At 38.5% G+C, this 72,089-nt stretch overlaps 1 long non-coding RNA gene across 1 annotated transcript; it reads right to left on the bottom strand.

Moving 5' to 3' along the window:
* Window positions 1-40,059: 40,059 nt before the first annotated feature.
* On the bottom strand, window positions 40,060-65,562 carry LOC147915104 (uncharacterized). The gene is made up of 4 exons (XR_015554415.1): window positions 65,416-65,562; window positions 55,298-55,479; window positions 54,149-54,318; window positions 40,060-41,116 (listed from the first exon to the last, which is right to left on the bottom strand). It is a non-coding gene; the product is annotated as an uncharacterized LOC147915104 (long non-coding RNA).
* Window positions 65,563-72,089: the final 6,527 nt, after the last annotated feature.

The following is a 72,089-nucleotide window of genomic DNA, read 5'->3' as shown; positions in this document are numbered from 1 at the left end:
AATACACCCATTATAATGGTTAAAAAAAAAAAGACTGACAATAGCAAGTGTTATCAAGGATGTGGAGCAACTGGAAATTTACTACATTGTTGATGGGAATATAAAATGGCACAAATACTTTGCAAAACAGTTTTTCAGTTTCTTAATAGTAAACATATATTTCCTGTACAACTCAGCAATTCCACTCTTAGGTATTGACTCCCAAATTGAAAATGCATATCCACACAGACTCGAAAACTTATAACAGTTTTTTTTATTATTATTGAGGTCATAATAGTTTACAACATTGTGAAATTTCAGATGTACATTACTATTTGTCAGTCACCATATACATGTGCCCCTTTACCCCTTATACCCACCCCCAACCCCCTTCCCCTTTGGTAACCACTAATTTGTTCTCTTTGTCCATATGTTTATCTTCCACATATGAGTGAAATTGTGTGGTGTTTGTCTTTGTCTGGCTTATTTTGCTTAGCATAATACCCTCAAGGTCCATCCATGTTGTTGCAAATGGGATGATTTTGTCTTTTTTATGGCTGAGTAGTATTCCATTGTGTGTGTGTATATATATATATATATACCAAATCTTCTTTATCCATTCATCAGTTGATGGGCACCTGCGTTGCTTCCATGTCTTGGCTATTGTGAATAATGCTGCAATGAACATAGGGGAGCATAAGTCTCCTTGATTTGTTGATTTCAAGTTCTTTGGATAAATACCCAGTAGTGGGATAGCTGGGTCATATGGTATTTTTATTTTTAATTTTTTGAGAAAATTCCATAGTGTTTTCCATAGTGGCTGCCCCAGTTTGCATTCCCACCAGCAGTATATGAGGGTTCCCTTTTCTCCACATCATCTCCAACGTTTGCTATTTTTTGTCTTGGTGATTACAGTCATTCTAATGGGTGTAATGTGATATCTCATTGTAGTTTTGATCTGCATTTCCCTGATGATCAGTGACATCGAATATCTTTTCATGTGCCTATTGGCCATCTGTAGATCTTTGGAAAAATGTCTGTTCATTTTTTGATCAAGTTGTTTTTTTGTTGTTGAGTTGTGTGAGTTCTTTATATATTTTGGAGATTAACCCCTTGTTGCATATATGATTTGCAAATATTTCTCCCAAGTGCTAGGTTTCTTTTCATTTTGCTCCTGGTTTCCTTTGCCTTGCAGAAGCTCTTTAGTCTAATGTAGTCCTGTTTGTTTATTTTTTCTTTTGTTTCCCTTGCCCGAGTAGACATGATATTCAAAAAGGTCCATCTAAGACCAATGTCAAAGAGTGTACTGCCTATATTCTCTTCTAGGAATTTTATGGTTTCATGTCTTACCTTAAGTCTTTAACCCATTTTGAGTTAATTTTTTGTATATAGAAAAAGACAATGGTCTACTTTCATTCTTTCACATGTGGCTGTCTTGTTTCCCAACACCATTTATTGAAGAGACTTTCCTTTCTCCATTGCATGTTCTTGGCTCCTTTGTCAAACATTAGCCATCTGTAGATGTGTGATTTTATTTCTGGGCTTTCAATTCTGTTCCATTGACCTGTGTGTCTGTTTTTGTACCAGTATCATGCTGTTTTGATTACTATAGCTTTGTAGTATGTTTTGAAGTCAGGGATTTTGATGTCTCCAGCTTTCTTATTTTTTCTCAAGATTACTTTAGCTATTTAAGGTCTTTTGTTGCCCCATATGAATTTTAGGACTCTTTGTTCTATATCTGTGAAGAATGTCATTGGGATTCTGATTGGGATTGCGCTGAATCTGTAGATTGCTTTAGGTAGTATGGACATTTTAACTATGTTTATTCTTCCAATCCACATACTTGGGATATCTTTCCATTTCTTTATATCATCATCGATTTCTTTCAATAACGTCTTATAGTTTTTATTGCATAGGTCTTTCACCTCCTTGGTTAAATTTATTCTTAGATATTTTATTCTTTTTGTTGTGATTTTAAATGGGATTGTTTTCTTGAGTTCTCTTTTTGTTAGTTTGTTATTAGAGTATAGAAACACAACTGATTTTTGTATGTTGATTTTGTGCCCTGCAATTTTGCTGTAGTTGTTGATTATTTCTAATAGTCTTCCAATGGATTCTTTAGGATTTTCTGTATATAAAATCATGTCATCTGCAGAGAGCAAGAGTTTCACTTCTTCATTGCCAATTTGGATACCTTTTGTTTCTTTTTCTTGCCTAGTTGCTCTGGCCAAAACCTCCAGTACTATATTGAATAAGAGTGGTGAGAGCGGGCACCCTTGTCTTATTCCTGTTCTCAGAGGGATGACTTCCAGGTTTTCCCCCATTGAGTATGTTGTTGGTTGTGGGCTTGTCATATATGGCCTTTTTGCTGGATAGAGTATTCTTGGCTGAAAGTTTTTGTTTCTCAGAATTTTGAGTATATCATTCCACTCTCTCCTAGCCTTAAAGTTTCTGCTTGAGAAATCGGCTGAAAGCCAGATAGGGGTTCCTTTGCATGTTACTTTCTTCTGCTTTGCTGCCCTTAATATTTTTTCTTTGTCATTGACTTTTGCCAGTTTTACTAATCTATGCCTTCGAGAATGTCTTTTTACACTGATATAATTAGGAGTTCTGTTAGCTTCTTTTACTTGTAGTTCCAGCTCCTTCCCCAGGTTTGGGAAGTTCTCAGCTATTATTTATCTGCTCCTTTATCCCTCCCTTCTCTCTCTGGAATACCTATAATCCTTACGTTGCATTTCCTAATTGAGTCAGATATTCCTCAGAAAATTTCTTCATTTCTTTTTAGTCTTAGTTCTCTCTCTCCTCCTCCATCTTCTATTCCTGATTTCATTGAACTGTCTTTCTTAGTTTTCTTGTAACTCATTGAACTTTTTCATGATAGCTATTTTGAATTCTCTGTCATTTAGATTGTAAATTTCTGTGCCTTCAGGATTGATTTCTGGGTGCTTGTCATTTTTTCTTCTGGTCTGGAGTATTAATATACCTCCTCAAACTATCTGATGAAGTGGATTTTTGCCTTCGCATAGTGGTAGCATCTGATTGCAGATTCAACCTGCTGCCTGGGGAGGGGGCAGGAGCTGTGTATTCTGAGCCTGCCATGATCTTCAGCAGCTGTGCCTGACCTTTGGAAACCATGCTGACAGGACTTGTCTGTGTTTGTCCACTGTTCGCTGCTGCTTTACAAAGGTAGGCACAGGTGTTCTGGTAGGGACCCCTGCTCAGGCCTTCGGGTCGAGCTTGTGCACCAGGCAGGGGAGGAGGGGTACTTTCTTTCATGTGTGTGATCCCACACACCCTGGCTCTGCACTCACTATTTTCCCAGCTTGGTGCAGATGCCCCCATGATTGCTTAGCCACCTCGGTGTGGGGCATTCCCACAGGCTGTGAGGTAACTTCAAGAACACAAAGGTTCCCACAGAGGGCTTCCTTCTCTCCCTTCTCCTCTAAGGGTCACACACCAGCTGCCACGAGGTCTTGCCCCTAGGTCACTGCTGCATGAGAGGGAGAGGCAATCACCTTACCTCCTTCCCTTGCCTCCTGGGGGCGTCCAGCACAGCCACCTTCAGACGTATGGCTACATGGGTCTCTCAGATGTCTATTGTGTTGTGTGAATGTCCTCTGTTGGTTTATGAATGTCCTTTTTGTTGTGTCTTAGGGGGGAGACTAAGGGAAGAGCTCACTCTTCCATGATGCTGACATCACTAGCAGTTTTATTCATTAAACCCAAATGAGCACAACTCAAATGTCTGTCAACAAGAGAACTGATAGATAAATAAACTAATAAACTACTGATACACACAACAACATGGGTGAATCTCAAAAAATTAGGCTGAAAATGAAGGCAGACACAAAAAAAGTCCATAACATAGAATTACGCTTACTTGTGAGAAAAATCTAACCCATGGTGACAGAAAACAGATCAGTTGTTGCCAAAGGCTGCAGGGGGAAGAGAAGTCAAGATGGTGGCATAAGCAGACTGAACTCACCTCCTCCCGCGGACACAGTCAATTTACAACTACTCGTGGAAAAATTACCCCTGAGACAGAACTGAAAACGGGATAAGAGGAACTCCTGCAACAAAGGACAATCCTAATTGAGGTGGAAGAGGCAGAAACTCCCTTCTGGAGAGAAAAAATGCTGCCTTCACAAGCCACAGTGCTTCACAGCCGCCCGGGAGCAGCCCAAATGTATGCAGACCTCCCTGGAGGAGCGAGGCCTTGAGCCGGGGAGTGCTCCAGCTATAGGCGTTTTGTGGACCCAGCACAATCGAGACGAGTGGCATAATATCTGACTTTGCCTGCTACTAAAACATTGGGGAGTACCCCCAGAAAAGCTGGTTCACAAAGAAATTAAAACTGGCTCTTAAAGGGCCACATGCAAACTCACTCGTTTCAGAAAGCCACCTAAAATCAACAGAAAGAAAGGTGGACAGTGCTTTGGGGAAAAGAGACACACCTCATAGGCTGTGAGTGCATCTTGGTGAGAGGTGAGACCTCTCCAGGGACTGGGACATTGGTGGCAGCAATTGTTGTGGCCTGGTGTGGGTGTGCTGACACAGACACCATTGGAGTTCTCCTTGTGGCCTGCTAGCCCAGGGTCTGCCCCACCCACTAGAGCACTGATTTAATCCAGCTCAGCCAGGGCAGGCAGCCCACCCTAGGGACTGGCCCCAACAAACAACAAGCCCTCAGGCAACTTGCAAGCCTGCATAGATTGGTGACTGGATTCTCTGCAGTCTGGTGACTGAGCCCACTTCAGTGGGGCAGGGCGTGCACAAGGAGTGGGTGGATAGTGTGGGGGGGTGGTGGAGTGTGTGGGGCTCCCACTGTGGAGAGACTGGGTCCACTTCAGGAGGTGGGGGCACGCACATGGGGCAGGATTGTGTTGACTGTGTGTGTGGACCTGTGGGCGGTGGGGCTTGTCAGCTGCAGAAGACTTGTGCATCTCAAAGACCCACATAGGGGGCTTGCCACACCTTCCAAAACCTGAAACAATTGGGTGCTCCCATGCCTGAGGCCAGCCCCACCCAGCTGCAATCCTCAGAGAGCTGACAAGAGACCTAAAGGCTGGAGGCTTATAGCAATTGTAAGCCCCTGAGCCTAGCAACCTGCCATACTAGGGGCCTGCTCACTTAAAAGAAATACTGCAACATAAATGTAGTATTAGAACTTGCAGCCAACTGTGCTGGGGCTTCCCACACCCGATAAAGAGACTGAAGGGCTCTCAACAACTACAAGCAGCTGAGCATTACAACAGCTGGCAAGGAGCATAACTCTGCCTCCCTGGGTGCCTACAGAGAGAGCAAACATGCCACAACGAGACACACATAGCCCACATAGAGGTCACTCCTGGAACGTTGAGAACTGAGTGAAGTACACTGCAGGCCTCCTAAGGCATCACTTACATAAGGTCACCTATCCAAGAGCAGGAGACGTAGCTGACCTACCTAATACACAGACACAAGCACAGGGAAAGAGGCAAAATGAGATGGAAGGGAATACATTCCAAGTAAGGGAACAGGACAAAACCCCAGAAAAGAAACTAAGTGAAACAGAAATGAGCAACCCACCCAACAGAGAGTTCAAAGAGTGTTAAGGATGCTCACGGATCTGGGGAGAAGAATAGATGAACTCAGTGAGAATGTCAACAAAGAAATGGAAGATATAAAAAAGAACCAATCAGAAATGAAGAATACAATACTGGAAATGAAAAATTCACTAGAGGGACTCAAAAGCAGAGTAGAGGATACAGAAGAACGGATCTGTGAGCTGCATGAATGACTAGAAGAGATTACCCAAGCTGCACAGGTAAAAGAGAAGAGAATTAAAAAGAGTGAGGACAGTCTAAGGGACCTCAGGGACAATATCAAGTGCACTAACATCTGTCTTATAGGTGTCCCAGAAGGAGAAGAGTGAGACAAAGGGGCAGAGAACTTATTTCAAGAAATAATAGATGAAAACTTCCCTAACCTAAGGAAGGAAACAGACATCCAGGTACAGGAAGCACAGAGAGCACCAAACAAGGTAAACCCAAAGAGGCCCACACCAAGACAAATCATAATCAAAATGTCCAGAATTAAAGATAAAGAGAGAAACCTAAAAGCCACAAGAGAAAGACAAGTTACATACAAAGGAAACCCCATAAGGCTATCAGCTGACTTCTCAGCAGAAACCTTACAGGCTAGAAGAGAGCGGCATGATATATTTAAAGCACTAAAAGGAAAAAACTTACAGCCAAGAATACTCTACCTGGCAGGGTTATCATTCAAAATGGAAGGAGAGATCAAAAATTTCCCAGACAAGCAAAAATTAAAGGAGTTTGTCACCAAGAAACCAGTGCTACAAGAAATGTTAAAGGGACTGATTTAAGGGGAAAAGAGAAGACCACAAATAGGAAAAATTACCTATTTCCATGATAAGAGGGTAATGGATACAAATGCACAAAAAAGAGGTTAGATATGATATCAAAAACATAAAATGAGGGAGGAGGAGAGTTAAAGAGTAGAGTTTTCAGACAGAGGTCAAACTAAAGAGACCATCAATTCTATACAGAGGACTACTAAAACACTGAGAAAAAAAAAGTTAAAAAATGGCGGTAAGTACATAATTACCAATAGCTACTTTAAACGTCAACGGACTAAATGCTCCAATTAAAAGGCATAGGGAGGCTGATTGCATAAAAACCAAGATCAATATATATGCTGCACACAAGAGACACACTTCAGACCTAAGACACTCACAAACTGAAAGTGAAGGGATGGAAAATCATACTCCACGCAAATGGCAATGAAAAGAAAGCAGGGGTAGCAGTACTCATATCAGACAAAATAGACTTTAAAACAAAAACTGTAAAACGAGACAAAGAAGGGCATTACATAATGATCAAGGGAACAATCCAACAAGAGGCTATAACACTTGTAAATATCTACGCACCCAATGTAGGTGCACCTAAATATATAAAGAAATTATTAACAGACATAAAAAGAGAAATAGACAGTAACACAATAATAGTAGCAGACTTTAACACTGCACTTACACCAACGGATAGATCACCCAAACAAAGATCAATAAGGAAACATTGGCCTTAAATGACACACTAGAACAGATGGACCTAGTAGATATATACAGAGCATTCCATCCAAAAACCGAAGAATACACGTTCTTTTCAAATGCACATGGAAGATTCTCCAGGATTGATCACATATTAGGCTACAAAACAAGTCTCCATAAATTTAAGAAGATTGAAATAATACCAAGCATCTTTTCTGGCGATAATGGTATGAAACTAGAAATCAACTATAGGAAGAAAATCGGAAAAGCAACAAATACATGGAGATTAAACAAAACGCTGCTGAACAGTGATTGAGTCAATGAAGAAATCAAAGGAGAAATCAAAAAATACCTGGAGACGGATGAAAATGAAAATACGACATGCCAGAATTTATGGGATACAGGAAAAGCGGTTCCAAGAGGGAAGTTTATAGCAATACAGACCTATCTCAACAAACAAGAAAAATCTCAAATAAACAATCTAACAATGCACCTAAAGGAACTGGAGAAAGAACAAACAAAGCCCAAAATCAGTAGAAGAAGGGAAATAATAAAAATCAGAGCAGAAATAAATGAAATAGAGACTAAAAAAACAATAGAAAAAATTAATAAAACCAAGAGCTTGTTCTTTGAAAAGATAAACAAAATTGACAAACCTTTAGCTAGACTCACCAAGAAAAAAAGAGAGAAGGCACAAATAAATAAAATCAGAAATGAAAGAGGAGAAATTACAACAGACACCTCAGAAATACAAAAGATTATAAGAGAATACTATGAAAAGCTATATGCCAACCAATTCGACAATCTGGAAGAAATGGATAAATTCTTAGAACCATACAATCTTCCAAAACTGGATCAAGAAGAAGTAGAGAATTTGAATAGACCAATCACCAGTAAGGAGATCGAAACAGTAATCAAAAACCTCCCCAAAAATAAAAGTCCAGGACCAGACGGCTTCCCTGGTGAATTGTACCAAACATTCAAAGAAGAATTAATACCTATCCTTCTCAAACTCTTCCAAAAAATTGAGGAGGGGGGAAAGCTCCCTAACTCATTCTATGAAGCCGACATTACCCTGATACCAAAACCAGACAAGGACAACACAAAAAAAGAAAATTACAGGCCAATATCACTGATGAACATTGATGCAAAAATCCTCAAGAAAATACCAGCAAATTGCATACATCAATATGTTAAAAAGATTATATACCATGACCAAGTGGGATGTATTCCAGGTACGCAGGGATGGTTCAACATTCGCAAATCAATCAATGAAATACACCACATTAATAAAATGAAGAAACAAAATCACACGGTTATCTCAATAGATGCAGAGAAAGCATTTGACAAGATACAGCATCCATTTATGATAAAAACTCTGAATAAAATCGGTATAGAAGGAAAGTACCTCAACATAATAAAGGCCATATATGACAAACCCACAGCTAATATCATCCTTAATGGTGAAAAACTGAAAGCTATCCCTCTAAGAACAGGAACCAGACAAGGATGCCCACTCTCACCACTCCTATTTAACATTGTACTGGATGTCCTAGCCAGAGCAATCAGGCAAGGAAAAGAAATAAAAGGAATCCAAATTGGAAAGGAAGAAGTGAAACTCTCACTATTTGCCGATGACATGATTTTATATATAGAAAACCCTAAAGAATACACCAGAAAACTTTTAGAAGTAATAAACGAATACGGTAAAGTTGCAGGATACAAAATCAATATACAAAAATCAGTTGCATTTCTATACACTAACAACGAAGTAGCAGAAAGAGAAATTAAGAATACAATCCCATTTACAATTGCAACAAAAAGAATAAAATACCTAGGAATAAACTTAACCAAAGAGGTGAAAGATCTATACACTGAAAACTATAAAACATTGCTGAAAAAAATTGAAGAAGACACAAAGAAATGGAAAGATATTCCGTGCTCTTGGATTGGAAGAATTAACATAGTTAAGATGTCCATACTTCCTAAAGCAATCTATAGATTCAATGCAATCCCTATCAAAGTTCCAATAACACTTTTCACAGAAATAGAACAAAGAATCCTAAAATTTATATGGAACAACAAAAGACCCCGAATAGCTAAAGGAATCCTGAGAAAAAAGAACAAAGCTGGAGGTATCACACTCCCTGATTTCAAAATATACTACAAAGCTATAGTAACCAAAACAGCATAGTACTGGCACAAAAACAGACACACAGATCAATGGAATAGAATGGAAAGCCCAGAAATAAATCCACACATCTATGGACAGCTAATCTTTGAGAAAGGAGCCAAGGACATACAATGGAGAAAAGAAAGTCTCTTCAACAAATGGTGTTGGGAAAACTGGATAGCCACATGCAAAAAAATGAAAGTAGACCCTTACCTTACATCATACACAAAAATTAACTCCAAATGGATTAAAGACTTGAATGTAAGCCCTGAAACTATGAAACTTCTAGAAGAAAACATAGGCAGTACGCTCTTCAACATCAGTCTCAGCAACATCTTTTCAAACAGCATGTCTGACCGGGCAAGAGAAACAATAGAAAAAATAAACAAATGGGACTACATCAAACTGAAAATCTTCTGCACAGCAAAGGAAACCATCAACAAAACGAAAAGACAACCTAACAATTGGGAGAAGATATTTGCAAGCCATACATCTGATAAGGGCTTAATCTCCAAAATATATAAAGAACTCATACATCTCAACAACAAAAAATCTAACAACCCAATTAAAAAATGAACAGACATTTCTCCAAAGAAGATATACAGACGGCCAACAGACACATGAAAAGATGTTCAAAATCATTAACTATCAGGGAAATGCAAATCAAAACTACAATGAGATATCACCTCACGCCCGTCAGAATGGCTATAATTAACAAGACAGGAAACAACAAGTGTTGGAGAGGATGCGGAGAGAAGGGAACTCTCATACACTGCTGGTGGGAGTGCAAACTGGTGCAGCCACTGTGGAGATTCCTCAAAAAATCAAGGATAGAACTACCATATGATCCAGCTATTCCACTGCTGCGTATTCATCCAAAGTACTTGAAAACACCAATGCGTAAAGATACATGCACCCCTGTGTTCATTGCAGCGTTATTCACAGTAGCCAAGACTTGGAAGCAACCTAAGTGCCCATCAAGGGACGAATGGATAAAGAAGATGTGGTATATATACACAATGGAATACTACTCAGCCATAAGAAATGATGAAATCCAGCCATTTGTGACAACACGGATGGACATTGAGGGTATAATGCAAAGTGAAATAAGTCAGAGGGAGAAGGTCAAATACTGTGTGATCTCGCTCATTAAGTAGTAGATAATAACAACAACAAACAAACACATAGAGACAGAGATTGAATTGGTGGTTACCAGAGGGGAAGGGGGGAGGGAGGAGGGCAAAATGGATAATTCGGCACATGTGTGTGGTGATGGGTTGTAATTAGTATTTGGGTGGTGAACATGATGTAATCTATGCAGAAATAGAAGTATAATGATGTACACCTGAAATTTATACAATGTTATAAACCACTGTTACTTCAATAAACAAAAAATTAAAAAAAATAAAAGGCTGGAGTGTGGGCGATATTTTCTGGGAAACCACACAAGAGAACTTGCTGGGGTGATGGAAATATTCTATATCTTCATTGTAGTGGTGGCTACATAGGTGTATCTGCTTGTCAAATTTCATTGAAATGTACACTTGAATGGGTGCCTTTTATTATATGTAAATTATAACTTAATAAAGTTGATTAAACAAGTCAGTTGTGTCACCTTTCTACAACTCGTAATATACAGGCAAAAGGACAGAGCACCTCTGCTGCTAACTATAACACCTCCATACTACAAAACTGGAAAGATTTATATACAGATAGAGGGGAAGTTCTATCTCTGTTGTGGCCTGGTCTGGGTCCTTGATTTCTGTCATTATGCTGGTACTTGTTGACGTGCTAGTTCTGTCTTCTGGTTTGCCTCGTCTGTGTCTCAGGCTAGCCCAGTCTCTTGGTGCCGGTGGAGCAAAGCACAGCCTCAGCCCTGCAGACTTCATTAACTCATAGCTATTTTAGCTAGAAACTGTTTCAGCTAGAAACTAATTTCAGCTAGAAACTAAGAACAATGTAACAATGTGGGAACATCAGGAGATATGATTTTCCTCCACTCTGTTGAATGCCTTTCTATTATGACAGTGAGATCAAAGAATCACAGAAGTGTGGGAAAGATTCCATCTTTAGCTTAATTTGGGGAAGACTTCAGTGATTTAAAAGAAAAATAGGCACTCTGGAAACCATTTTTTTGCTTTATAGTGATATAAAAAAATCATTACTTTGTAATTTATGTAATCATACCAATGGTTATTTCTCTTTAATCCAAAGAACACCATGAACATGTTACCAAGAATGTTTGTGCAATCAGTATATTATGGGATTTATATAGCCGGACGTGGGCTCCCTCGAGTATTAAATATTTGTAATAGCCATTTATACAGTCTCTTCTTCTAGTCCTTAATACCTTTATACTAGAGTTTGTAGTTTCTTTATTTGACCTAGCCTGTATTTCTCTTGTTGCTATTTTAAATAATTTTCGTACATGGAGACGTAGTGAGGCTGGAGAGCAGCTGGCCAATGTCCTCCAAATAATAATGTCACGTTTCAAGACTCATGATCACTCACTTTCCAATCGTGCTGTCTCCAAATCAAATAATCCTAATTCCTTTCATCTTTAATCATGCATCCAATTGCCTAGGCCTTTTCTTAAACCCCAATAACTAGACATGAGATAGTTCCAACCATGTATTCAGAACAGAGATTTCAATTTCTATTAACTTTGATTAGAACCAGTTTCTACAGAGCATACAAAAATATTTCCCATGCCTCATGACATAAGATAAATTCTTCTGAAGTGTACAGAGGGATGCTCTGTCACGCACCCAGTTGTTCTTCTTTTTATTACCTAGATTCTAGCCAATTAATGAATGAAAGGAAACATTGCTCATTATGTGTTGTCTATGGGAACATTCTTTAGTGAGGGAGGATTAATCAACTCCAATTCAAGCTTTCCCCCAGATAGCCTTCCTTATACTAAAATGACCAGGTGGAAGAATGATCTTTGAAATGTATTGTTAAGAAATATAATCTTACATTAGGAATATAATTTTCTTCCTGATGAATTTCGTTCATATCCTTAATGGAGACGAGCATCTTTCAAGAAATATAAGGTCGAATCAGTACTATTAACTCTTCACCTAAAATAGATTACTATGCTACAAAAATGAGAGGGTAAGTACTAATTTGCAAAGATGATACATGTTCTATGTAATCTGCGTTCTTCTATAAGAAAATTTTCCAGATTCTCTTGAATCAAATAGAGGTCATACTGAGCAGAAAATCAAGAGCCTGAGAACAGGACTGACTCTGTCAAGCCTGGATAAACTCAACCTCAAGGTTGGGCAATGGGTTCTTCAGAAAGCCTTCCCTCTCTGTCCAAATAATTCTCCTTTGTGAAAGTCTTTAGATTTTTTTTTTATTTTTTACTTTCTCAGTATAGACTAAATACATAAACAATAATTTGGATTAAAAATATATTCACTAACTTGAAGGTAATTCTGGTTTTAATAACAACAAAAGCCAATCTTTTGATAACAATTGGAACAAAATGATTCTTATTAATATAAATATATGGTAAAGTTTTGGAATGTAATTAGAACGAGTATCCATACAAGTCTTTCTGTCTAGACAATGTCATGTTGAACAAACAAAAAATGAGTAGATATTGAAACAGCTGTACATCTAGAAAACAATATCCAAAAGATTTCAGCTTAAATGATTGCTTAGAACGCTTAGTGACTAACACGAGACCAGTATATAAGTGAATGCTTTATAAGTGGTATAGGCTTGATAATTTTTTCATAATTACTTTAGATCAAAAGCAATGTTTTTATTATATGTAGCTCCTAATAATTGACATGAGTCTCTAAACAACTAAGATAACTTCTAGGATTTTAGACATCCTTGGCATTGTGGAGGCAAATTTTATAACTGAGTAAATGGGGCCCTTTTCCTGTCTTTCAGTAAAAGTCAATGTTGCCAGTACTTATAGTAAAAGTTGGTGTTAATAATAAATTGCCATAAGCTTGCTTTTTCAGAGGATAATTTTTTCCTCTTATTTTTATAACAGAGTAGGACTTCACCTTTGTGTAACTCAGCTATGTGGAAACCTTAATTATTTTAGATGAAATGAATTAAAATGAAAATTCATCCTGCTATTGTCTACCAACCTTCAGAGGAGACCCCGTCAAATAAAAAGCCAATATTATTTCTTTTTTATCTGAAAAGTTTGAACAGAGAAAAGTAAAGATACCACTAAAACACTCATGAACTCTCAAGCCAGAATTTTCCAGTGTTCACGCCTGGTCCTTTAGATGTTGTTATCGTGAGAAGTAAAACTTGACTGATGAGACAAATTTTCTCCTCTTTGCCAGTCCTTTGCTTTCTCTCTGCTCTGAAGCAGCCACTGTCATTAGTTTGGTGGCTAGTCTTCCAGTTCTGCTTTTATATTTTTGCCAGCTTTCATTCATAAGAATTTTTTAAAACATTGTGTTAGTTCTTTAATTGTTGTTGGAATTGTGTTGAAAACTATTTTAATTCATGCATTTAGATGGGTAAAAAGACATCTTTATTATATCAAACCTTCCAATCCTTAAGCAATATTTTCCCCTCTATTTATTCAGGTTTCCTTGTATGTCCTTTAATAGAAAGTTTCCTCGATAACGTTTTGTAAATCCTTTCTTAGATTTATTCATAGTAGCTTTAGATGTTATTGCTATTAAATATAGGATTATGTCATTGCTACATTTTCTAGATATTTTGAAACTAATGCATATGAACAATAGTGATTTTTGTATGTTGATCTTGTATCAGCAGTCCTGCGAAAGTCTTTTCCTAATTTTCAGATTCTTTGAAATTATCATCTGAAAATAATGAGTTTTACTTTATTCTTTATAATTCTTAAACCTCTTATTTTTTTGTGTGTGTGTGTGTCTTCATTGGCTGTGATATCTAGTACTGTGTCGAATAGTAGTGAATTTAGTGGGGTTTTTTGGCTTTTTTGAAGGTATTTCTCATAAAAATTTTTATCATTAAAGGTGATGTTTGATATAGGCTTTGGGTAGATATCCTTTATGAATTTAAGGAGGTTCTCTTTAATTCCTAGTTTACTAAGATATTTAAAAAATTATGAATTATTATTAAATTTTCCTAATTTTACTGTATCTATTGAAATTATCCTATGACTTGTCTTCGATCCATTAATGCGATGAATCACATAGATATTTTTGATGTTATTCTGTTCTTGAATTCCTGGGATGAGCCCAAATTAGTCAAAATATATTTTTTAAACACCATAAATGTTTGGGTTTTTTTGACATGGAATCATCTCTGACATCAATTATTCTTTGATGTTTTCCTAATTTATCATTTTAAATCCTCTGCTTTTAAATCTTCATATTCCTTTTTAATTCCATGTGCCTCTTGTAGATGACATAGTGAATATTACATTTTATCCATTCTTTCAGTTTCTGTATTCTACTTGGTGCACTGAATCAATGAAAAGTTGTTGTGATTATTGATATGTTTAGATTTATTTCTGCCATTTTATTTTTTTCTCTTTTTTATTTATCTCTTTTCCTGATTTCTTGTATGTATAAGGTTTTTTATTTTCTTTTTTCCTTCTAACTTAGAAGTTACAGCTTTTATTTCTATGCTAACCCTAACCTGAAAGTTATGAAAATAATTGGCTTCATTTTTTTCTGAAAAATTAAAAAATTAGTTAACATCTTCATTCTCTTCCTAAACAATACAAGAACCACAACTTGCTGCTTAAGTACCTCCAGAAACCCCATCTGGAACTTTTATTCCACGTTCCTAAATGCGTTTCAGGTTAATAATATTTTCAAGTATCTTTGCTTGCTATTTCTTTTTGCAACTCACTCTTTACTGTGAGTTAACATTTTTTCTTGCTGAAAGAATTTTTTTTTTAGCAATTCTTTAAGAAAGAGACTGTGAATGTAAAAATTTTTTAATTAATTAGTGGATCTATTTTTAATTGATGTATTATTACATATTAAATATACACATTCTAAGTGTACAGTTAGATGAGTTAGCATGTTTAGCACATGTGTAACCAACTCTCCAATCAAGATAAAGAACATTACCAGTACCCCTTAGAACGTTCCCTGTTACTACTTTCCAATTAATTCCTCCCACTTCCTTGCAGAGACAGTCACTAATCTGGTTTCTATTCCCATAGAGTAGCTTTTCCTATTTTTCAATAGTTTTGCCTATTCTTCATATAAATGGAGTCGTACTGTGTATTTATTTGTGTCTGGCTGCTTTCACTGAACACAATGTCTTAGATATTCACCCATGTTTTGTGGCAGGAGAATGAATATGGTAAACGTTTATATCTGTTATCTTACTGATGAATATTAGATTTCTTCCAAGTTTTTGCTATTGTTAACAAAGTCTTTTTGTTGATATATGTTTTCATTTCTTTTGGGTAAATATCTAGGTGTAGAAGTGCTATATCATAAAATATGTGTAGGCTTAACTTTACAACTGCTAAAAGTTTTCCAAAATGTTTGTATTATTTTACACTATCACCAGCAAGCTTTGAGAATTGTTCCACACCCTCTCAAATATTCAGTGTTGCTAGTATTTTTAATTTTACCATTCTAGTAGATATGTAGTGTTATTGTAGTTTTAACGTTCATTTCCTGAATATGGAACATCTTTTCACGTGCTTATTGGTCACTTATAAAACGTCTTTTGTGAAGTCTCTGTCTAAGTCTTTCACCCATATTTTAATCAGGTTGTCTTTTTACTATTGATTTGTAGGAATTCTCTGCATCTTCTGGAGTCAAGCCTTTTGTTGGATACACGTGTTGAGAATGTTTTCTCTCACTCTTTGACTTCATTTCTTTAATGGTGTTTTTTTGAAGAGCAAATGTTTGTGATTTTGATATCCCCTTTCTCCATTTTTTCTGTCATCGTTGCTGCTTTTTGCATTCTGTTTAAGAAATCTTTTTCTACCCTATATCGGTTTCCTGTGGCTGCTGTAACAAGTTCCCATCAACCTGGTAGCTTAAAACAATAGAAATTGGTTCTCTTACAGTTCTAGATGCCAGAAGTTGGAAATCAAGATAGTGGTGGGGCTACACTCTATCTGAAGACTCTAGGGGACCCTGTTTCTTCCTCTTCCAGCTTTTGGTGGCTCCAGACACTCCTTGGTTTGTGGCCACCTCTCTCCAGTCTCTACCTCTGTGTTCACATTGCCTCTTTCTTTTCTGTCTCAAAATTCTCTCTTCTTCTCTCTCATAAGGATAGATGTGATTGCATTTACTGCCTGCCTGTATAATCCAGGATAAGCTCCTCCTGTTAAGGCCCTTAACTTAAGCACATCCTTTTCCATACAAGGTCATATTCACAGGTTCCACGGATTAGGATGAGGACATATCTTTTTGAAGGTCACCATTCAGCCCACTACCTATCCCAAGGTCACAAAGATATGCTTTTCTTTTTCTTCTAGAAACTTCATAATTTTAACACTGACATTTAGGTTTGTAAACAGTTTTGACTTACTTTTATGTATGGTAAGAGGTAGGGTCATGGTCCATTTTTTTCCCATGTTGATATACAATTGATCCAGACTATTTGTTGAAAACATTTTCCTTTTCAAGCTGAATTGCATTGGCATATTTGTAACAAATCATTTGACCAAAATGAGTAGATCTATTTCTGGACTCTCTAATATGTCTGCTTCACTGTCTATCCTTATACCAATTCCACATTCTATTAACTGTTGTAGCTTTACGGACATCTGCTGGTCAAGAGTGTGAGTTCTTCAGCTTTGCTCTTCCTTTTCAAGATTTCTTTAGCTATTTTAGATCTTTTACATTTCCATATAAATTTTGCTACCAGATTGTCAATTTTTATGAAAAATAACAAAGCTTGCTGGAATTTGTAAGGCAGTTGAATCTATAGATAAATTTAGAGAGAATTAACGTCTCTAAAATGTTGAGCCTTCCATCTAATGAACGTAGTATATCTCTCCATTTATATTAATATTTTAAAATGTCCTTCAGCAATGTGTTTGTGGTTTTCAAATGTAAAGATATTTGATTTATTTTTAAAAATTTATTCCCAGGTATCATATATCTTTTGATGTGATTATAAATGGCATCAACTTTTAATTTTTATTTTCCAATTCTTTTTTTTCTGGTATGTAGAAGTACAATGAGTTTTTGGATGTTGACCTTGAGACACTGCTGAATTCACTTATTAGATCTAGCAGAATTTTTTAATAGAATCCTTTAGATTTTCTCCATAGATAATCATGTTTTCTGAGAATAAAGTTTTACTTCTTTTTCCCTCAATCTTTATACACTGTTTCCTTTTCTTTCCTAATTACATTGGCTAGGACCTCCAGCAAAATGTTGAAAAGAAGTGGTAAGAACAGACTTCATTCAGTATTTTAACATTAAGTTAAATTAGGTATAGATTTTCCTTAAATGCTTTTTATCAAATGGGAGAATCTTTTCTAGTTTGCCTAGAGTTTTTCGTTTTATCATAAATGGGTTTTCAATATGGTCAAATGACTTTTCTGTACCTATTATGATGACCATATGATTTTTCCTTATTCTGTTAATGTGATAAATTATATTGACTGGTTTTTTAATGTTAAACCAAACATGCATCCCTAGGATAATCCTTGGTTAGTCATAACATATCCTATTTATATATTGCTGAATTAAATTTGCTAATATATGGTTAAGAAATTTTGTGTCTATGTTCATTAGGGGTACTAGCCTATAGTTGTTTTTTGGGGGATGGCTTTGTCATGGTTTGATATCAGGGTTACTCTGGTCTCATAGAATGAATTGGGATGTGTTCTCTCCTCTCCTCTTTAACTTTCTGAAGGACTTGGAGTAGGATTGGTAGTAAGATTGGGAAGCTGTGGGGCTTTTTTACTTAAAAAATCAATTTCTTTTCCAGTTTTTATCAGTTTAGTTAGTTGTGTTCTCAAGGAATTTGTCTATTTTAGCTACATCATCAGGTTTGTGGGCTTAATTTTGTTCATAATTGTTCCTTACTATCTTTTAATTACTGTAGAGTTTCTGGTCACATTGCCTATTTTATTGTCGATATTTGTCTTGTGTGGTGTTTTTTTTCCTTTATCAGTGTTAGGATACATCAGTTTTAATAACCATTTCAAGACCCAACCTAGCTTTAAGGATTTTCTATTTGTTTCCACATAAATAATTTCTACTCTTTCTTATTTTCTTCCATCTACTAATGTGTTTACTTTGCTCAGATCATTGATTTTTAGACCTTTTTGTTTTCATACGTTTTACCATATATATTGTAGATGTCACAATACATTGCTATTGATTTTGCTTCAGTCAAGTATCTTTCAAGGAAATTGGGAAAAATTGAAAAGAAAAAGATATATGTATCTCTTTCTTGACCACTTCCAGCACCTTTCAATCCTTCCTAAAGATTCAAGTTTCCAGCTGATGTCATTTCTCTTCAGCCTGAAGAACTTCCTTTAATATTTCTTATGGTACAGTTGTACTGAGAGCAAATTTTCCCAGTTTTTGTTTACTTGAAAATGCCTTTATTTTACCTTCAGTTTTGAAGGATATTTTTTGCTGAATATAAGATTCTAGAATGACTGTTTTTTTTTTTCTCTTAGCACTTTAAAAGTATCATTCCATTGTGTTCCAGGTCACATTGCTCCTGTCGAGAAGTGAGTCATCATACTTATTGTGGTTGTCCTGATATCATATATCATTTTTTTTCTTTGATTGCTTTTAGCATTTTTTCTATATTTTTGGTTTTCACAGTTTAACTATGATATGCCTAGGTATAATTTTATGTTAATTTATGCTTCTTGAGATTTGCTGATCTTCTTGGATTTGGGAGTTTATATTTATTGTAAATTAAAAACAATTTGACTATTATTTCTTCAAATACTCCTGTGCTCTTTCTCTCCTTCCTGTACTTTTGGAATTTTGAATACACATATTTTAGACTACTTAATATTGTCCCATAGCTCACTGATGTTTTCTTCAGTTTCTGTCAGTAATTTTCAGTAATTTTCTTTCCTCGTGGCTTTTTTCAGATAATTTCTATTAACCCGTCTTCAAGTTCACTTGTCCTTTCTTGTGCAGTGTTAATTCTGGTATTAATCTCACTTAAGGTATTTTTATTTCATACATTATGCTTTTTTCAGTTCTAGAATTTTTTGGTTCTTTCTTATAGTTTCCATGTCTTTGCTGAGATTTTCCATTTGTTTGCCTATTTTTTCCTGAAAAACCTTGAACATATGTATAATTGCTGTTTTGAAGTCTTTGAGTGCTACTTCCACTTTCTGTCATCTGTGGCTCATCTTCTGCTATTTTTATTTTCTTGGTTGTGGGCTCCACTTTCTTGCTTCTTCACATGTCTCATAATTTTTTATTGTATACAAGGATTATGTTTATGACAAACTAAATCTCCCATAGCGTAAAATATTTTTTCAATTATATCTTCTCAAGCTGACACCCTATCTCTATCTTTCTCATGGTTATCAAACTTCATGAAAACCTAATCTATATTTACTGTATTAATTATCTTTCCACATCTTTCATTTTAAAATCTAGCTTTGGCCCTTACTATTCCAATGAGTGTCTGTCATGCTCAGGTTTTCTGTTTCTGTAAACACATCGTCATCTTTCCATCATCCACACTTTAACCCTTGGAATCTCCTCTGACTCCTCCTCTTCTCACCATCTCTTAGTTGTCAAAATCTACTATTTAATTTCTCCTAAAACTGTCTGTATCTCCCCATTTCTCAGTTAATTTTATTAAAATTAATTTCTCATTAATTTTCTCCTAAAGTATTCCCTTGAAATTTTTAACTGTTTTTCTATTTTGAATAAATTTTATTCATGGATACCACGTCAATCTTATTGAAACTCAGCTCTGTTCATTTCATTTACACTCTCAAAATGTGACAATGATTTCCCCTTTCTCCAGAAAATTGATAAACTCCCTAGATGCATTTCAAATCATCACTTAGTCTGGTCAAAGATCATTTATACCAACTTACCACTATTTTAGAGCATTATATGCCAAACAAACTGAATTTCTAACTGTTCTCTTACTGTCCTTTTTCAGATTTTAGGTTAACTTTTTGCTTTGGAGAAAAATATTTCTGCTACCTTAATGCTTAGCTTAAAGAGACTTCTTCCATGAAGTTCTGTTCCCTCTTGAATTCCCTTAACATCTATATCCAATCATTTACCATTACTAATGTGTATTAGAGTAATTTCCATGCTTGTTTATCTCCCTACTAGATTGCAAGCTCATAATCAGATCTTAAGTGAATATCTGATTCCCATTGTCTCCATCACACCTCCTAGCATACAGCTTGTGTGTGCAGGTCCTCAATAAATATACATTGAATTGAATTATGTTATCAAACAAAAATGCCAGGACATATTTAGTATAGAATATGTAAAAAGAAAGAAAGTTGCATATATTTTTGTAAGTTTTTCATCCAAATGGTAATTAATAAATTTAAGTTTCTTGAGGAGGAAACTCTCAGCTAAGTGAAAAACCTGGCTATCTAGAATCCCTGAAGTTCAATGTAACTAAGGTTTTATTCCTGTTTCTAGTTAACTTAGATTATGCCCTTAGGTAAAGAATCTCTGGCTCACTGGAAAAGCTATCATAATATTATAATACGAAAAGAATGGAAAACAGGAAAAAAAGACAAAGCTGTGCCTCTGAGGGCTCCACCTTTGCTTTGTCCTTGTGCCCAGAGTTTTCAAAGAAATACAGATCAAGAGACATAAAATACTATAACAACTAAAGACAAATCCTAACCTGTTTCTTAGCAATTGGAGGACTTATTGAAGTAAAACTGACTCATGAGAGACTGTGGAACAGCTTTAGAGGTGATCCAGGAGATGATTAAAGGACTGGAAATGAAGACTGACACTAAGAGGTTAATAGAGCTGGAACTACACAACTTGATGAAGAAAAGACCCAGTCGTCATTTCAGGCCAGTCTTTAAATATACACAAAAGGACGTCAGTCAGTGAGTGGTGGCCAGCTGTTCTCAAGCTCTGATGCGCATAGAGCAAGATAAAATGGGCTTAAAGTAAATGAGGAGGGACTTAATTTTGTTTGGAATAGTTTCCTATAGGCAATGAAGCTATGTTACTGAATAAACCTCCTTCTCTGGGAGAGAGGTTTCCACTCCATGTTTCTGGGGCTCTACCTGCTACTGGAGGAGACACACTGATTGTGCATCTCAAGGGTTCTTCTCATTATTCTATCTTGTCAGAACTTTGATAGTGGAACTATCCTAAAGCAAATTTTTCTTCTCTTGGTAACTTCTCATCTACCTCACCTAACAAAGCCATTTTTAAATTTTACATCTGTGAGAAATTTTTAATATAGCAACAGAAGCCTTCTATGAGTTAGGTTTGCCACTGAAGCAGATGAGATTCCAGTTTCTGAACAGCCGATCAAAGAAAAAGGATTAGCTGCACATAAAGAAACAAGTATAAACTATCATTACTAATATTTTTATTACAGAATCTTTCCTTAAAACAATTTATCTAGAATTATCTTTTATGTAAAGAGTTAATATTATGGACATTGGCATTTGGTCTAGTTCTGTATAATTTTGAATTACAGAAGAAAGTGAAAGTATTAAGTGACTAATATGTCCTGAAAGTCTTTTTTTAAGGTTCAAGGAACGGATTGAATAGCTTTTTAAAAGAGGTGTAAAATCCTTAAATTCCTATTCTGTCATAGTTCTCCTCACAAAAATGACAATAATCTGACTGGACTTCTTAACTAACTTATGTGGAATCATCCACATCAAACAACACCTATTTTATCCATGGTATCAAGAATCGTTGTCTGGTGGTGTTAGACAGGCTCGTTTCATAAACGAAGACATCCGGGTTAATCCTATGCCTGGTGTTACTGAGTCAGTGTGGCAGAGACCTGATTGGACCTCAAACGTCTTGATTGGGTTGGTACAATTTCTACCAAATCAAGCTGCCTCTAACCTATGTGCATACGTCTCCCACAACTGTCACCACCACTGAGCGAAGTCATTTAAACAATCAGATGGCCACAAGAACTCTGAAGGAAACTTTCCTTGAAAGGTTTCCATTGCTTGCCTTTTAATATTCATTGTTCATTCTGAATCAAAAGAAGGTTTGCTCTGAAAATATTCTTACCATAATGGTTGCTCTTCAAAGCATGCCTGCTTTGAAATCAATATTTGTTTAGAGGCATGAAAAAATGTTCATAATAAATTGTTTTGTGAGGAAAAACACATTATACAACAAAATGAAAAACACACACACACTTACATACACTCTTCTCCGAAAAGAGGAATCAAACAAAAATATTAACTGTGCCCATCTCTGAGTGGTCACGTTTTGAGTAGTTGTTTTTTTCTTTTCCTTGCTTATCTATAATTTTAAAAATCCAGCAAGAAACATGTCCCATTTTTGTGAGGAGAAAAAAAGTCAAAAGGTTTTCAAGTCAATTTTCTAGTGGTCTTGATTGGGAACATAATTTAAAGTGTGTACTTAAGAAAAGAACTCCTTAGCATTTTGTAGGTCAAATCTCAAGCAGCAATGAGCAGCTAGCCTTTGAGGATGTCATACTCCCTGCCTAATTGTGAAAGTAATCCTAAATATAATTTGGCAATGAAACATTACAGAGCTTCTGCTGCTTGATTCTGCTCAAAAAAAGTGCCCTCAGATATTAACATCTTAGTGCCTAAAACACTACTCCAATTTGACATTCAATATATTAGGTAACCTAAATTAAAAAAAAAAAAAAAGCACTACAGTCTGAAAGAAGGTTTATTTTACTCTGGGGGCAAAAGCCATCTACTAGAAATTATGCATTCTTGGTTTTCAATGTATAATTACAGTTCCTATTATATAAATGTCATTATTTTGTCTACAAGATTGTAACTCCTCACTATCTTGTTATCTATTCAAGTGGTTCAATCAACACTCTCTTTCTCAGTAGGAAGGTAAAATCATGGAAATAAATGAAAAGTATGAAAGGAACATTAAACACTATTTTTACATTACAGTGCTGTTTGAACGTGTTTTGGGAATAGATGTTATCCAAACTCTCCTGGTCTCTCAGTGTGTAATCAATCACCCTTAGATTCTAGGACATCTTTAAATCTAAACAAACTTTCTAGTTACTAGTACAAGTCCACTTACTGGTACTTGGTTTTCAGTGTAAGGCAGAATCTTGTTTAAAATAGTTTTTCATATTCTTGAAGCAGAGCATAGGTATAGCTCCTTTTGAATTAACCTTGCTTTGCCTAAAATCATTGAGGCTGAAGAGAGAGATTTTGTAACAGTTTGTTTAAGAAATCCAAATCAAACTTTGCCAATTATTAATAATCAATTAGTAAATCAACCCTGGCACTCATTTTCTCTGGCACAAAAAACCCTAATCCTATAACCCTCATTTATCAATCTGATCTTCATTCCATTAATCATTCTTACTGTTATTTCTTGGATTGTTCTCTGTATCTTTTCCAATTGAGTTCTTCTGGAATGATTTCTCTGTTATACCACCATAGGTCAGCTGTGGAGAGAGCTTTATATGACTGGAATTCTTAGGCCTGCTGGGTCTTGCTAAGGCCTTGAAATCCCACTGCTCCAAATCCATTTCCATTCTATTTGACCGTTTTTAACTGTTCACTTTGTCATCTGGAGGGTGTTGGGGGGAGGGAGGAGGGAGAGGTACACTTTCCCAATGGAGCAGAAATAAGGGCTGAATATGAGGAATTCAATTTCCCAGCATAATGTTGATTTGGGCTCTGGTGTCAAGATTTTATCTAGGAATATGAACATCTGGGCCTAAGGAGATATCAGCATGCATTTGGATCATGAATAAACAATGTTTCTCCAACCTGGTCACTGCTGGCTACATCAATAAAAGGCCTGTCAATGACTAGAAAAATCATTCTCTGACACCTGTTGGCCAACCATCTGCCACAAATAGGGCAGATTTAATCACTCCAGAAAGCAATTCCATTCAGGGGTTATAGTAAAAATGAGATAGCTAGCCAATTTCTAGCTGTTTTTTTTTCCCAAAACAGTCACAGACACACACACACACACGTGTGTGTGTGGGTATGGAGGGAGGGCAGGAGGGATGCTGGCGCCACTCCACCAGCTGAGGATTCTGCTCGGCCCAAGTCCCGCTGGATGGAAACATGTCCAGTGGTAACTCAGATGATCCCTCTGCTTTCTGTCAGTAACCTTGGATTTATGGAGTTTGAGGATGAATCTTTCCCTTCTTTCCTCTGGGCTTAGCAGTTAACTCAAGACAGAAATAAACCAATCCTTTGGTTCTAATGTTGTTTTAGGAATATCAGGAAATTCATTTGAACAAGATATGCTAAAACATTATCCAAATTTAAATGAAACCAATAATGGAAGTTGGAGGATAAGTAAAAGTTACAGAAGATGAAAAGTATTAAAAATTATCCTGAATCGGGTAAGGACTGTATCCAAGGTGGGGCAGAGTCCCTTCCAAATCTGAGATTCTAAAGCTTTATCACTCGTATTTGTATGGCTTATCAAATTTACAAAAGACTTGCACATGTATTCTCTAATTTGATTTTTACAGCAACGTAAGTCAAAACATATGAGCCCCACAGATAAAGAAACAGGCTGAGAGATTTTGGCTGATTTTCCCAATGTCACCAACGACTCGTCATAGTTGAATTCTGATTATGATCAATGGTTACTGACTCCCAATCGGATGTTTTACGGCCTTTAATTCACACGGTACGCCATGCAAAGATATGAGATAAGTTATATCAACATATTGGAAAGTCTTTCTGCTGGGACTGCGTTCTAAATGAGCAAATTTGTGCAGACAAACTCAGTAACGCTGTCTTGATTCTGTTGCCTTATTAGCATGCTAAAATGTGGTAGACATATGGGCCCTGCCTTCAGGAATCTTAGCTGTTTAATAGAATTGTAAATTGGTTCTCTTTCCACTTATATTAGGTAGGCTCTTTCAACATGCAAGGTGCACGTATGCTCAGGTTCCGGGTGGGGTTTATAGTTGGGGTACAAGGAGAAGTAAGGAAGGACAGAACATGGTCTCCTAGGGCTTCAGGAGAACTGGGACATGCATCATTACAGCTCAGGATCCACAAAGGCTGGAGAAGCCAAAGGGCATCTCTGGGAAGCCAGTGTGAATGTACCTCTCCTGTGACCAGGACTCCCCCCACTCTATCATCTGCTTCTTTCTCCAGGTGTTTCTTTGTACTCCATGTAAATCAACCTGTCTCTACACTCCTTTTCTCTGTCTCATACATCTTATTGATTAGAGCTGCTTATTAGTATCTTCTTGGGTAATATTATTACCTTCTTTATTTTTCTGAGCTATTCTACTTTTGACTTACTCTCAGAGGATCGGTTGGAATGTGCTAGTCACCAGGACAGGCTTGCTGGGGCTCCAAACCTTTTAGGTCTAATGCTTATGTCTTTGGTCATGTCCCCCACCCTCAGCTCTCATCCAATCAGCTTTCCCAAAGGTTGTGGGGTCATGTGGTACAAAGCGTGGTGACCACAAGCAAGGACTCTAGCCCAAGGGTGGGGTAAGCTGGTGGTCAGAGACCTCTCATGGCAACCCGAATGCACTACACCACCCAGCATTCCTTATTGTTTTTATTATAATCAGCTAAATGGTTTTTTACATATTTCATTTTATTTTGAACAGATTTATTGCTTCCTATCTATTCTCTTGGATCAATTTTCAAATAAATATAAATATAAGCATTTCAGTAAAGCTTCACATAGTAAGAAAATTGGATGGTAATAATAATGAAATCAAATAAGGTAGAAGTCCTCTTCTCTCTTATGCAATCAGGACCAATTATTGGTTAGTTAATAAAAAATCATTTAACATGAGAAATATTTTTAAATGATATATTGTTTAAAGATCATATTTTAACTTAACAGATGTAAATGTCTTTTTATTGGAGTGTTCTATAGTAGTCCATGCTGCATAAAGACCATCATTCCTAATACAACATCTCTAATTTCCAACTTTGGCTTCTTTAGAGTGAAAATTTAAACTCATTTGCAAATTAATATTAGTGCATAGTCTTAAAATTTTGAGAACATTTTTCCCAATCATTTTTAATTTTCTTATCTACACCTAATTTAAAAAGAAAAATTTATTTAGAAACACAAATTTACCATGCCTTAATCAGAGAACTGAACTTAGTTTTGATAGAAATAACCTTATTTCTCACTCACATTTCATTAAGTTATATAATCTTTCTGGAATTAAATAATTTAAAATAAAATAATTTAAAATAACATTAAAATGTTAGGTAAAATAATAACAGAGGCAACAACGAAACTCACTCTTTATAAACCTATAACACAACTGATGGGAACAGAGGTACCAGTATGTCCTGGAGGATAAAATAATCTACTGGTCATGAGTGTTTACCATGCCATGAGCATCATCACTAGGATTCACAGAGAGAATCAGTTCATCTAGCCAGTGAGCTAAGGGGTTTTACTCAACCTGATTCATAATTTCCCTTAGGTTATGACAGCATGTAAGCTTTAAAAAGATTTAAAATGGAGAGAAAATTAGAATTAAGGCTGGTTAGTAAAGGTAAACAAACAATGAGAAATAGAAATAGGCACATCCTTGGAATACACACAAAAATAAATTCCAAGTGAAAGAAGTAGTGGTGGTCTTCTATTTGTCGCAATACAAGGAGCAGAAAACACAAAGGGGCTCTTACAACAGATGTTGTTTAAATGCATTGGGAAACCAGAAGTGACACAGGGAACAAAGAGTGACAAGTAGTGAGCAGTGGGTTCAGGAGTATCTGCTCTTGTGGTGTGCTAACCTTGGCTTTTAACACAGACTGGAACAGGGGCAGAGATTGTGGGCCCCAGGAAAGCCTGGAGTTGGAGCTGAGACCACCAACCTAGAGTTGGGACCTCAAGGGCCTGCACTCAATTAAAAGGTTAAAAAGAAAAAAGAAAAGCCCCCTGACACTGGGAGAATACAAGGAAGTTTACTTTAGCCTGGATTCTGAACGGTTGAAAAAATTCTTTTCTCTCTGTTGGACCTGTACCAAACGTTGTCTGGTTTGGAAAAGAAATTACCATAAAAATTGCTCTTGTAACAGTAATACTTCTGAGGGTCATGGAATAAGAAAACACAAAAATTCCCTGATGGGACATGCTTTCAACCAAGGCTGCACAGGATTCTCATGAGAATGAGAACGAGTTTATAATGCAATTATAAGATAAGAGGAAACGATCCATCACGAATGAGACAGCCACACAATAAACAGGAGATTTCGAATCCCAATAAGGCAGACAGTAGAACAATCCACTAGAGACTCTGAAATAAATATGATTAAGATGATTAAAGAGAAAAAAGCAGACTCAAAGATATAGGAAAAAAGGACACATCAAAGAAATAAGATGTACTGATAAGTAGATAGAGAGATGGATAAACGAACAAATATGTATACATCAAGTGTAGTAAAATATAAACAGGAGAGTAGAGGTGGTGGGTATACAGGTGTTCAATTAGAATTATTTCAAGTCCAAAATGAATGGTATCATCACTTCTGTCCAATGTAGGACTTGCAAAATATTTTACTATCTACATAAAAAAGTTCTGGTGAGTTTTATTGTCAAACTCTTAAAACTGATAAGAAAGTTCAGCAAAGTCATGCTGGAGGTAGGATTAATATACAAATCATATAAAATTTAAATGCATTTCTACAAAGCAGAAGCAAACATTTATAAAATGTAATTTTAAAAAGATACATTTACAATAAACATAAGATACCTATAAAGACAACAAAAGAGCAAAAACTTTATGAAGAAAAATATAAAATCTTATTGCAAATCATAGCGATATCTATGAAAGATATCTTACTGGATGAGAAGACTCCATATCACAAAAATACAGTGCCCCCAGAATGTGTGTGTGTGTACATATGTATGTATGTAAGTACACATACACATGTATATATTACATATATACATACACACATACGTTTTTAAAATTTCAGGTAATTCCAATCAAATTCCCAAGTAGATTTTTAATGTGAGAAGCTGATCATAAAATGTATATGAAACAAAAAAGAATCAAGAACAACAAAGAATATCTTGAAAAATAAGAGCGGATTTACCATCAAGTCTTGCTGTAATTAAAACAACGTGATATTGATGCAAGAAGTGACAAAAAGAACAATGATGATATAGTAGAGCATAGAATCTTACTTTGGTATACGAAGAGGCTTGGAAAATAGCCAAGGCATTATTAATCGTCGAGGAAAGAATGGGCTAGCCAATACAAATGTGAGACAATTGGCTACTGATACGGTAAAAAGGTAAGATTACAACTTTAACTCACGTCATACCACATATAAAAAATAGATGATAAATAGGTGATTTAAAAGCTAAATGTGAAAAGCCAAATTTTAAAATTTTTGAGGAAAATATTGGAGAACATCTCCAGGACATGCAGTAGCAAAGGATTTCATACTCAAGACACAGAGCATAACCATGAAGAAAATGATGGATGCATTTAACTCAGTTCGATTCTTTTATTTGACGGAGACCCCGTAAGTAAAGTGAAATGCCAAACCATGGGTTGGGATAAAATATTTATAGTGCCTAGAACCAACAAATAACTAGTATCTTAAATACATAGAGAACTCTTGTAAATTGATAAGAAAAAGACAAACTCAACGGAAGAATGGGTGAAGGCTATGAACATGCAGGTCACAAAGGATAAACCTGAATGACCCAAAATACATGAAAATGAGAAAATCAAACACATTTTCGTAGGCTTTCAGCCCTTTCAGTTGAGTATGGGTAGCATACAGTAGGGCAATAAATGGTTATTGCCAATCTTCCATTTTTAACTTGAAATCTATTGTTTTACATCAGTAATGTGAATAGTTTTGCAAAGGGTAGGACAATGGCACTGCCTACTCATCAGCTTTGATTTGAAGGCACACTTGGGATGAATATACTCAAGCTGCTTTTACTTTCCAGCTAATCCTAAGAAAAGCCATTGATTTATTGATTTAGCAACTTGCTGTCTATAGAAGTCGCTGAAATGAAAGTGTTTCTGTCCTCACCACACCCCACGTTAGCAGCAGCTAAGAGTGGAGAAAAGTCAGAAAGATTTTTTTAATGTCTTCTTGTGTGTCTCACAATTAAGACTCATTTCCTAAGGACATTAAGAACTTTGTAGAAAAAAAATGTGTAAAAAATGTATACCTGGAGAAGCTGTGGAAACTGGGGCCGGGAATATTCCAAATAAGGAGATTCGGTTACATCAAAGGAAGTGTTCTACGGAGGCCAGGATCAAATATGAAAGTCAAGTCGAGATCGATTACAGCTAAAGATTAGGAGAGTAACTCACTGAAACTTAGTTGTTACACACCGGTTTTTCAGGACACATTTACCTCTTATTAGGTATGGCAATTTTAATAAATAATTTTTTCTATTTAAAATCACTGAGTGGGAAAGTTATTCAAATTTCTACTTTAGAGAATGGTTAGTGGGTTGGTTTTGGAATCAGACTGTATGGATTCAAATGTTGGGGTCTGCTGCCTGCCTGTGAGCAGGTTACATGGCCTCTCTGTCTCAGTTCCCTTATCTGTAAGATGACGCAGTTAATATCACCTACATCATTGGATTGTTCTACTGATTAAAGAAAATAATACAGGTATGTGCTTTCCTTACACAGTGTCTGAAAAATACTAAACTCTGAATAAAATTTGGCTGTAGACATCATACTATATCTGAAGGAAGACTGCTTGTTTGGGTCTCCTGTAGATAACTAACATACTACAGTCCACCTGCTGCCCATTTTTGTGCCTGGAATGTATTAACTGGTCTCTTTTTAAGGGCTGGAATTAAAAACTAAATGGTAAGAGAAAGATAGGACACATCAATGAAGATAGCATTTGTTACCAAATAATTTCGTAGTTAATATGGCTGAGCCCTGAGCACACATATACTTCTGAGGGAATACGCAGATTAGATCAGATCTGTCCACTGATACTAAACATGCACACACACACACACACACACCCCAAATATGTAGGTCGGCCAAAACCCAGGTACCCATAATTTGCATTCCTAAATACTGCGTAACAAAACCGCTATGCTGAAATTGACATTCCATATATTCTTTGCTGTTAACCAGAAGCAAAAATATTTTCCGATATAATTAAAACATGATTAGAACTACAAAATGTGAGGTATGCATTTTAAAACCATTTTGAACCCAAACCATCAAAACCAAGCTTTTTAATTTATAGATGAGGGAGGCTAGCATTACAGGTGTTACACAGGACCAGAACACAGGTCTCTTAACTCTCCGTCCAATATTCCTCCCAGCCCAGAGTTCAGGGATGACTTTCCCAGTTGTGTTTATGTGTTATGTGTAAGGGATACATTCTTATGGCTGCTTATAAAGAAAAGTATGTGTTGAGCATAAGCTTTGTGGCCAACCCTCGGCTAGACACCATGGGGAAATGTGCAGTGTTCACATGTGGTAAGTTTAATAAAGAGAGCTGGGGATTGTTTTGCAAAAGATGACTGAGTAAAAAGCAAAGTGTGATATTTTCACTTTCAAATATAATGTTGTGGTTAAAAGTGAAGGGTCTTATTCAAGGTGGCAAGGTTCCAATACAGGTTTTACTAACTCCAGCTATGAACCTTTGGTCAAGTTATTTTAACTCCCTAAGTGTCAATTTTCTCATCTTGTAAAACAAGTTTTGTGGACCTTGAGGGCATTATGCTAAGTGAAATAAGTCAGACAGAGAAAGACAAATGCCATATGATCTCGCTTATATGTGGAATCTAAAAAAAAAAAAAAAAGAACCAAACTCATAGATACAGAGAACAGATTGGTGGATGCCAGGGGGAGGTAGGATAGAGGTGGGTGAAACGGGTGAAGGGGTCAAAAGGTGCAAACTTCTAGTTATAAGATAAATAAGTCCTGGGGGTGTAATGCACAGCAAGGTGACTGTAGTTAATAACATTGTATTGTATATTTGAAAGTTGCTAAGAGAGTGGATCTTAAAAGTTCTCATCACAAGAAAAAAAATTTGTAACTATGTGTAGTGATGAGTGTTAATTAGACTTATTGTGATCATTTCACAATGTATACAAATATCTAATCATTATGTTGTATAGTTGAAACTAATATAACATTGTATATCAATTATATCTCATTTAGAAAAAAAAACGGGTTGCACCTTTCTCGAGAAATTGTTGTGAGGGAGGCCAGCCCCGTGGCTTAGCGGTTAAGTGCTCGCACTCCGCTGCTGGCGGCCCGGGTTCGGATCCCCGGCGCGCACCGATACACCGCTTCTTCGGCCATGCTGAGGCCGCATCCCACATACAGCAACTGGAAGGATGTGCAACTATGACATACAACTATCTACTGGGGCTTTGGGGAGAAAAGGGAGGAGGATTGGCAGTGGATGTTAGCTCAGAGCCGGTCTCCCTCAGCAAAAAGAGGAGGATTAGCATGGATGTTAGCTCAGGGCTGATCTTCCTCACACACACAAAAAAACATAAAAAAGAAATTATTGTGAGGACAAAATGGCATAAAGCAGACAAAGCACTGGGGGCCCCACCCAGGATAGGGTAAGTGGTCATGACGATGAAATCGTCATCTTCGTTATCATTCAAAATGTCAGTAAAGCTCGGCAATCTTCTTGAGATGGAAAGAACTCCAGAGATCTTTTCTTCTTGGCTATTAGTTCATGATCACAAACAAATTCCTTAGTTTGTCTCTATTTTATTCATAAATTTAGGCAAAAATATCTCAAAGAGTTATTGCAAGGTTCAAATAGGGTGATCTATGTAGAGCTCCCAGCAAAGGGCCTGGTGTTTGGTGAAACTTAGACCCCATCTCTTGCCTTTCTCCATCACAAAGAATAGGTTATAGGTATCTCCATGAATAGGCAAATCTAGGAATATTTTCTCCAAATAAAGTGCTTAAAACAGATGCCTGCCACTTCTAGGCACAGTGGAAATGAGAGAAAGTCAAAGGAACAAATTATAGTGACTGCTGACAAGTTGGTTGTTGGAGATGAAGGGAGAGAAGACTTAAAGGGGCCTCTGGTTCTGTTCCTTGAACTGGAAGAAAGGAACCAGTCACAGAAATGAGGAGCTTGCTCAAATGGTTACTTTGTTGAGGAAGGTGAGGAATTCCATTTAGATAAGAGTTAAAGTAAAAAATTAAGAGATGATTATAAAATCTAATATCTTGTTATTCTGTAAGTATGTCAGATAAAGCTGCCACCTAAGAAGCTAAACAGACCCCCAAATTCTGTAATGATTAACAAAGAGAGATCAGAAATGTTTCCTGAAGCAACAAAGGCTGTGGCAGAAATCTAATATTATGAATTACATATCCATTCTGAATATGAAAGAATGAAAGTGTGGAGGGTGGAGGCCCCACTGGGAGGTAGCAGAATAACAGCAAACTCATCGTCTTCATAGTTTAGCCAAGAGCCTGCCACTTGGCTCTTTATTATTAATGTGGCTGAGCCCTGGTACAAAATGCAAAACAAATGCCATTAATGGGATTTCCCCACATTAAGAATATTGGAAAAGCCATATGTTATGGGTTGAATTGTGTCCCCCTAAAATTCATATGTTGAAGTCCTAACCCCCAGTACCACAGAATGTGACCTTATTTTGAAATAGGCTTGTTGAGGATGTAGTTTGTTAAGATGAGGTCATACTGGAGTAGGATGGCCCTAATCCAATATGACTGGTGTCCTTATAAAAAGGGCACGTTTGGACACAGACATGCACACACAGAGAACACCATGTGAAGATGAAGGCAGAGTTCAGGGTGATACTTCTACAAGCCAAGAATGTCAGATTGCCAGGAAACCACCAGGAGGCAGGTGAGAGGCAGGGAGCAGATTCTCCCTTATGGCCTCAGAAGGAACCACCACTGCTCGCACCTTGGTCTCAGAATTCTAGCCTCCAGGATTGTGAGACAATAGCTTCTGCTGTTTATGCCACCCAGTTGGTGAGACTGTGTTATGGCAGCCCTAGCAGACTAATACCGATCAGCTCCATCTGGCGATATCCCAGTGCTGACCCGCATTGCTACTTGCTACAGGGGACTTTGCATCTTTTCTTAAGAAGAATGAATTCTTTGGTGGAACCAGATCAATTCAAAGAGTGCTTAAGAACAGATATTTTTGGGGCTTAAGAAAGGCCTAATAAAGCTAGTAAGTAAGTGATGCACAAAGGAATTGCCTACATCCAGTAAGCGTGTCTTAAAAGAACAGGAGAGATCCAAAGATGTCAGGCTGATTAATTTCCTATAACTGAAAAATGTCGTCAGCTTGTTGCATAGCATAATAAAAATTAATACACGTAGTTAATTTTCCAGAGTATACATTTAGGGAGGAGTATTGACTGTTTTGTTCCATCCTAGGGTCCAAATACTCTGTAACTGATAGAATATCAGAACAGTAAATGACTTTAGACAGCACCTCATCTTATAAAAGGGGAAGTGAGAAGAGAAAGGAGTAGGGGGCCAGTGCAGTCAAGAAGCTGGCCCAGGCCAGAGGCCTTTCATCATAGAGACTGAGAAGAGTTGAAATCCTTGGATTGAGTCAGAATCTCTGTCCCCAGACCTTGCTTGGTATAAAAACCTTGCTTATTCCCAGCATGGTCCCTGAAGTTAACCATGCAGAATGCTTATGAAACTAGCCATTTCCACAGCAACTTTGATCTGGCCTCATAAGCCACTGAATCATCATGACTCTAGAATCCAGCTAGTTGGTGCCATTCTTTTTGGTTCCTGACTGGTTATGGTAATGCTGAACTAGAGGAAAGAGAGCTTCTAGAGCTGATGAAAAAAGCCTCGCAAACATGGCATTTTGGAAGGAACAAAATCTGGGAAGTTGTCTCATTATTAATCATATTTGCACCCCTGCTGTTTTTTCTCATCATCCCTTGAAAATTAAGAACTATGGAGTGGAACTGGGTATTTATCTAAAGAACATGAAATCAAAAATTCAAAAATATTTATGCATCCTTATGTTCATTGCAGCATTATTCACAATAGCCAAGATGTGGAAGCAACCCAAGTGCCCATCAGTGGATGAATGGATAAAGAAGATGTGGAACATATACACAACGGAATACACAATGAAATCATGCCACTTGCGACAACATGGATGGACCTTGAGGGTATTATGCTAAGCGAAATAAGTCAGACAAATACAGTATGATCTCACTCACACGTGGAAGATAAACAAATAAACACATCGATAACCGAGAACAGATTGGTAGTTAACAGAGGGGAAGGAGTGGAGGGAAGGCAAAAGGAGCAAAGGGGCACATATGTATGGTGATGGATAAAAACTAGACTCTTGGTGGTGAACATGATGCAGTCTATACAGAAACTGAAATATAATAATGTACACCTGAAATTTACACAATACTATCAGCCAATATGACCTTAATAAAATAATTTTTAAAACAAGAACTATGGAGTGGAATACATCTTAGAGAGAGTCACACAGTCACACCCCCTGGATTTGCACGTCAGGAGAAGGACACCCAGAGTGACTGTGCCCTGACTGTGGTTACACTGTGAGTTTATGGAAGAACTGGGAGAAGTTTTCCTGATTCCTCACTCAGCTCTCCTTATACAACACCACACTACCACTCCAGGGAAGACTCTATTTTATATATATTTTTGTTCAATGTGAAGAGAAGCAAGCATCCACGCCTTGCCACTGATGAGTTTAGAAATGGACAGCTCCTCCATGTGAAGTATAGATGAAAAGCAACGCAGTCATTCTACAAGCTTGGCCGACCTCTGACTCCTTTATGCATTTCATTATCACAGCCTCAGCTCACAGAGGAAATGGATTCTCTTCCAATCACTTCCATTCAAGGATATCATGTTTCTGTACAAAAGCTTAGACATACCAATAGGTACCATGAAAATGTACAAACGGATTTAGTAGACAAACCTGTGCCAACACACATCTGGCCTTGCTCTAGGATCTGTGTGTTTTCAAAGTACTCTAAAAGCGAAATAATTCTTTTAGGACTAGCCAAAGCATATGTTTAAACCCTCTGTGCCAAGATCTCTGCAATTCAGCTACTGACTGACAATGGTTGGCAGTCCTGAGCTCATTCAATCCAAGTGTGCAAAGGTCCCCTCTCAATGCAATGGCCAGCACACCCCTACGGTGCAGAGCTAGCAAGAATTCCACTGCTCTGAATAGGTCAGACTCCTCTCGGTGTGGAGCGGAGCAAGCAAACCAACAGCCAGAGTCTACTGAACTCTCAGACTGCTCCTAATTTATTTTTCCAGTGACTCTAGTCTCAATTACTCAATGTGTAGACCATAAATTTTGAGTCATAAGGACCATTCCTAGAGTTTTATTAACCTCTTTCATTCTAATTGCTCTTCTGTCACAAGTCTGCATGCCAATTAGGTTGTAAGGAATTAATCCATAGCCTCACAAAGTGCAGACGTCAAAAGAAGAAATGGAAAGTGAACCCTACACGGCTGTAGGGGTTAGAACATGATCACGTTGGCAGTGTTATCATTTGTAGAATCTAATCCTAGTCTAAATGAAACAGATAAATTTTCAGTAATAGGAAACTCCTTTCTTAACATCTTTTCTCCCATTTGCTAATCAAGTAAAACATTCATTTTGGTTGGGACATTGAATTTACTGCTCTTCAAGATTAGGCCTATTTCTGCTTCTTCATTTTTAGATTTCTTTCTCTACTTTCAGATGCTTGAAAATTCTTAGAGAAACAAAACTTTTCATGCAAGTTACTCAATAAATAGTAAGTGAATGAATGATGCCTCTAAGGGTAATACTTTCCACATAAATGGTTTTCACAACTTAACTCATTTGCTAAAACTATTTGATTTTACTAGATTTGAATTCAAATGCAGTATTTCTTGCCAAAAATCTGAAGACGTATATTGTCACAGTTTTTTCAGGGATGGTGAGTGGTGTGTGAACAGCAGACAACAGTGCGGAATCCTCCCTTCATTCGGGGAGGCAGCCAGCTAAAGCGGAAACGGCACACGGGGAGCTACCGCTCTGAGATCCACCTGACGATAGCAGAGACGCAGTAGACACAGTGTCCAGAAAGAATCATTTCCATTTCCAATATTGACAATTTTTGAGCTGAATTCCCCTCTACCACATTTAAATAAGACAGTGCCTCATTTAATGAGTTTGAATAGAGGAGCATAGTAGACCTAGAAGAAAGAATATTTGAAAAATATTCTGGCCTCTAAATACTTCCTATAAAAAGATAATCCCTTCCCTTTAAAACACCTTATATAACAATACTCAAAAACGTCCATGACGTTTCTCTGTGTGTTTGATTTTGCTACACACAATGTTTTTCAACTGACTCAGTCTTGCCTAAAATTCTAGAAGCCAGACCCTGTCTAGAATGAAGAGTTTAAATCTCAGCAGGATTCTCTCTCCTGAGGGAAAAAATATTCGTCATCATCCTTGTCTCAGGTTGGGGGAAGGTGGCCAGGAATTCTCATGGGTAGACTCGTTTGGTCAGCTCGCTAAGTTTCTGGAACCAAAATATGCCGCCACTGGACTGGGTTGTGAAAGTGGTGTTTACTCAGTTCTCACATTTGGGGGTATGCGGGTGCCCCCACGTAGGAAATGAGAATGGCTGCCTGAGAGGTGTGGGAGCGTCTGCCACGGTTTCCTTTCCAGCGCTTTCTCTCACTGGGTTGGGGCAGCTGGAATTTTTCAGCTTCCTCAGGAAAATGTCGATGTTTATTCAGACTCTCTGACTCCTGACAATGGTGGTCAGATGCCTGTGGCCACCTGCGTCCCTGGATGAGAGGCCGGCGGTCCTCAGGACCGCTCATCCTGCCGTCTGCCACGCATCACCAGAGATTTAAAAACAGGCTGGTCCAAGTCAAGTCCTGATAGACGATGCGTAAATGTTTAGTCTGAGGTACTTTCTATCTGTGTCTCTTTCTTTGGACAACTTAAACTTGCCTTCCGTGGTCCAGCTTGGTCCTGACAAAATGAAGTATAGACTGTTTTTCTATCTTGGCCCTGCAAGAAGTAAGACTCCTTTCTGATATGAATATGAAGGGAAGCTGTGAGAACCTAGGACAGATGAAATTGGCAGAATGATTGTAGCTTTTAGAAAGGCAAACAATTCATTCAACATACACTACATGAGATATGACTATGATTAAATATGCATCACATTTGCACATTTTATTCTAATATCCCAGTGCACTTAAATCCCAGGCTTCTCACCATGATCCCTGAACAAGGAACATCTGTGTAGGAAAGGATAACTGCAGAAAGAAATGTCTGCAATTGGCCCAAAGAGTCTCATGGCTCATCCCACTGAACCTGGATGAGTTTCTCCTGAAGCTGTACTTTATTTATTCCATAGTTAGATAAGATTAAAGTCTAAAATCAAGCCAGTATTTTTTTTCTCGCTGTGCTTCCACAACTACAGCAGAATTGAAAAATATAAAGATGTAGGCATTTCAATATAATGGTTCTGGATGACACTGTGGGAGTGTCAGGCAGACTAGTTCAGCTTTTCAAGGAAAGGGGGAAGGACGGTCCCCAACAGGGGACTTCTACCATGAATTTGATTTGTAGCTCAGGGAATATCTGGGGAATCAAAGATTTAAACGAAGCACTTGAACTTACCCAAACTTTTGGAATTCCATAATTCCAGTCCAACAGTATAAACACCTTTGAGTTAAAAGATGAGTCATAAAATCTGTTTGCTGAAAGACAGATATTTCTAACTTATTAAATATCAGAACATCAGGGAAGAAAATGACTGGAACCTCTTAGAGTTGCTTACATTGGGCAGCAGCCAAAACAAAACATTCATTATTACTGGATAAACCTTTGTCTACCTAAGCAGCCTGGTTTTCAGATAGAATGCATTACAGACTCAGCATCTGGAAAACTTCTAATTATCTTCAAAATCTTTGTCCAGTTTTTAACAGTGGACTAAGCACAGCTTTGAAATGCTTGGACTGCACTTCCACAAAGGACGTTCTAGGGGATGTCAGGCGAGAGTCGTCAGGACTTCGCTGCAGACCTGGCACTGCTTCTCCCAACTAGCAGGTGTTGGAATGAACACCAGAAGCAGGGAGTGACAGTCAACAGGATGTGTAAAAATGAAGTTGACATGGCTCCACTGTTCTCACTGGCGTGCTTGGTGAAATGCACATCTCTGGACAGACACATTCCTACCCACATTTCATTTCCCACTATTTACTTGATAAAAAAATTTGATATGTGAATACAGTAGTCCCCCTTATCAGCAGGGGATCCATCCCGAGACTCCCAGGGGATCCCTGAAACTGCAGATAGTTAGTGAACATATATACTATGTTTTTTCCTATACATACAGACCTGTGGTAGAGTTTATAAATTAGGCACAGTAAGAGATTAAAAACAATAACTAAGAATAAAATAGAACAATTATAACAATACACTGTAATAAAAGTTACCTTAGACCTTAGCAACCTCAGCATACAGTTTTTTTTCTATCCTTTTTAAGTCAAGAACTTTCACCTTTCTACTCAAAGGAAGGACTTTACGGCTTCTCTTTGGCATATCTGAATTGCCAGCGTCACTGCTCTTGTGCTTTGGGGCCACTATTAAGTAAAACAAGGGTGACGTGAACACAAGCACTTCGATACCGCGACAGTCGATCTGATAATCGAGAGGCTACTAAGTGACTAATGGCGGGTGGCGTCTACCACTGGACAAAGGGAAGAGTCACGTCCTGGGAGGGATGGAGCGGGAGGGCGCAAGGTTTCATCATGCTACTCAGAATGGCATACAATTTAAAATTTATGAATTGTTTATTTCTGGAATTTTCCATTTAGTATTTTCAGACCACAGTTGACTGTGGGTAACTGAAACCCACTGAAAGCAAAATCATGGATAAGGAGGATTGCTGTACATATGTTTACAAGGTGTTATTTATTCTCAAAATAATGTCAATTTATTCAACTACTTTGAGAAGGAAAAAAGTCTATAGGAGAGTTGGGATTTTTTATTTCTATTTATATTTCTTTCTATATTATATTTCTTTCTATATATACACATATATATACATATAGAGAGAGAGAGAGAGGAAGGGAGGAAGGCAAGGAGGGATTTATTTTAAGCAATTGGCTCACACCATTGTGAATGCTGGCAAGTCTGAAATCTGCAGGACAGGTTGGCAGCTTGAAAATTCTAGCAGGAGTTGATGTTGCAGTCTTGATTCAAAAGGCAGTCTGGAAGCAGAATTCCTCTTTTTCTGGGGATCTCAGTCCTTTCTCTTAAGGCCTTCAACTGATTGGATGAGGCCCACCCACACTATGGAGGGTAATCTACTTTACTCAAAGTCCACTTACTAATTTAAACATTAATCACTTCTAAAACATACCTTCACAACATCTAAACTGGTGTTTGACCAAACAACTGGGTACCATGGCTTTGCCAAGTTGACATAAAATTAACCATCACACTATCTTAAGCATAATTCAAATTTTTATCACTTAAATATTCTCAGATGAGTGTGTGGGAAACTATGAACCTACAAATATATGAAGCATGAACTATAGGCCTGTCATAAATTATTTCTATCTCAGACTTCTAGTTGTCATTTGGCCCCTTATCTAGACTTTGCCTAGAAAAGATAGTACTTGGAAGTTATCATTCTTAGGCCTATAGATATGCCAAAATAGGGCAAAGCTAATTGAAACCTAAATCAATACCATAAATAAATTTTTTAATAATGTAGTAAGGAAATAAAGAATTCAAATTTCCACTAAAACTAAGTGCAGTGTGGAAATAGTACTGACACTTAATACAAACTCAATGATAGGTTTTGGGTTAGATTTAATTACCTCTCTCTGGAAACATCAGACATTGACTTATGGAAAGTCTCTGGAGATAACCATGGCTTCTGGAGTAAGGGTGACATCCTCTAGTGGACAGAATCTGCCAGTTTAACTCTGAAACTCAGTGATGGGCAAATATTGCGACCAGAAGGCAATCTGGCATCTGTTTATATAGACGCTCTTAGGTATGACAGCCTCGAGGAGGTTTCTGACCAGAAAGAAATTCATGTGATGTGCTTGTTCTTACACATAGAATCTAAAAGATGATATAAATGCAATACTTTTGTTAACCTTTTCCCAGTGATGCACCTTTAATTCCTACAGAATTCCCTTCAGGTGACCAGCTAGATGGCCCGGTGCCCTAGGCTCTCTGGTTTTTCTTTGTGATTTCCACTCCTCACTTTCAGCTCAATTCTCTTGATCGTTCTTCCCATCTCACCTCTTTCCCAGGATCCCGGCTTTCCCTCCATCCAGGAGCATCTTCCCTTGCTAATATGTTTCACTTCCCATAGACACCATTGTGCCCAATATGTCCCTGTCACCTCAGATTTTTATTACAGACTCCCACTTTCACCCCAGTTGGAGAACAAAAGAGAAAACTCGAGCCTTTCGCAGGAGCTTTAAACTCTCTCTTTTACAGGCCCAAAGATGTACAGCATATGAAGACGAATCTGTTGCTATTCTATTGACTGATTTATTGTTATAATTATTATAAAGCTGTAACAAGACCAAGGGCTTCTCAATGCTTGGAACAAGATGTTTTCTGTCTCTCGTGTTGTTTTTCTACCTTAAATGTGAAAAAAAAAAAGGAGGAGAGAGTGATTGCCTTAGCTTTAGCAATCAGAAAGCTTTTCTCCGTGACTGATTAGGACTGAGCCACTAGGACATCTGAAAACCACTGAGTTAAGAAAAAAAGCAAAGTAGAGTCTTTTGGCACTTACTTTACATAAATGTTTTATTTCATACCTGATGCCTTTTGGTATGCTCTGATCGGTCATTGAGGACCAACAGTCTTTGGTCTGGAAAAGTAATGAAATAAAAAATACTGAGTTCCATGCTGTTCCCAGCTTCATAAAGCTGACCTAATTAAGCAAGAAGTAAAGGTTTCCAGAAAGCACAAAGAAAAAGGGATAAAAAGGGTAAAATTTCTTTAGGATGAGGACACACCTGTTTCCACTATTGAACTGTTACTTTGCCAAGCATCTGCCTCGTGGAGCCAGCTCTGTGTTGCCTGGTACAGCGTCAGCCTTTAGGAGGATGAATGTACTTCTTTGAGGCTTCAGTGCTGTGACCTTGAACTTTCTTGATCACAGACCCCATCAACAAAATTATTGCCCACACACCCATAATGTATGTCTATTTATCTTTAAATTCTACAACTGTGCCATTTTTATATTATGTACATTATAAAACTACATAAAAATAATTTAAAATGAGAAAAAATATAAATAGAAGTTCTAGTATTTCTTCCTGCATCCTAGAGAATCATGTGGTACTGCATAAGGTACACAACACCCCATACCCTCCACTTTGCAGACCACTGCTTTAGCAAAGACTCCCCTTCTATCAGCCCTTTGCTGCCAGCAAATTTCCCTTAATTCTAATGCAAAAAAAAAAAAAAAAAAAAATCTGCACCTCCCTAACCCTTGCTCTTCTCCCCCTGAGAGGCAGGTCGCCTCTATTTCATTCTTCCAATTACTACATGAATCTCTGTCACCATCAATACTCTGAAGATACCCTCAGCAAGGCCAATCCTTATTTCTACACCAAATGGACAGATTTATTTCAGATTGTAGCCTTCACCTTGCTGCAGCACCAGATCTTATTAACCACAATCTCCTTAAAATACTCTCCTCCCTTGATATTTGGGATCGCTGGCTGCTGGGAACCAAAACCACTCGAGGTGGCCTAAGTGACAGAACCCAGGACGGTACCCCTCTGGACCTCTGAGGGACCGGAACCAGAAAGGGACAGCCCGCAACCTAAGTTTCTTCCTCAAGCACCCCATGTCTCCCACCGAATCTCTTGTCGCTGCTCCTCAGGTCTGTTTGCTTTGTCTCAGCCCCGGGTGGCTGTCCTGACCCTGGATGCACATGGCCTCCAGTTCAAAAGCCCGGGAGACGGACGGGAGTCTCCATTACCGTTACACCCACTGAGAAGGAGAGGTCTGCCTGACCAGCTTGAGTCCTATGCCATGTCCTGGTCTCCAGGCAGCTGTGGTCAGCAGTTTGAGGGCTCTGAGGGGGCAGACGCAGACTAGGGTGGAGGGAGGGTATGTTCCCTCCCTTGGATTCCTCCACCACCCTTAATACAGGTGTTTCCCCTTCTCTCCCTGGTTCTTTCTCCATCCCACATACTCATTCCAAAGGCCTGGCTTCTGCAACCACCCAACACTGATTGATTTCTGCCTCATAAGGCCCACGGCACCCATGCCCTCCATATCTGTGTCTCCACCCTGCGATCCATCCTGAGCTTGAGGCCCTCTCTATGCCCACCTGCTGCCCCTCTGCCTGATGTCCTGCAGCCACTGCGAGCCCAGCGTGTCCAGGCTGAGCTCACCACCTTCAGCCCCACCACAGATCTTCCCACACATCCCACCTGCTAGCATCACCACCCCAACCGGCCACCCACACCTGAGAGGCGCTCCAATTAGACTCCTGCTTCTGTCTGGATTAGGTACTGGCTCTCCCTTGAGATTTCTGTTGAAATGTAAATTTCTTTTGCTCTAAAATACATGCTAAAGCATCGCAGTTTTCAAAATCCTTCTGCTTAAATAACAGAGGGAATTAATATTGATTAACTCATCATAAATGAATTCAGTATGTATCTTCCCGAATAACAAATAGCTGTCATCGAAGAAACTGATGCTGCAGAGTGCCTTAGAGAGCCATGGGACATTATCTCTCACCATGCCTACATAGACCAACAGACTCTAACCTAGCATTACAGCAAAACTTCTGACCCCATTAAATAGTATTTCTTGAAAAATGGTCTTTTCTACTGTCATTAGGCATATGTAGAAGAAATTATCAGGTGGCAGGCCTTCTGAACACCCCTGGGGCAGGGCAGGCCTCCTACTTGCTGCCTACTTTCCTCAAGTCCTTGGTTTTCTCCACATTGACATCTCCCTACCTAGACCAGAAGCCCCAGGAGTGCTGCTCCACACCCGGGCCTGCTCACTGGGATCTACTCTTCTACCTCCTGTCTGCTCATCACACTCCCTTATTTCCAAATGGATCTCCTTGGATATGATACCATTTGAAATGCTATCACCATCTTGGTGTCAAACATCTGAAGCTATGCATGAATTATCCTGTGTTCCTACAACAGAGTTCTAATTAGATATGGATGCCCATTTGATTCTGAACTGTGAAAAATCCGTTGTTATGGTTGCACCTCTCTGGGAGTGCTGTTTCTACTCCTTTCCTTCCCTTCAACACCATCTCCCTTTCTGCCCACATGCACTCCTCTAGCATTGGATGGATGTGTACAGTAATCTCTTCCTGGTAAATGAAGCGATAAATGGGAGCATATCAGAGACAGAAGGAAGATGAGCTGGTGGCCAGCCAGTTAGAAAGTCAAATTGCAGCAAAAGCACAAAAGGATTAGCTTTTCCTTGACACCGACAACGAGGTCATATTTTGTGATATTTCTTTCAGAATCTCAAAGGGCAGAGGGAAAATACAATGCATCGATAGTTCTTTGCCTTTCACCATCTATTGAATAAGCAAGCAACATTTTTTTCTTAAATTTAAAACTTGTTAGTCACTCTTGGGTTACAGATTTATTTTATCTGAACATCTCCATAATGTCTAAATCCACATGTCAATTACACACACACACCATATATGATTTTGTTCAAAGTCAGACCATGTAAAATATAAAAGTGGGAGACTCCAAAGAAAATGTGATTTCCTTCCAAAAAGTCCGCTATGTTCTGATTTCAAATATTGACTTTTTTTCTGGAAATCTCCACTTGTTTAAATTGTCTACACACCAAGCTGGGCTCTCAGCTGGAACACTCAAAATCAGGGACACATTTCTGTACATATTTTTAAGGTTTATTCACATTTTGTTTCAAAGCTACAAAAAATCAACTTAATCTGAATCACTCTATAAGCTCATATGCCCCTATAAACTTTCCCTTTGAATATGAACCATGAGGATATACTCTTGCTTAAATTACTTTCTCTGTTTCAGTGCTGTTTCAAGAGTTCAATATGTGTTTATTGTTGATTTATTTAATCATTCAGCAATTTGGCAAATATATATTGGACATCTATGTGGCAGACCCTGTGTCGGGAGGTGTGGAAATATAAAGATTAATAAGATTAATATTATAAAGATTAATAATCCCCTACACTCAAAGGGCTTTCAGTCTGGCAGGAGAGCTGATATTATCGCACATATTTACAGGGCTTTGTGGTTTACAAAGCATTTTCAAATGCGTTCTTACATTTAAATGTCTTCATAAAAACCCAGTGAACTAGCAAAGTGGGTGTGATTAGCCCCCTTTTACAGATGGGCAAACTGCGTCGTCTCTCATGAAGCTCTACTTCACACTTGATGACCATCACAGTGGGTTTCAACCTGAATGGAACGAGAATCACCTGGGAAGCTGAAATGAAAATGACCAGTGCGTGGGTTCCCCTCCAGAGATGCAGATTTTGTTGGTCGGAGGTAGGGTCTGGGCATGGGCAACTCTTTTAAGTCATGAGATGATTCTTCTCTACAGCCAAGGTTGAAAACCACTGCTCTCCTATTACTCAACTGCTTGTGGTTCTCGTTGGACACTGAGCTGTTTCCCATCTCTGTGTCATTGCTCGTTTGTCCCTGCTCTTTCCACTTTATATTGAAATCCCACACACAGCCTTCCACTGTCTCTTATTCACCTTTTAAGCCACAGTTCCCAGCACAGTACCTCGTGTACAGTAGGAACTCAGTGTTTCTTAAACTAACTTCAACTTGTTCACAAAATACACTAGTTTGTGTTGTTGCTTCTGCCTCATCATGGTCCCCTCAGCATAGTCCCCTCATCGTGGTCCTCTCATCAAGGGATAACACCTTTCATCTGATTACATCAGCTGGTTCATTTTTGTCTGCTTCTCAGTAAGAAACTGGGTTAAGTCTCCTGGGACAAGGCAGAAGGACAAATTAAGTGGCACTGTGATGTTCTACGCTCAGAATCATCCCTCCTCACTAATTCCTATCATTTCTACCCCATCTCTGTCTCCCTGTGCTACATTTCACAGGACAGTGAAGGATATGACCCTTGACCTCCAGCTGCCCAGCTCATCCAGCCAAGGCTGCCTCACCAGATCTTCATTAAAACACAATTTGTCCCACTGTCCCTTACAGATACCCCCAGCTGGGTCAAAATTCAAAATGTGCCCCTCGTTGAGGCCGTTAACTGTGGAATCTGCAATATCCACCCAGTACTCAGAAAGTTATGTCTGGATAATAGATCATTACAGTGTATTTTTCTAGTAGGAATAACGCTGTTTCTAAGAAATACAAAATCAAGTACTTTTATTCTGCAAATAAATTAAACTATTGGTATGTTTAAAATAATTTCTAAAAATTAACCCCATAGTATAAATAAAATATAAATGTTTTATATTAGTTTCTGGGCTTAAAATTAACTCTTATTGGATTGTAAATGTCCATTTCTGTAACTATCAGTAAGATAAAGCTGTTAGCTGCTATTCACAGGGTTTTCATGGCCAGTTTTTTCAGAACTGGGTGGCCAGGTCCTTCTTCCTAGTCTGTCTTAGTCTGTAGGCTCCACTGAAACCTGCCCACCATGGGTGACCCTGCTGGGATCTGAAATCCTGGTGGCATAGCTTTCAGCATCACAGCAACATGCAGCCACCACATTATGACAACCACACCACAGGGTGATGTGGTTCTCTGACCGAGACATGAACCCAGGCTATGGCAGTGAGAACACAGACCTTAACCACTAGACCACCAGGGCTGGCATTCTGGATTTAGTGGGACACAAAGTGCGATGATTTTCTGTTTTGCTAATGCTGCTTTCACTGGGCCAGGAGGAATCTCCATTTCCCTTCTCTTTGTGAAATGTCTGTCAGTTTCCATAGTCACTTTCAGTTTTCCAGTCACTTTCAGTGTGAAAAAGTCTAGTACAATTTAATCATTTCAAACTGTAACCTCATATCCTCCCTTCTCCCAGCTCAAGTTTAACTTTGGCTTAAAGAACACAGAATGGAGAAGGGGACTGTGGTGCTCCTGGAACACCCCATGTCCCCTTTCTGGGTCCCTTTCTCTTTGGCACTCTGGGAATGAGGGAGAAATGGAAGATAATAAGCAGTGTTTCTTATTTATCTCTTGCTACAGTAGTTTTCACTGTGAGATGATCTTGATTTGATGGCTCTCCAGTGGACATGTAAGTGGGTTCTTTAGAGAACTCTGTGGAGACTTCCAACTGCACAGTTTCTGCATGGGAGATTTGCCCCAGTTTAACATTCTCAATCTCCAACAGCTCCTTCCCATAGCCATCTTGCTTCTGGGCTGCCTTTGCCCGGAGGATTTTGACCCACAGGTATTGCATCTATCTTACCATGACAAACAGCAGGAGTGAGGTGCATTCCTGCTTCACTCCTGTCCCCTCCACAGTGCTTTGCCCATCTCTCCATTTCCCTCCCCTCTGCTGAAGTTGACATAGAGGACATTCAGCAAGTCCCTTGCTTGGGCATACGTCCCAGCAGAGAACAAGATGCCAGACACCCACTGTGGCCGACTTCTTCAGTCTCTATTCTTTTGGATCCCTTGATTTGGGGACCACAAAGAAGCACGATTCTACAACCTCCATGGAGGGGAAGGAAAAGTTCCAGCTCTCTCGTCTTAGACTCTAGTCTTTCTCAAATTTCTCTAGTCTGCTCATATAGACTGATGGGCAGGGTAGATTGATGTCTGGAGTAAAATAGCCAGTTTGGTCACCTTTTAATAACAGCTGAAGAGGTCTGGCCCCAATAGGACTCGTTAAATAACTTTATTAGAACATTAGGTAGGCTAACCTGTTGTTTTCCTCTTGTTCACCTAATTATTCTATACATTACAATTTCTAGTCTTATTCTATGCTTCTGAGGCATATAAATGCTCTCTTTTTACTTAGGTCACCAAGTACTTTGCCTTCTGCCATTCAAAACTTTCTCAAAACACCTTGCTCTTCCTAGACCAAATAATTAATTAACTTTACACTATCTAATGCTAAAAGTTATGAGCACTAAAAAATGTTCCAGTTGGAAAGGACCATCATGAACTCAGTCCAATTCTCTCCATTAACTGGTAAGAATAGCAGATTTCAAAAGGTGAAATGGTTTATCTGAGATTATTGAGTTAATTAGTGGCAAAGATGGAACCAAAAATCTGGCCTCTTAGCTTCTGAGAGAGGAAATTCCCCAAACCCTCATGATGTTTCTCACACCCACATCAACATGACCCCAACAAGAAAATTCACATGAACTGAAAACATTACACTTATTGGATGATACATTTAATGTACCATGACATTAAAGAGACATGAAAAGGTCATGACATACCACAAATGATCAAATAGTCACTTTCTATACTTTATAATCTGTCTTAAGACTGAGTCCTGTGTTCTGTAAAGTCAGGCAAGTTCAATCTTCATGCTGAGTCATCATTACATGTTGGCACCATGCATTGGGGATGCACTTGGGAGAGACATCATTGCACAAAAGTGTGTATTCAGATAGCAAGTTTGGCTTAAGACCATAGAAACCAAGTTTCCGGGCAAAGTGTGTCATTTTGCAGCTGTTTCCTGCATCTGTAACAACCTCCCCACAGTTAACCAGATGAAGCTGGAGGTATCAGGATGTAACCTGGGAGTTTGCCTCTTGATGACTCCTCTGGGGTGCTGGGGAATTTTAGTACAAGCAATTACTAAAACATCTATAATAAGCTATTGTAGGATGTACTAAGATCAGTGAATAAGAAGAATCATAACTCAAAACCATCTTTTCCACAAGCTTCAAGAAGTTGAATTAACTTTACCAAAATATTTGTGGGAAATATACTCTTCTTACGAAAATCTAGGTGTGCATATCTTTCAGGAATGTCTTTGGAAATATTTATGGGAGAGTAATCTTGACACCAGGGATAAGAAGTACAGCCTAAGAAAACTAATTTAGCTCCATAAAGTGGACATTCCAAAGTCCGAAAGCAGGGAGACACAGGGCAGAGCAAAGGAACTATAGATTTATAGAGTGTTTATATATGTAGTGATATGGCTTCTCAGCCCAGCTTCCCTACTTGGGCTCATTTGTGTAACTAATCTTTGTTGAGCTCCTAACTGCTGCCAATAGTGGAAATATAAGAACACTATACAAGACATGGTCTCTACCATTTAGGAATTTATTGCTTCTTTGGGGAATGAGCGAGTACACCCATCACTACAATGCAGAGGATGTTAACAGCAATGCCTCTTGATCTTGCTGTGCATCTTTCTTGTTCCTGGGGTCTACTCATATCTCTGCCACTACAGGGCTATCAGAAAGAGCAATTGTGTCTTATTGATCTTTGAGGGCTTTGTAGTGTTTGGAAAAAGGCAAATATTTCATAACTAAAAGGGATCACTTTGTGAATGAAGCTTTACAATTTATGAAAAACTTTAAAGTCCATGAAGCCACTTGGATAAGAGACTCCATAACTCTGTGAGATGGGCAGAGCCTATATGGTTACCCCCTTTTCACAGTCAATGAAAACAAGATTCAGAGATCTTAAATTAGTTTCCAATATAATAAGTGGCAGAAGTGTGGATAGGGCCGAGCTTCCCATTCCCTCTGTTCTTACTATAGCCTGCCACCTTGGCACTACAATGCTGCCTCCTTAGTCTGTGATAGGTGATCTGTAATGTTAATGGATGTTTGGAAAAGAGAGAGATCATGTGAGTAATCAAAAAGACGTCATGAAAAAGATGGCATTGTTCTTCAAGTTTCACTTCAGGACTTCTCTATTATTAACTATATTTCAGCTAACTTTTTTTTGTTGTTATTTTATTGTTTTTTCTGCACCATATTGAAGATACTATTTTAAATTGAAAGCTTCTAGAGAATAGGTAATATTTTTTGTATATGGGGAATATTATTCTGAATACCTACTAGTAATAAGTATTTGATTTTTAACTACTCAGTAATTGCCCATCTTAAAATTTTAAAACTTAGATGCATACAATTATAGTGCTAGAAGTAACTAGAAATAATGTAGTGAAGTAGCCCCTAACATTTTGGCTGCCCAGTGTCCTCTTTATGAGTCCTCCCTGTTTTAAATATTTGCCTATTTTATTTAATCCAAAGACAAAGAAAACATAGCACCAGTCCTCAAGGAACTCACAAACTAACGAGAGATATAAATAAGTGTATAATGAACATATTGTCCTCTCCCTGTCTCATGCCCTTTGAGTCTTCTTCACCCAGTGCATGGGGCCACTGTTCATCCAAATGCCCATGCCTCAAGCCTAGATTTTATTCTTGATTCATTTTTCTCTCTTAGCCCACACCTAATCCACTAGAAGTTTATCAGCATAATTCCTACACTTAATTCAGAGCCCTACTCAACCAGCACCTCCTTAGAAAGACCTTCCTTGACCTTTTCACTTAATGTAGCACCTCTCGCCAAGCTCTGTCACCTTCTATCCTCTTAAACTGCTTTATTTCTCCCCTGGCACTATCACTATCTGAATGATATTATTTCAACTCTTATTTATTTTTTTATTATTTATTTCATACTAGAATGTATACCAAATTCATGAGGATAAAGACTTCTTATTCTCTGCTGTATCATCAGCTACTAGAATATGTAGTAGACACAATAAATATTTGGATGGCTGCATAGATGGATGAGTGTATGGACAAATGGATGACTAAATGGATAAATATATGAAGAAAAGGGCACAGTGGGGGTACAATGAAAAGCGATGACTAATATACCTGAAAGAAAAGCTAAAGATGGTGGCAACGAGCTGGGCTTTAAAAAAATGAGTAGAAGTTAACCAGACAGATTAGGCAGGGAGGGGCAGTGCTGGCTAAGGACATTGACAAAGAGGTGGGAGTGTGTGTGGATGTTTCTGTGAAAGGTTAGGATCCACGTTGGGATCAGAAATAGCAGGAGAGAGCCAGCCCCATGGCTTAGTGGTTAAGTGTGCGCGCTCTGCTACTGGTGGCCCGGGTTCAGATCCCAAGCGAGCACCAACACACCACTTCTCTGGCCATGCTGAGGCCGCGTCCCACATACAGCAACTAGAAGGATGTGCAACTATGACATACAACTATCTACTGGGGCTTTGGGGAAGAAAAAAAAAAAAGGAGGAGGATTGGCAATAGATGTTAGCTCAGAGCCGGTCTTCCTCAGAAAAAAGAGGAGGATTGGCATGGATGTTAGCTCAGGGCTGATCTTCCTCACAAAAAAAAAAAAAAAAAAGAAGAAAGAAAGAAAAAAAGAAATAGCAGGAGATGAGGCCGTTTGTTAGACCGAGGCCGTGAATTAAAAGGCCTTGTGTGTTTGCTAAGGAGTTTGGACTTGCCCTCTGGATAACATGGAACAGATTTTAAAAACAGAAATACCACGATCGGGTCTGTGGTGGCCATGGGTTGAGTGCACTTTACAGAGGAGAGAGAAGAGTCAAGGAGACAACTTAGGACATTTTCACTACCATCCACGAGTTCAGTAGCGAGACCAAAGGTGCCGCCATGGACATGGAGACAGAAAGACATAGATGAGCAATGTTCCTGAAATAACGTGAAATGACAGAATTAAATAGCTGCATTTGGAGAAAGGGAGAGATGATGAAACTAAGAATGATTCTACAACCCCTTGCTTTAGGAAGTGTGAAGAGAGTGATGGGTTAATGAAAATAGAGAAGTCAGAAGAGGAGTCGGGGAGGATGAGGAGAGAGATGAGCTCACTTTGCAGCAACGGTAAGGTGTCTGGTATCTGTCGCTCGTCAGGTAGGGGGGTATTTGATTTTGGAGCTGAGACAGAGAGATTGACCATAAAAATACAGGGTTTGTCGTCATAAGAGTAGAGGTGGTGGTTGAATCCATGAAACAAAACTTCATGTATTAGTAATTATTTTTGTACCTTTAGCATACAAAACAAAACTTCTAGTCAGAACTACTGACTAGAAACCAATGCTACCACAACTGTTGATAACTAACGAAAAACAAAGAAACTTGAATTTTTAGTTGACCTTTGGTGAATATATTATTTCTAAATTTTTTTAACATATTGTCAATAACACACACTCCTTATTCTTCGCAAATATCTAGAAGGGAGACAAGGGCCTCCAAGTTAGGAACCAATGACCTAGTCCAATTCTTTCAGAAAAAAACTTAAATCCAAGACATTACACCAGGTTAACATGAATTAATTCTTATCTTGAAATCGGGTGTGCAAGTTCCACGGCCAAGGAAACTCCTTGGATCATTTTTAGGATTTCCCCTCAGCTCATTTGATACAGCAGAAAAAGAATATGGGCTGAGCAGTATTTTGACCTAATGACTGATGAGTTCTGGCACAGCTGCCATCCTATCTTTACCTCTGTCCCTTAGCCAGGGGATGGGGGAGACGTGCACAAGGAAGAAGAAGGTCCGTGGAGGAAGACACAAGAGGGAAACATACAGATTTTGCAAGCTCTTTTCCATAAGGAGACAAAAGCAATTTTAGCAAGTATTGTCCCCAGTTTCTAGAGAATACACCTAGATGGCCAATTTCTTGGAGGTAAGATGGAAGGATCCCAGATCAAGTATATGAAAACAGGACTTGCTTAAAGCCAGAGACTGTTCAGTTTAACTGTGGAGGAAATGCTCGTCTTTCTTAAAGATTAAAACTTTATTTGAGAACTATTAGGAAAATTAAAGTATAGTTTTGTATAATGCCTATGTTAAATGATTAAAGGCAAATATAAAATTTTATATGCAATATCATCGTAAACATGATTGAAAATGCATAGAAAAAAGACTAGCTAGAAATACACAAACTTACTATTGGTTGTCACGTGTGGTAAGAATATGCATGATTTTTTTCTGCTCTTCTAATTTCTGATTTTCTATGAATGTGTTATTTTTGTAAAAGTTAAAAATAAAATAAATTTTTGGATCACCTACGTAGTTGGGAATTTTTTTCTTCCAAACCTATAAACCACCTTATCTAGCAGCCAGCCCTCGGTAACAGAGAGGAAGCAGGGCTTGGCCCTGGTGCCCATGAGCTGCACATACTGGAAGCCTTACCCAGTAAACTGGTCATGTGGACACAGTCATGTCACCTGGTGGGACGTGGACCAACCTAATTCTGATAGAGAACCTGGAGATCACCTCCAGTCCTCTCCTCTCGTCCTGTGACACCATACCAGTTGTTAGTGATAAGGTTCCTCTTGATGGAATCGGAAATAATTTCACCAGATGTCACACATCCTTCATGGCAATGAAGAGTTCTAAGGTCACTTCTTCCTTCACTATCGTCTAGGTTGTGTCCCGATTTTCAGCTAGTAACACAATCCAAATTCCTTAGTGCCACATCTTGCCTTTATGTCAGCAAATATACAAAGTAACACTGTTTATTTTCCTATAAAAGTGTTTTCATTTTTAGAAAGCACAAAGACTACAGAAGCTAAACTTTGTCACTATTCAGACCTTTGAAGAATGTTCAGACCATCGACTTGCAGATCTTAAGAAATACAATGAATTTCAGTAGAGGGTAAACACCATCAATCACTAATTTGCTCAATTTTGTTAGCCAACTCCTTTCACCCTCTAGAGAACAGAAGTGAATCCAAGAGGAATAGGGAGATGTGAATATATAACGACTGGTTTCAAAACCGTATTTCTTGGCAGCCATCGTGGGGTTTGTTTTATCCCCTATGCACCAGCAATCTCTACCTTGGAAAATCCTGCCTGGGCATCAATCAAGCAGCAGGAGATGGTTTCTGTTTGCCGAAGCAGAGCCTTGAGAAGGAATCAAGGATCCTAGCAGCACACTACTTCTGCCCACATTTAGGAACCTTCTCAGACTTAGTGAAGGCTGAAATCAATTGCCAAGAAAAGCCTTCAGGGTTCAATTAAGAGCAATGAGATATCTAACAAAATCAATCTCCCAAAACAGCATAGAATGTGAAAATTCTGGACACTGTGGGCAATATATTCTGCCAGATCCTTCTGATTATGTTTGGTGTATAATTAGGACTCTTCCTCCAGAAAAGTTTGGCCCTCTTTTGAAGTAGGAAGGTATACAAGATGCCTAAGGTCTACCCTAAATGACCCAGGTTATAAGAGAACTGGAATTATTTTTAAAAAGAAAGAAATACCCACTGAAAAAATATACCCAAACCCATGGCTTTAAGACACAATTTCAGGGATATCTACCTTTGGGATGATCATCTTTTTTTTTTTTTTCAGAACAGACTTGAATTGACTGAGAAGCAAACATTTTGAAATCATAGAATGTGAGAACCATAAGCAGTCTTAAATATCATTTAATCCAACTTCCTCATTTTCTTATGAAGCCGCTGAGACCTAGTGGCTTAATGACTGGCCTAACATAATACAGCTCCTCAGGGTGAGAGCCATCGAAATCATCTCTCACGTTTGAACACAGCTTTGGGATTCTCAAGCACTTTTTCACCTAATGGCTCATTTGATCCTCAACTCAGAGGATTTAATCCTCAACCAAAGAGGCAGAGACTAATCAGTGGGTGGGCTCTTGTATTTCTGACACACTTTCAAGCAAAATAACACATCATTTGGGAGGAAAAAGGAGTTCAAAAACTGAAAAATGTTCCTCTTGATTCAATTTTGTCCACACATTTATAATAATGTCAGGAGATTCTATGTTCTTATTTGTGTTCTGTCTCAGAATCCTACCAGGATGGATGACCACCTAACCGTGAACTCTGCTAAAGTAGGAGGGATTCAGGTTTTGAAAGGGAAAACCCTTATAATTTTTATTCATTGAAGAACAAAACAAAATTCTTTCCTCTAAAAATAGGAGTTTGTTAGAGGTGGGCAGATACTCACCTATGGGTAAGAGTTGAGGCACAGTATTTTCTGGAATTGGGGATGAGGCCTGTCTTGAGCTTGAAGGTCTCTTCCATTCCTGGAAGTTGGGATTCATTGGCTTTATTTTCTTCAGTTCAGTAGAATGGTCTTCATTTTCAGTCTTAATACTTCTCAGAGATCTTTTAATTCTGAAATTCATTAAAGTCTGAATTCACCTAAAAGTTGACTAGTTTAGCCATAATATTATCTATCAAGTGCAGAAACTAAATTGAGCCTATCCTGAGACCTGCTCTAAGCATGACTAATGTGACTTCCACTCCTTTCTCACTCTCTCTCTGAGGACTGATGTGGAAAGCTAGACTCCATTAATGCCTAAATAAACAGAAACTGTCTTCCTTCATTCCACTCTAAGCATCATAATTTTTATAATATATTGATGAAAAACATATTTTAGTCATGCTTAAAGTGATGTCTAACTTTTTCCCAAATCAAATAATAACATTCTCCAATGGCTGGTTAAGCTCTTTTCTTCCAAAAGCTACTAACTAAACAGCCAGACTAGAGCAAACCAACAACTCTGTGCTTTGCATGGAAGTTAAACTAGAATGTGCACTGAGTCGGACTTGAATAACCAGGGAAGTTTAATGAAATTAGGTACAGATGTGGGATTACAAACATTGGCATTTCTCAAGTCTGGCACAATCTGGTATGTGTCTTTCAGCTTCCCTAACATGAGAGGTTTGCTAGCACCACTTCTCGTTAAGTCACGTGAGGTGTAATTGGTCCAAGGCTCACATTCCCATCAGTTGTCCCTCTTGGCCTATGTGTCTTCAAATATACCCCATAAGAGACAACGATAAAGGATGTGAAGGCTAAGGGGCACTAAACCAAGCTTCACATTTCACACCAAGACCACCATTCATGAAAAGATTTTCAACCTGATTTTATTGTCCTGTAGATAAACAGAGTTTTATTTTTTTGAGGAAAAACACGGGCCTTTGTCACACTTCTAAATTACAACATCTGTGCTTCTGTGTAGGCTAGATAAGTCTGTCCAAGACCAAAAAAAAGAAACCATTAATCCATAGAAAATATCAAAATCCATTTTCCTCCTCTCAAATTCATACCTGGACCAAACTGTAAATAATAACTCCAGAGGCAATTTACCTGGAAAGGAATCTGTAAAAGCCTGTTAACAGCATTCTCGTTTCATTCTTCACATCGGACTTGACTCAAGACATTTTGAACAATCTAGCTGATGATCACTTCCACATGACAGATGCAGTAGCATTCTCCTCTCTTTTTCTCTCTTCTACATTTCAGAGTCTGTGACTATTTTTAAAATAGTTCTAAAGTGTAGTATTGCCGAGGGGAAAAAAAGGAAAGAAGATGAGTACAAGGAGTCTCATGGTTGCACGTGTCTTTACACTATCTCTTACCTGATCTTCATCTTTGCATATAAGTCATCCGCTAGACTGCAATACAAGGAGCATTACATGTTCTGGCCCCTCTACTAAGCAATAACATATTGTGCTGCCTGAATTTGGAAATATTTTCAATTGTAAAATCTAATATCAGATAAAAACTAATGAAGAGAGATCTCCTGTTGCATTGACTTGCATTGGATATATTTCCAAATTCAAAATCTAATGTTGAAGAAAAACTAATGAAAAGAGAGATTTAAAACTCTTCCTGAATATGGAACTAGGATATTAGGTGAACTGTGTAACTTACTACAAGAGCAAGCCCAAACTGATGGCACTTTTTCATCTACGTAAGTACTCGAGCACCCCTTTTTAAAGAAGTCCAACCTTAAACAAAAGAAAAAAGGAGGGGCACTTAAAAGCAACCTACATTTTTACTTAAGTTTCTCAAAGTGTTTCCAAAGAGAATTCCACTTGTAATATACAGCAAAAATGTCTCTAAAAATATTCTTCATCCATTTTTCTCCCAATGTCCCATAATGAACAAATTCAGCTCCGCCAATTTCCTCTATTCCTTCTACAAAATATCTGCAAACTCTCCTTCAAAACACAACAACCCACTCTTTCTCTTTTTGACCTTTACATATCTATCCTTTTCTCCCATAAACAGTAGAGGAAAGGCTGGTGCAAGTTTAACTTTTAAACATTTTGTAAGATAATGCCTGAATCCCTTACCAAGCCTACCTGAAGAAGACACTCTACTGGCTGCTGAGACAGACTCCCATTCAACCATTCTATTTGGGTCCCCACAATCCTGTGGAAATTCAAACCAAGCAATTCAACTCACACTCTTGGCACTGACTGTCTAAGGCTTGAATTTCAGGGTTTCAAAACAAGGCTTTGGTGCCAGCTTGTTCCACGGCGGGAAGAAAAGCAAATGAAGCCACAGAGGCGTGCCAGTTTTAATTTGATTTCCGGCTCAGCAACCCAACCCTGGTATGAAAATAAAATCCAAAACCCAAATCTCTCCTGTAGAAACCAACAGAAAATGCTCTCTCCTGCTTTCCCTCAAAAAAGAAGCCTTCAGAATTCTTCCAAACCCAGCTGGTGAATGTAATCAGCTTCTCAGAAGGAGGGCTGTGAATGACTGTGCCTTTTCAGGGCTCAACAGCATGGTGGGGACACAGCCTCAGTGACAACGTGTATGTGTGGGTATAGGTATTGAGCTTTGGCTTGGAGTATAAAACTCTAATCCTGAAGACAGGCTGTATGCCTAATTGAATCTAACAGCCTTAGCAGGGCCTTTTGGGTAGACATGCTTTCCCTTCGACCCTGTGCCTCCATAATCAATTTAACATGTGTTGGGATGGGCGCTAAAAGTCCTGAGTCCTGAACTCAGTCTGGTTAACCGAAACAGAAACACCAACACAGGATACAACACAATGCTGTCAAGTCCAAAGTATACAGGACATAGAAAAAATTATGGAAACACAATAAAGGATTTATCCTGCCTTTGTGGCAGGGTAAAAGATGTGTGTTAATTTCCAAATAACAGGGTCTTTTCATTTTATGTGCAAATATTTTCTTAACAAAACTTCCAAAAACTAAACTAACTTCACACTACAGTGACTTCTGTGAAGTGTGTTTACAGGAGGAAACAAGGAAATGGCACATAATCGAAAAAGATTGGTTATTTAGATGAGCTCTGATAAGTAAATTTGAACTACTTATTAGTCATAGATGTTGATGTGATAAATGCTCACAATCCCAGGACTCCATCCTGCTGAGCATGTTCCATATCCTTTCAATTTCACATCCACTTTTCAGAATGTTCTTCACGTAACTCCTGCTCTTACTCGTTTTTCCCCCTACAACATGGCTCCAAGGTGACCCTCATGGTCTAAGTCTTCATCTAGAGGGAGCAGGTGGGTGGCCGATGACTCAAGCAATGGTTAAAGAACTAGGCTGCAAACCAATAGGGATTACAAAGCAAAGAGCCGGAATTTCCCAGGAATCTAACTTGTTACTCTTATTCTGTGCTCGTCAAAAATGAGCCAGCCAAACTTTTAAAAAAATTTGATATAAGCAAAATAATTAAAACTTTTAGAAGCCCAGAATCGGTGCACAAGAATACATGTTAATTAATCTCCTTAATTAATCTATCATTAATTCCTTTTGTGCTCATCTAAGCTTCCTTGTCTCAACAACTTTAAGATAATGTATTGTCCCTCATTTTAAACTAATTATGTGTGTGTAAACCTATCATCTGAATTCAATATATATCAAGAGTGTGCCACACTTGTTCTATTTATCCTTTTAACTCTTTAATTTTCTTATTAATTCTAAAGTATTTTAAAGAATTCCAGATATGTCATTTCGTCCCAATATATTTCAGTCTGCATCTCTAAAAGCTGGAAAAAAAAAAAAAAAAAGAGAGTGACAACAATCCCACTCTTACAAATTTTAATTACAAAATATTTTAAATAAATAGAAAAAATAAGGATATACACCTATGTAGCCACCAGCAAGATAAAATAGATGTCAATATTTGGCCTTACTTGCTTTAGTTAGTGTTTTTCCTCCCTTTTGCAAAGAAATAAATCTTTGCAAATACAGCCAAGTTCCTCTTTTTTTCACTAGTTTTCCAAGTGTATATTGCCTCTTAACATGGAAATTAAAATGCTTTATAATCCAATCCACGCCAAATTTTATATAACGTCTACAATTGTTTTACTTCAATTAGACTTTCAAAAGCCTCTACTAGTTATTATCTTTGTCATTGGGTTACTTCTAGAAATATTTTCTGGAAGAAGTAGACTGCTCCATCAGGCTTCGTTTTAAATTATTACACATTGCCTGAATGTTTGAGGTTAAGCTTTGTGGTTTACCCCATGCCTGAACACCATAATCTTTCTGATAGATATAAAAATAGAGATGAAATTAATTTATAATAGCATTAATCTACAAAGATTACCACCATGGCTTTTTTCATAAAAATTTAGATAAATTTAATTGATCTTGCCTGGAACTTAATGTAAACTGAGACGAACTACACGCATCTTATTTCACGAGGCAGTCAGTATACACCAAACCCGAAAGACTTATCTGGAACTTGGTGATGGATTCATATAAACCTACTTCAAGCTAATAAATAGAACAGCATTTCCTCATCTGTCTTCCTTCTACCTCGTGCGCCTCCTCATATTTTTTATCTGTCTGACCTCATTTATTGCATAAGGAATAATGTGAGGCGAATGGGATAAGAAAATAGGAAGATGGGAGTAGGTCTTAAAATGCAAGTTACCTAGGACTTTCAGTTTTATCAACTTTCCTCTGATTATGGCAGGATATTTGCATTTAATTTTCACAAAGTTGAGTACAAAGCAGCTAAGTATGGATCTATAATCTCTGAAAATGGTGAGCAGGTGGTTGATGAAAGAAGTCTTGACAACAAAGATCACAGCCGAATCGTAGGATCATAAGTGAGTCAGGGTTTGGTTTTTGTTTTCCTTTTCACTTTGCCACATTGGCATTTGTCTAATTCATTGTCTTTTATGACAGGGACAATTGTACCCAAGTCTGCTTACATCCTGAGTTAAAGGAAGAGGTTAGTTCAATTAAATCAGGCACTTACAGGAAAACAGGTTATCGATGTGGGTGGACAGACATTGGTAGATTAAGGAAACAATATGACCACTAATATGAAAAGTTCAGATGACGTTCCTAGTCAGTGGAGGCAGAGGGTAGTTTTTGGAGAGTGAGGAAAATCTCCCAAACCCATGTCTATTTAGCTAGCTAGGAAGGAGCTAGCCTGGCCTCAAAGATTCCATGAGGTACTCACTGTTATCGACCATCACCACCTCAGCTACTTCCCCAACTTGCTGATGGTTGATTGCTCTGGTCTAACATTAGTTACCAGGAGGAGGGAGAAGCCAAGACAACTGGGGTCCCAGTTAGGAAGGCAGTTCTTTCTAATTGCCTCACATTTCTCTCTACCTATTCATATATTCTAGTAATTTAGACACTACATTTCAGAAAGTCTAAAGATCTGTCTGTGTAGCACACTGCATGTTCTTTTCTTGGTACTCAGAAGTTAAGCTTAGGGTATACTGTGCTGTTCTAAACCATCTAAATACTTCTAAGGCTGGTCCTCCCTCTCCCCCCACAAAAATTTTTTTATCTTCAACACGTCATCTTTATGAAACAGTGTTCAGGACAAATAGATCTCATCAGATTTTACCTGATGCTACAACTGTCTTTATTTTTAGAATTTTAAAATATACCCAATTAAAAATGAGTGAATAGGGGTCAGTCCAGTGGCAAAGCGATTTTCTCATGTTCTGCTTTGGCGGCCCAGGGGGGTTCACCAGTTTGGATCCCAGGCGCAGACCTACTCACTCCTCATCAAGCCATGCTGAGCGGGTGTCCCACACAGAAGAACTAGTAAGACCTACAACTAGGATATACAACTATGTACTGGGGCTTTAGGGAGGAAAAAAAGAAAAAGAGGAAGATTGGCAACAGATATTAGCTCAGGGCTAATCTTCCTCTAAAAAAAAACAGAGTGAATATCCCATAATTTTATTCTTACAATTCACAATGTTCTGTAAAGGAAAAAGGAGCAAAGGGGAAATCAGAAGAGGTATTTTGATGATGAGTCTCCCACTAACTAGTCTTCTCCTCTCTGACTTTCAGACTTGTCTATAAAATGGAAGGATTGGACCACATGACCTATAAGTTACTTTTATTATAGTTGCGTTTATACTTCATGATGCAATCTTCACATCTTTTTTCATGTGTGTAACATAGTCTTTTTCCTACCAAATATCTGTCCACTTCTGTCCCTCTCCACCTCCGCCCTCCTTCTCCAGGCCAACATCATCTCCAACCTGGAGACACAACAGCTTTCTAACAGTTCTGTATCCCTCCATTCTTGTCTCCTTCTAGTCCATCTCTTGCACAGAAGCAAGTGACCTTAAAACAGAAGTTCAATTATGCTAAGTTCCAGCCTAAAAGGCCCTACATGATGCTCACCCACCATCCCAGTCTCACCTCTCCTGCCGTTCTCCCCTCTTACTCCAGGGCTCCAGCTACATTGGCCTCTTTTCACTTTCAAGAACTCGCCAAGCTCTTTCCTGCTTCTGGACTTTTGCATTTGCCCTTCCTTCTGCCTGACTCACTCTTCCACCCAGTCTTCACGTGGCCATCTCCTTCTCATCCCTGGAGTTTCACCTAAAACATTAGCTCAAATGTTACCTCCATAGACAAGCCTCCTCTGATGTTTCTACCAAATTTGTTGCTCCTCTCTTCTATGTTTTTCTATCTCAGCACCTTGTTTATTTCCTTCATTGATCTTATCAAAATTTGTCATTGTTTTTCTATATACTGGATATTGGTTTGCCCCCCCCACTAGATTGTCTTTCTGTATGTGTCTGTCCTGTTCAGCATGACATCCCCCAGTGCCTAGCATGGTGTCTATACACAGTAGACATTCGAAAAATGTTTGCTGAATGAAATAGTGAATTCAGGCTGGAGTTGGTGCTACTTCTCCAGTTTACTCGACATAGCATCTGTGTAGTATGTGCATCGTGTGCACAGAAGCATTAATACACGGAGAGAGGATAGTGACCTAAGCTGAGTTAGTGGAAGAAGTAAAGGAAAGTGGATCCTCATGTGGCTGAAGAGCATTTCTCTCCTGACCAGGTGTGGGGCAACACTTCTCCGTGTGTGGGAGTCCTTTTCTGTATCTACCACTATGTGCCCTGATTTTAAGCTCCCGGAAGTGCCTCACTCTTGAACTGAAAGCATGAAAGAAGCAATCACTTCCAAGCCTTCTCTAGAGTCTGCCTTGACCTTCTCCGGGAGGGAGAAAACTACAGGGTCAGGAAGGTGAGTCTCCTCTTTCAGCCTCTTTCTTTGCCAATGCCTGTTACCTAACACAGAAGGTTAAATAGAACACATTTGACAGGAAGCAATGATGATATGAATCCCACCCTCTGTACACTGTGAAGGGTCCTTAGGAACAAGAGTACAGCCGTCTCTCCATATTCCTTCATAAAAACAAATCTCAAGCATTTGGCAACTATTTCCTTGGGAAAATGCTCTGCCTCCAACTCCCAACCCAACACTTTCAGTTCCGTCATGTTAGGGAGCACTTTTTCTTTTCATCACCAGAGTCATTTCATTTTTATCATCAGAGTCAATTACATAATTAAAATGATTGACTACTTAAAAAATTGAAAAGTGAACATATTCTTTTATTGCAATTATTGACAGACAACTGCCATCTCATTGCCATTATAAATTTCTCAGTCCTGTGTCGCTGGAAACATTTTTGCAAGTGTTTGATTATGAATTCTGTCAAGTTTTGCTTGATTATTTGAAATGGATTCATTATTTCTTATGACAACTTCCTGCCAATTTAAAAACTCACCACTCCATTTCACTTTGTCCAGATGTGATACCAACAGTGACATTTCATTCAAGTTGTGGAAAGCAAAAGCTCCCAGTCATCCCAGTGACCTGAATGGAATCTTCCCACTCTCTTCAATAGTCAACTTTTATCACATCTTAATAGAAAGCAGTAGTTTTCGGTATAATTATGGTCTATTCTACTAGAACCCATTTAATTAGCAAAGTCTCTTAAAGCTTAATACTAGGCTATGTGCTTATTGATGTCAGACCTATTTAATTTATTCACTTCATCTCCAAAGCCCTGTAGAGTGACAGAAGTCATTCACTTAATAGTAGGTGCTCATTAAATATTTGACGACTGAATCACATAAAATGTGAACTATCACACTGATTACAAGACCATTCCTATGGAGGATATGGAGTTGAAATTATAAAATATCTTTATTAAAAACTCTAGGGTCATAGAGATTACCTTTTTCAAATTTACTATTTTTACAGGTTTTCACCTATAAAAACAGGCTCAGAAAGTTACAGAATTTGGTTAAAATTACACTTTCACTAATTAGAATTAGAATCCCAGTTTCTAAGACCCCTGCAATTGTATTCTACTATTTTGGGCCTGAACACCAATGGGTACTACTTATTATTGGGTACTTACTGTTAATGCAAAAACACGATTGTAATGCAAAGGTGAAAATGTAAAGGGAGTTGCATAAAATACAACAAGCCTAAAGAAATCAAGGATTCTTTTGAACATTAGGTCTCGTGATATAAAACATTCAAAACCCTTAGCTATCATTAATTTTTAAGGTTTTCAAATATTTTCTGATAGCCAAGTAACAGTAATATGCATTAGTCACTTAGTATAACCATAGTGATAAAGAATTTCTTTCTTTCCCTTTTATTTTTTTGAATCTCTTTCAATGACAACTTTAAGATATAAAGCATTTAATCTCTTTACATGTTTTCCCCCCAATAATCAAAAGCATAGTAATGCCCGTGTTTGGGGATATTTTATGTATAAATAACACAAACCACCTAACAGAGTCAACCAAGCTATCAGCCATTTAATTTTAACTTCAATGACTTTCCTATTGTTAAACAATATCCTTTGGGCTTCCAGCATCACAAGAAGTCCATTTTTATTTGCTTTTGTTGTAATAAATTTGAAAGCAATTTGTGGCATACATTGCTACTGTTCACTGATCATCAATTCCCCTCTTCTTTGAGGTACCTGCAAGGATTCCTTAGGAGGTAAGCATATGAGCAAAAGAGATGAGTGTCATTTTCCCATGGAAAGAACCCATTGATAGGGCTCAACTTCCAACCTACAATCTTGATCCTCACAGCAACTATGGGCTCCTTGGTCAAAAAAGTTTGAAAATGCCCCCTTCTTAGAGATTGACATTACATATTAGCATATTAAATGCATTCAGAAGCTCTTCTGGGAGAAAAAACTTTAACATTGAACTAATTCATTAAGATGACTTCAACCTTTTTCTTGCTTAACAATTCTTATTCCTTAGGACCCTCTTTGGCAATTCACTGGCTCATGTCTTAAATATTGGTAATTAACTTAGCAGGGATTAGCTAACAGCCAATGAACACAAAGAGAGGTGCTTGGAGAGTAGATTGTAGAGTTGGGCACTAGCCATATGGAAATGACATGCATGACTTCTGGTCATATGAAAACTTCCAGGGAATCCTTCCAGGTACCTCCTTGTAGAGGGGAATTAGATATCAGTGTCTGCCAAACTCTGCCAAAGTTTATTTTTAAAGAGGAGGGGAGATTTTGTGATACTAGTAGCCTAAATGATACTATTTGAAAAAGGAAAAGTCATTCAAGTTGAAATTAAATGTCAAGGTCCAGTCAGAAACTCACCAGTAATTTAAACAGAAAATTTAATGTAATGAATTATTAAGTAATAAAAGATGGTTAGCTACTAAAAGAAGTAAAGGGTACTGGAAAGAATGCAGGAAGAACAAATGCAAAACAGCTTCTAGGGCTCAGGGAGAGCACCCGAGGATGGAACTAAGATCCTGGAGGAAGATTCCTTATCCCCACTCTCCTGAGACTGTAAATCAGACGTTCAAGAGGGTGCAGCTATGGCCTGCTGGAGAGAGCAGAAGTTTCCTGGGGTGCTAGCAAGCTGGAGTTGGTCTTTAAGAAGCCATCTGCTGAGAGGCCAGGATGATTTGCTGAAGAATGAATGCCACTGGGTCTCCCACTACCAGTCATAGCATGAGAGCTAAAAATAAAGCACACCAGAAACAGAAAGAGAAGCCCATCTCTCTCTATGGCTTACAATGGTCTTCTAGCCTCCTCTACCAATAAAGCCTTATACTGATCCAGCTGACAAAAGAGAAATTTTCCAGGGCGCAGGTGAACAAGCACAAAGAAGAACAAAGAAGCGTGGAGCTGAGAGACAATAAATTGATAAGTGGCATAGATAGGGAAAGCTGAGAGAAAAAAGAGGCTGCTGATACAGAAACCATGAAGGCACTGCAAAAACACAACCCATGTCTCAACTTGTCCCTCAAGTAGAAATAGAAGCTTAGCAGAGGGAGGAGGAAAAAATGCCCACCTTCAGTTTCTCCCCGGAAGGTGCTGAATTACATAGTCTCCCTGTTGCTGCTGAGGGTCCAGCTTCCAAATGGCCTGCATCTAGGTGCTGAACTGCAATCCTCCCCTTTGAGATGTGATGGGTCTTGGCACACCCTCAGCTACTGGGAGCCACTAAAAACAAAGAAGGGAGCTTGGATAGTCACAATCAAGATCATGGGCCAGGCTGCTTGACAAGGTTCAAGTGCATGAGACCACTCTGTCCAGACTGGGAGAGGTGACTGTTTTAGCTAACACACAGTGTCAAGGAAAATGAATAAAGAGAGGAATGTGTTCCAAACAAAAGACCAAGATAAATCTCTAGAAACAGAACTTAATGAGACAGAGATAGAGGCGGAGTCAAGATGGCGGCGTAGGCAGACTCTGAACTCACCTCCTCCCGTGGACACAGCCAATTTACAACTACCCCTGAGACAGAACTGAAAACTGGATGAGAGGAACTCTTGCAACAACGGACAATCCTAACTGGGGTGGAAGAGGCAGAGACTCCCTTCCGGAGAGGAAAACGCCGCCTTCACAAGCCGCCAGCTTCACGGCCGCCGGGAGCAGCTCACAGGTACGCAGCCTCCCTGGAGGCGCGGGGCCCTGAGCCGGGGAGCGCCCCCGCTGGGGGCATTTTGTGGACCCAGCACAATCGACACCAGTGGCATAATATCTGACTTTGCCTGCTACTAAAGCATTGGGGAGCACCCCCAGAAAACCCGGTTCACAAAGAAACTAAAACTGGCTCTTAAAGGGCCCGCGCACAAACTCACCCGTTCCAGAAAGCATCCTAAAATCACCAGAAAGAAAGGTGCACACTGCTTTGGTGACAAGAGACTCACCTCATAGGCCCTGAGTGCATCTCGGTGAGGGGTGAGACCTCTCCAGGGACTGGGACATTGGCGGCGGCCATTGTTGTGGCCTGGTGTGAGCGTGCTGACACAGACGCCATTGGAGTTTTCCCTGAGACCTGCTAGCCCAGGGTCTGCTCCACCCGCTAGAGCACCGATTTAATCCAGCTCAGCCAAGGCAGGCAGCCCACTCCTAGAGACTGGCCCCACCTAACAACAAGCCCTCAGGCAACGTGTGGGCCTGCATAGATTGGTGACTGGATTTTCTGCAGCCTGGCAACTGAGCTGACTTGAGCGGGGCAGGGTGTGCACAAGGAGCGGGTGGAGAGTGTGGGGAGGTGGCGGAGTGTGTGGGGCTCCCGCCGTGGAGAGACTGGGTCCGCTTGGGGAGGTCGGGGCACTCACACGGGGCAGGACTGTGTTGACTGTGTGTGTGGACCTCTGGGCGGCAGGGCTTGTCAGCTGCAGAAGACTTGTGCTTCTCAAAAAGCCACATAGGAGGTTTGCCCCACCTTCCAAAGCCTGAAACAATTGGGTGCTCCTGTGCCTGAGGCCAGCCCCACCCAGCTGCAATCCTCAGAGAGCTGACAAGAGACCTAATAGGCTAGAGGTTTACAGCAATTCTAAGGCCCTGAGCCTAACAACCTGCCACACTGGGGGCCTACTCACTTAAAAGAAATACTGCAACACAAATGTGGTATTAGAACTTACAGCCAACTGTGCTGGGGCTCCCCACACCTGATAAAGAGACTGAAGGGCCCACAACAACTACAAGCAGCTGAGCATTACAACAGCTGGCCAGGAGCATAACTCAGCCTCCTGGGCGCCTATAGGGAGAGCTAACAGGCCACAATAGAAGGACACACGTAGCCCACATAGGGGCCACCCCTGGAACATTGAGAACTGAGGGAAGCACACTGGAAGCCTCCTAAGCCATCACTTACATAAGGTCACCTATCCAAGAGCAGGAGACGTAGCTGACCTACCTAATACATAGACACAAGCACAGGGAAAGAGGCAAAATGAGGAGGCAAAAGAATACATTCCAAGTAAGGGAACAGGACAAAACCCCAGAAAAGGAACTAAGTGAAACAGAAATGAGCAACCTACCTGACAGAGAGTTCAAACTAAGAGTGTTAAGGATGCTCACTGATCTGGGGAGAAGAATAGATGAACTCAGTGAGAATGTCAACAAAGAAATGGAAGATATAAAAAAGAACCAATCAGAAATGAAGAATACAATACTGGAAATGAAGAACTCATTAGAGGGACTCAAAAGCAGAGTAGAGGATACAGAAGAACGGATCAGTGAGCTGGGAGAAAGACTAGAAGAAATTACCCAAGGTGAACAGGTAAAAGAGAAAAGAATTAAAAAGAGTGAGGACAGTCTAAGGGACCTCTGGGACAACATCAAGCGCACTAACATCCGTGTTATAGGTGTCCCGGAAGGAGAAGAGCGAGACAAGGGGGCAGAGAAACTATTTCAAGAAATAATAGATGAAAACTTCCCTAACCTAAGGAAGGAAACAGACATCCAGGTACAGGAGGCACAGAGAGCCCCAAACAAGATAAACCCAAAGAGGCCCACACCAAGACACATCATAATCAAAATGTCCAGAATTAAAGATAAAGAGAGAATCCTAAAAGCCGCAAGAGAATGTCAAGTTACATACAAAGGAAACCCCATAAGGCTATCAGCTGACTTCTCAGCAGAAACCTTACAGGCTAGAAGAGAATGGCACGATATATTTAAAGTGCTAAAAGGAAAAAACTTACAGCCCAGAATACTCTACCCGGCAAGGTTATCGCTCAAAATGGAAGGAGAGATCAAAATTTTCCCAGATAAGCAAAAATTAAAGGAGTTTGTCACCAAGAAACCAGTGTTACAAGAAATGTTAAAGGGACTGATTTAAGGGGAAAAGAGAAGACCACAAATAGGAAAAATTATCTATTTCCACGATTAGAACGTAATGGATACAAATGCACAAAAAGAGGTTAGATATGATATCAAAAACATAAAAGGAGGGAGGAGGGTAGTTAAAAAGTACAGCTTTCAGACAGAGGTCAAACTAAAGTGACCATCAATTCTGTATAGAAGAAGTAAGGAACAGAGAAGGACTACTTAAACACTGAGGAAAAAAATAAAAAAGTTAAAAATGGCAGTAAGTACGTACTTATCAATAGCTACTTTAAACGTCAATGGACTAAATGCCCCAATTAAAAGGCATAGGGTGGCTGACTGGATAAAAACAAGACCCATATATATGCTGCATACAAGAGACACACTTCAGACCTAAAGACACTCACAAACTGAAAGTGAAGGGATGGAAAAAGATACTCCACGCAAAATGGCAATGAAAAGAAAGCTGGGGTAGCAGTACTCATATCAGACAAAATAGACTTTAAAACAAAAACTGTAAAAGAGACAAAGAAGGGCATTACATAATGATCAAGGGAACAATCCAACAAGAGGATATAACACTTGTAAATATCTACGCACTCCAATGTAGGTGCACCTAAATATATAAAGCAATTATTAACAGACATAAAAACAGAAATAGACAGTAACACAATAATAGTAGGGGACTTTAACACTCCACTTACACCAACAGATAGATCATCCAAACAGAAGATCAATAAGGAAACATTGGCCTTAAATGACACCTTAGAACAGATGGACCTAGTAGATATATACAGAGCATTCCATCCAAAAACCGAAGAATACACGTTCTTTTCAAATGCACATGGAACATTCTCCAAGATTGATCACATATTAGGCCACAAAACAAGTCTCCATAAATTTAAGAAGATTGAAATAATACCAAGCATCTTTTCTGACCACAACGGTATGAAACTAGAAATCAACTATAGGAAGAAAATCAGAAAAGCCACAAATACATGGAGATTAAACAAAATGCTACTGAACAACGACTGGGTTAACGAAGAAATCAAAGAAGAAATCAAAAAATACCTGGAGACAAATGAAAATGAAAATACGACATGCCAGAATTTATGGGATACAGCAAAAGCGGTTCTAAGAGGGAAGTTTATAGCGATACAGGCCTATCTCAACAAACAAGAAAAATCTCAAATAAACAATCTAAAAATGCGCCTAAAGGAACTGGAAAAAGAAGAACAAACAAAGCCCAAAATCAGTAGAAGAAGGGAAATAATAAAAATCAGAGCAGAAATAAATGAAATAGAGACCAAAAAAACAATAGAAAAATTAATAAAACCAAGAGCTGGTTCTTTGAAAAGATCAACAAAATAGACAAACCTTTAGCTAGACTCACCAAGAAAAAAGAGAGAAGGCACAAATAAGTAAAATCAGAAATGAAAGAGGAGAGGTTACAACAGACACCTCAGAAATACAAAAGATTATAAGAGAATACTATGAAAAGCTATATGCCAACCAATTCGACAATCTGGAAGAAATGGATAAATTCTTAGAATCATACAACCTTCCAAAACTGGATCAAGAAGAAGTGGAGAATTTGAATAGACCAATCACCAGTAAGGAGATCGAAACAGTAATCAAAAACCTCCCCAAAAATAAAAGTCCAGGACCAGACGGCTTCCCTGGTGAATTCTACCAAACATTCAAAGAAGACTTAATACCTATCCTTCTCAAACTCTTCCAAAAAATTGAGGAGGGGGGGAAGCTCCCTAACTCATTCTACGAAGCTGACATTACCCTGATACCAAAACCAGACAAGGACAACACAAAAAAAGAAAATTACAGGCCAATATCACTGATGAACATCGATGCGAAAATCCTCAACAAAATACTAGCAAATCGCATACAACAATACGTTAAAAAGATTATACACCATGATCAAGTGGGATTTATTCCAGGGATGCAGGGATGGTTTAACATTCACAAATCAATCAACGTAATACACCACGTTAATAAAATGAAGAACAAAAATCACATGATCATCTCAATAGATGCAGAGAAAGCATTTGACAAGATCCAGCATCCATTTATGATAAAAACTCTGAATAAAATGGGTATAGAAGGAAAGTACCTCAACATAATAAAGACCATATATGAGAAACCCACAGCTAATATCATCCTCAATGGTGAAAAACTGAAAGCTATCCCTCTAAGAACAGGAACCAGACAAGGATGCCCACTGTCACCACTCCTATTTAACATAGTATTGGAAGTCCTAGCCAGAGCAATCAGGCAAGAGAAAGAAATAAAAGGGATCCAAATTGGAAAGGAAGAAGTGAAACTGTCACTATTTGCAGATGACATGATTTTATATATAGAAAACCCTAAAGAATCCACCAGAAAACTTTTAGAAGTAATAAACAAATATGGTAAAGTTGCAGGATACAAAATCAACATACAAAAATCAGTTGCATTTCTGTACACTAACAACGAAGTAGCAGAAAGAGAAATTAAGAATACCATCCCATTTACAATTGCAACAAAAAGAATAAAATACCTAGGAATAAATTTAACCAAAGAGGTGAAAGATCTGTACACCGAAAACTATAAAACATTTCTGAAAGAAATTGAAGAAGACACAAAGAAATGGAAAGATATTCCGTGCTCTTGGATTGGAAGAATTAACATAGTTAAGATGTCCATACTTCCTAAAGCCATCTATAGATTCAATGCAATCCCTATCAAAGTTCCAACAACATTTTTCACAGAAATAGAACAAAGAATCCTAAAATTCATATGGAACAACAAAAGACCCCGAATAGCTAAAGGAATCCTGAGAAAAAAGAACAAAGCTGGAGGTATCACACTCCCTGATATCAAAATATACTACAAAGCTATAGTAACCAAAACAGCATGGTACTGGCACAAAAACAGACACACAGATCAATGGAATAGAATCGAAAGCCCAGAAATAAACCCACACATCTATGGACAGCTAATCTTTGACAAAGGAGCCAAGAACATACAATGGGGAAAAGAAAGTCTCTTCAACAAATGATGTTGGGAAAACTGGATAGCCATATGCAAAACAATGAAAGTAGATCCTTACCTTACACCATACACAAAAATTAACTCCAAATGGATTAAAGACTTGAATGTAAGACCTGAAACTGTGAAAGTTCTAGAAGAAAACATAGGCAGTACGCTCTTCGACATCGGTCTTAGCAACATCTTTTCAAACACCACATCTGACCGGGCAAGAGAAACAATAGAAAAAATAAACAAATGGGACTACATCAAACTAAAAAGCTTCTGCACAGCAAAGGAAACCATCAACAAAACGAAAAGACAACCTAACAATTGGGAGAAGATATTTGCAAACCATACATCTGATAAGGGCTTAATCTCCAAAATATATAAAGAACTCATGCATCTCAACAACAAAAACTACCAACCCAATTAAAAATGGGCAAAAGACCTGAACAGACATTTCTCCAAAGAAGATATACAGATGGCCAACAGACACATGAAAAGATGTTCAAAATCACTAACTATCAGGAAATGCAAATCAAAACTACAATGAGATATCACCTGACGCCCGTCAGAATGGCTATAATTAACAAGACAGGAAACAACATGTGTTGGAGAGGATGTGGAGAGAAGGGAACTCTCATACACTGCTGGTGGGAGTGCAAACTGGTGCAGCCACTATGGAAAACAGTATGGAGATTCCTCAAAAAATCAAGGATAGAACTACCATATGATCCAGCTATTCCACTGTTGGGTATTTATCCAAAGAACTTGAAAACACCAATTTGCAAAGGTACATGCATCCCTGTGTTCATTGCAGCCTTATTCACAATAGCCAAGACTTGGAAGCAACCTAAGTGCCCATCAAGGGACGAATGGATAAAGAAGCTGTGGTATATATACACAATGGAATACTACTCAGCCATAAGAAACGACGAAATCCAGCCATTTGTGACAACATGGATGGACATTGAGGGTATAATGCAAAGTGAAATAAGTCAGAGGGAGAAGGCCAAATACCGTATGATTTCCTTCATTAAGTAGTAGATAATAACAACAATAAACAAACACATAGGGACAGAGATTGGATTGGTGGTTACCAGAGGGGAAGGGGGGAGGGAGGAGGGTGAAAGGGATAATTTGGTACATGTGTGTGGTGATGGGTTGTAATTAGTATTTTGGTGGTGAACATGATGTAGTCCATGCAGAAATAGAAGTACAATGATGTACACCTGAAATTTTTGCAATGTTATAAACCAATGTTACTGCAATAAAAAAAAATAAAATAAAATAAAATAAATAATTAACTCTCAAAAAAAAAAAAAAAATGAGACAGAGATATGCGATTTACCTGAGAGAAAGTTCAAAATAAAAATCATAAAGATGCTCACCAAGGTCAGGAGAACATGCATGAACAAGGTAATAATTTCAACAAAAAGATAGAAAATATTAAAAAAATACCAAACAGAAATCACAGAGATGAAGAATACAATATCTGAAATGAAAAATTCAGTAGAGGGGTTCAGCAACAGACTAGATCAAATGGAAGAAAGGATCAGTGAACTGGAAGACAGTGCAGTGGAATTCATCCAATCAGAGGCACAAAAAGAAAAATGAATGAAAAAGAGTGAAGATAGCTTAAGAGACTTATGGAACACCATCCAGCAGATCAATATTCATATTATAGAAATCTCAAAAAGAGAAGGAAGAGAGAAAGGGGCAGAGAGTTTATGTGAAG

Source organism: Ceratotherium simum, chromosome 15 (genome assembly GCF_057802395.1).
Source record: "Ceratotherium simum simum isolate JZ-2026a chromosome 15, ASM5780239v1, whole genome shotgun sequence".
Classification (NCBI taxonomy): Eukaryota; Metazoa; Chordata; class Mammalia; order Perissodactyla; family Rhinocerotidae; genus Ceratotherium; species Ceratotherium simum.
Note: the sequence above shows the minus strand (reverse complement) of the source record. Positions and strands in the feature narration are given on the sequence as shown.